General features: G+C 41.9%; 2 protein-coding genes across 2 annotated transcripts; one reads left to right on the top strand and one right to left on the bottom strand.

Annotated features, from left to right (window-relative positions):
- Positions 1-5,672: 5,672 nt before the first annotated feature.
- On the top strand, positions 5,673-16,684 carry LOC139915929 (uncharacterized). The gene is made up of 7 exons (XM_071904723.2): positions 5,673-5,891; positions 6,679-6,819; positions 9,855-10,010; positions 11,348-11,520; positions 13,828-13,947; positions 14,346-14,480; positions 16,454-16,684. Exons 1-7 carry the CDS (start codon positions 5,687-5,689, stop codon positions 16,682-16,684), a joined length of 1,161 nt encoding a protein of 386 aa, XP_071760824.2. The 5' UTR covers positions 5,673-5,686.
- Positions 16,685-23,834: 7,150 nt separating this feature from the next.
- On the bottom strand, positions 23,835-71,197 carry LOC139924225 (chloride channel protein 1-like). The gene is made up of 25 exons (XM_078290192.1): positions 71,179-71,197; positions 70,142-70,314; positions 58,816-59,143; positions 58,048-58,179; positions 57,670-57,798; positions 56,804-56,937; positions 56,094-56,171; positions 55,832-55,910; positions 54,957-55,082; positions 54,221-54,305; positions 53,395-53,496; positions 52,857-52,941; positions 49,547-49,702; positions 43,695-43,764; positions 42,465-42,575; positions 40,199-40,412; positions 39,551-39,684; positions 39,285-39,376; positions 37,372-37,464; positions 36,129-36,216; positions 32,646-32,728; positions 30,686-30,730; positions 29,104-29,208; positions 26,188-26,274; positions 23,835-24,353 (listed from the first exon to the last, which is right to left on the bottom strand). Exons 1-25 carry the CDS (start codon positions 71,195-71,197, stop codon positions 23,835-23,837), a joined length of 3,267 nt encoding a protein of 1,088 aa, XP_078146318.1.
- Between the last annotated feature and the right edge of the window lie 892 nt (positions 71,198-72,089).

The following is a 72,089-nucleotide window of genomic DNA, read 5'->3' as shown; positions in this document are numbered from 1 at the left end:
ATTACATCAACTCTATAACAGATTCCCTCAGTGTAGCAGAATCCACGTGTTGATGAATCGTTTTAGTAATTTATCAAGTAAAAATACCAAACATTTGCTGGTTACAGCTTTGCAAATGCTTGCTTTTCTCTGTTTCATATCATTCATTCATATCAACACTTTGTTTTTTTTTTGGCTGCTGGTCATCACTTTAGGTTCTCATAACTTGTGATGGGCATTTGTCAGTATTTTTGACATTTTACTAAAATTTGACTGACTAAATGATTAATCAATCAAAAAAAAGAACCAATCGATTAATCGATAATGAAAATAATCATAGTTGCAGACCTACCCTGCAGCAACCCAAAATAAAAATATTGTATATGATTTAATATGTGGCTCTGAAGTCACTAGATGTTGGATCAGGTGCACACACAATATTCTCATATTTACTGACAGATAAAGACGAAAAAGATGAACCACACCGGTCCTGACGGTTGCATGTGCAGCTGATGTGGATTTTTCTACCCAAACAAGTAGCTACAAACCTGGCTCTCTTGTCTTTTGCTTTGGTAGTTTTCCTAAGTTAGAAAAAAAGGTGGATTTTGTTTTTAGGGTGGATTTAACCTCAAACATCATGTATTTCTAAAGCTATATCACACTGAGATTTGAGGCTGTATGCACCAACGATTTGTGATGGGCTTTCTGTTCCCTATTTTTTTTTTTGTCCTTTTCATGCATTTCACATCTGCTTTCCCATGTTTTTCACTCTGAGGGCGGTGGTACACTAGGGCAATGGGGATGGGCAACGTTCCCAGCAACGGGCAACAAACTGAGCCACATCAGGGTCAAAAATGTATTCAAAATGGCTTTGGGGCAGCAGGGAGGCGCAGAGAGCAGGGAGACTGTCCTTCAGCTGAAGGACTCGGGTTCAAGCCCCCTGTCTCCGCAACCATCTGCCCTGCTGAAGTGTCCTTGAGCAAGACGCTGAATCCCTACCAGCTGGAGGCAGGAGTTGCTCTGTCACTGACCCTGACCTCTGACCTCTCTGTGGAAAGGGGGAAAGAGAAAACAGAATTTCCCTTCGGGGTTCAATAAAGAATCGCATCAATGTGTCCCGCTAACAAAATGTTCCAGTATGAATAAATAAATCACTTAGCCACTGTTTCCCAGAGTTGCCCAAAAAGTTCTATCTTCTATCAAAAAGTCTATCACTTCTTCTAAATCCATGATACATACAGTAGGTAATATTCTGAGGGAGTGTACTGTAAATGGGCAATTTTGTCAGCAACTACAGCATAATCAGTAGTATTTTTTGTTCAGTACACTCCACTGTCATTCACGTTGATTTTGTGCCACCTGCTGACTCCTATACTGGCGACAGACTCAATGTTGCCCATCTAAATTGCTCTCGTATCACCACTTTAACATCCATCCTACCGTTCCCTTTGAGCTGCAGTATATCTATGATTTTCTCCTTTTATCAACGATCCCTGTAAGCCATCTCCAGACTGTTCAAATAATCAACTGTCCTTTCTTATTTCCTCTGTTATTGTACAATTCCCTTTCTCTCTGCTTCTCCCTCCCTCACACTTTTCTGTCATTTTCTACCATATTGCTCCCTTCACCTCTTATTTCCCTTCCTTTGTTCCATTCTCTTTCTTGCCTTTATTTTATCTGTTTCTCTTTCATCTCTATCACTGTCATTTCTCCTCCCTCTCTCCTTCCTTCACACATTTTTGTTCTTCTCACTTTCTTTCTCTTATATCATTTTATACACTTTCTCTTCTTCCTCTTCTGTTTTTCTTTCTATTCTCCATTTCTCTTACTCTCTCCACCTTCATCTCCCTCCCTCCCTCCTCAGCTGTCCATGGAGGACACTACTTCCATCCTGCCTCGTCTGAAGAGGAACTCTTCCAACTCGTACGGGATCGGTGCCCTGGCTAAGTCCTCTCTGTCAGGTGTGTCAGGTGTGTGTCTGTGCTGCTAGATGGTAAAACAGCCCCCATGTTGCCTCCACACGCTCCGCAAAGGTCAAGGGTCAAGTTGTCGTTGAGCACAGACAGGGGATAAACTTCCCTTCCCCGCTGTGTAAAAGTTAATTCTTGGTTTCTTTTTTTGTGATGTTCAGATGGTTATTTTGTGCGAGTGGGACAAGAGCCAGCTGAAAGTCCACTGTGCATGTGGTTTGGTTTAATGTTGTCATCCAAAACCCCAAACTCAGCGCAGACAAAATTGGTAAAATTGTCCGTTCACTTTGCAGTCCTACTGCAAAGTGAACGGGAGTCATAGGGTCAATGGCAACATCAGATGATTTGGTAAAAATTATACTTAAATCAACTTTAACTTTTTAAACTAAACAAGAATGACTGTGATTGAAATTTGAAATCTGTTACAATGGCTGCCATTCATTTAGCATTAGAGTTAGCTTAATTTTGGTGATGTTTGTATGGCTACTACAAGAAAACCAAACCATGCATCCCGTTTTGCAGACTGGGCTTTTAGTTTTACCAACGTTTCTCGGAGGCAGAGCTGCTCTGGAGGCAGAAAAAACTACCGAGTTAAACCTCAGTGGGTGGAGACAAAGAACCACAGCATATTTGTCTAAGTAATGTTAGACTGAAGCCCAGTGAAAAAGGCAAATGTTAAGAGAGGAGGAAGCTAATATTATTAAGCCTACCGCTCTGCTACTATCTAAAAACATACAATCTATCCATACTAAGTTATCTAGGTTAGCTAGTTAGCTAGCTGAGCTTCAAGTACAAACTAGCCATACTAGCCTAAAGCTAACTAGGTAAGATAGTTAGCTAGCTGCTGACCTTCCAACATCATGAATGCCAGAGTCATAAATTAATTTAAAAAAAAAAAATAGAAGTCATTGCCATTTACATGGTTTATTTATATTTTGACCAGATTTCATTCTTTGCCATTCAAGTTTGCCAGTTAGCTAACTCTGAAAAACTGTGTTTTTGGCTCCGCCCACTGAGGTTTAATCAATCAGATTATTTCTTCCTCCAGGGAAGCTCTGCCTCTTAGAAATGTTTGTATAACTAAAACTCCAATCTGCTTCCACTTTTACCTGGTTCTTCTAATCGCAGGCCAAAGAATCATCTGACACACTTGGGAAAAACAGGAATTATCTTTTCACTTTATAAATTTAACCCCAGCTATACCAACTTCAACGAACAACTTCACCCAGGAGGACGAGGAGGAGGAGCTTGGAACCAACATGGCCGCCCCTGTGGGTGCCCCGCCCCTTCCTGTTTCACTTCCTACTTCCCCTCTCTCCCATTGATATCAACAGCAGACGTCAATGACAACCACATTTCGCTGAGTCATTGATGGAAATCCAATCAGATCTTCTTTGATTTCAAAGAGACTAAAGTAAGTGAGATTACTTACTTTAATTACCTACCAAAGCATCTCCACAGGCGTGTTGGGAAACGTAGTGTATCTGTCATGTGGCGGTGGTGGTGATGGTGGTGTGGTCCTTTATCTGTGAAGCAGTGATTCTCTTGTGCAATGGCTGATGCCTCTTTTGTGCTACTGTATCTTGTGTTTCGTGCTTCAAATTGCAGTGCTTTGTGCTTTGCAGTGCTTCAGTGCAGTGCCTCAACGTGTACAGCAGTGTTTTTCTATTGTGTCTGGTGCACTAAATCTGTTGGTATCATTTAATATTGTTTTTATAGTGTTATTTTTTGAGCCTGTTGGTCTTTTGAATAGCCAAGACCCCAACACCCTCCCTCATCCCTCATCCCCATCCTTTCCATTCCCAATTAGACTCTGCAGGGAGTGTTTGATTTTCAAATGAGATTGGCCTGTATTGTCCAAGGGGAAAAACTGTTTCTATTTATAACTCAGCCTGCAACTTGCCTCCTGCAACGGGGGAGCAATTTCCGAAGCTCTGTCTCTGTTTATTCATGCCTGTTTGATTTTAATTTAATTTTTTATCGATCAGTCTCTCTGCAAGCGTTTGACTCAGTGAATATGTCCCTTGTTTGAATCCTGTATTTGCATCTTAATTGGGCGGAGATTTGCCAGTGGACCTTTTTCAACATTCTGTTTACACCCAAAGATTATTCCCCCCCCTCTCTCTCTGTCTCTCTAACACGTTTTTAATCACGTAAAGTCTAATGAATCTCATTTACTCTGTTCATCAGGAGATGAGTAATGGCTTTAATTATTAATATGGGCTCGTCAGCGTTTTCGCCGTCATCCTCGCATCCTGTCCTGTTCAATTCAACGAGTTCTGACGAGCAGACGGACAGCCCCGTCCAATCAGACGGTTGGCTCCTCCCACCTGACCTCCTGTCCCTGCTCCGACCAATCAAGTCCAATTTCAGAGTTCATTCATTTGAAGGGTTTCGTTCCAAAATGCTAAATATCAATATCATATTCTGTATTTAAAAAAGGCTTTTAGTGGTTAGAGAGACCGGTCCTGTAACTGGAAGGTCACAGGTTTGATTCCCTACAACCATGCGTCCTGAAGTGTGCTTGAGAAAAACACTGAACCTGTTCACTCCTTGTAAATCACTGGATGAGAGCATTAGCTAAATGCAGGAAATGTAACATAACAAGCACAAAAAACACAGATGATTACAATCTCTAAAATGTTAACCTACGTTTTATTCTCCACAAGCCTGCTGCACTGTCGCTCCTCTCCCAAGAAGAACTGTCTGGAAAATCCTGCAGTGCAAATGTGGGATGCATGCAGGGTGGGGATTTATACGATGGCTACCACTGTATACTTCTTGAGCTGTCAATTGCCCCTACAAATTTAACTCGACTATGAATTGACTGAAATCAATTCATAGTCACATTCGAATATTAATGATCAAATTTGCATAATACTGACACACAAAAGCAGGGAGCAATGAACTGACAATGTGTTCTGATCTTTCTGAGGTCGATTCTCAATTTCTTGAAAGATTTGGGTTGGTGTTTTGTTTTAAATTTGCAAAAGAGAAGATAAATCACTGGGTGAGTCTGGACTTTTACTGAGGGGAATCTAAATATCTTCAAAACATTGCTTTTTAAATCAGGAGTTGTAGCAATCTCCTCATCAGGCTGAGTATTTTCTGCCATGATGCCGGGAGCTAGCATGTGTGTGCTAACAACAAGCTAGCAGGCTAGTAGAGGAGTAGGGTGTGAGAGTCTATGGAGCCGAGGCATGAGGAGTTAGGGGCGTTCAGTTAAATCAGCTGTAAAACAACAACAAAACAAAACAACAAAAATTGCTGTTTTTGACGTATTCGACAGGCAGATTGGGACTCAAATTCATTTTGATTTTCTGACATTCAACTGAAATTTGCATATTCAAATTAATTCAGACAGCCTTCGTATACACTACTAATGGAAGTTAGGTGCAGGGTTGTGGAACAATGACTATTTTCTCATTAAACTCATACCCACTCACAACATAACTGTATCTGAATGCATCTATACCAGTACATTTATTACTCCATTGACTGTATCTGTCATAATTTCACGTATTAAACATTTCTCTGTAACATTGCACACAATATGACATTTTCTCACTTTCTCAAATCGTTCCACTTCTTTCCTGAGCCTCATGTGGAGGTGTGGTCAACTACATAAACCGAATGTAGTTTTGACACCATTTGTGTGTGTGTGTGTGTGTGTCTGGTGTGTGTGTGTGTGCCCCTGGTCCTCCCCTACCGTGCCCGTTGTAGGTGTGTCTCGCTCCATGAAGGACAAGGTGACCAAGCCCACTGCCATGGCCCAGGGCCGGGTCGCCCACATGATCGAGTGGCAGAGCTGGGGCAAACCATCCGCGGGGCCGGAGGGGGGGGCGGGCCGTACCAACCTGCAGAGGGAGAAGGAGAGGAGGCTGGAGAACGATGCGTACAGCGACCTCAGCGACGGCGAGAAGGAGGCTCGCTTCGCTGCAGGTGAGGGTTTACCTGGGTACAGTATACCACAACCATCAGGAAACGCCCCGTCGGGTGTCATCAGGGTTCTTACACAGTTTCACAGCCTGGAAAACACCCAATTCTTTTTCCATACATTTCTAGACTATCCAGACCTGTGTAGGAACCTATATTATCGACTTTATACAACGAGTACTATACGTGTGTACTGTCTGAAGAAGTGTAAATACATAAGATTAAAAAACAGGAGAGGCTGGCTGTTTTATGGGAATTATCAGCATGGTTTGAAAGCGCCTCTAACATGTCAGATTGCTTGGCTGAAACTAACTCCAAAATAAATAAAGTTAAACTAGTCAATAGTGATAAAAGATTCAATTGAATTACATTGTGTTACTGGATAGGTTATTGTGTAATTACATCATTATTAGGTAATTATACAACAGTTAGTTCCAGTCGAGTAATTTTATTGGACAGGAGGCATTCCATGAGTGCCGATATACAGTATAACAGCACTGGAACGTTTTACTGTATGTATCACGCCACTTTACAGGTGTTCTAATAGAAACAGTTTATAGTGGAATCGTGAGGGAACTGTTTTTGTTGGTGGAGACAAAAAAAAGACAAAAACCATACTCTGTTGTCTCAAATTACCATTACTTGATAAATAGCTTTGTTTATAGAACTGTTGTATAAAAGCAAATCACACTCGAGATCAATATGTTGGTTCAATATGTTCAATAGTTAATACTACTACTACTACTTTTACATCTCCAACTACTACAGCTGCTGCTCTCCCTCCTCTCCTCAGGCATCATGCAGCAGTTTGCGATCTCGGAGGCGACTCTGTTCGGCTGGAACTCGATGGACGGGGAGAGTATGGGAGCCGGCTCCAACCAGGGCAGCGTAGCCCACCTCAGTGAGGTCAACCAGGAGAGCATCACCAGCAGAGGTATGGACTACAAACATGGCTGCCACATGGCTACCATATGAGACTGCTATACACATGGTTTGTTTGTCTGACAGCAGGATACTGTAAAGTTATGAATGGATATCCATGTCATTTGGTGGACAGATTGGCCTTGGGCCAAGGAATAACTGATTTTGGTAGTGACCCAGATCTGGGATGGTCCACCGATGATTTTTTAGCCATAACTTTGGCAGAGGTTTGCGTTCTCTGAGTTTTCTGAGAGTCTGCAGGTTTTCATTTGAACCACACACTACACCAACTGATTTCACTGATTAGCACACCTTCAACCAGAGAGGAAGAACTAATCGGTGAAATTACCTGCTATGTGATTGATTGGAAAGAAAACCTGCGGACTCTTGAGCCTTGATGACATAGTTGAGAGCCATTGCATTTAGCTGTCCACAGTATCTATTTAGCGTTAGAAACCGAAGTTAGATGTTAGATGCTATACCTATACATTACATTTTTTTAATTACTAACAGGGCAACCGCCTGAACCACAAACACAGCTACAACATAACTCTAGTCACTGTATGCTCACTATGAGACTAGAAAATTATCTTCCTGACTTTAGTAGGAAAATGGAAACACTTCCCCCGCTGCAACACATACTGAATGTTTTTGGACCACACTGTAAACTGTTATGTTTACCAGTTAGCATAAATCCACAGTTTTGGAAAATTAGACTAATCCTTTGGGAGATGAAAAACAGCCACGTCACGTTTTCTGCCGACCAACTGTAAAGGACTTTTGGAGGACAGGTACTCAGCTGTTCCACAGCAGAGTTTCATTTCTGCCTTTCACTGCTGCTGGCTGCTTACTCATGAGAACTTCCAAATGATAAATCCAGATGACAGCCTGTCATTTTTGAAATAACACAATAACGTTTTGATTGGGTTTCATAAGACCTAGGGTTGAGTAATTTACCCAAAACCTAGAGGACCTAAAGGCACACAAACTTTCTATTCAAATGAGGAAATGAAACACACCAAAACTGGTGTTAATAGAATTTCACCTCACACTTTCCTAGTTTCCTCTGGGGAAACTAGCTTGGATGCTATTTTGGTCCTCCATGATTTTCAAAATTACACTGATCGGCCTAACGCTATAATGTTTGTTTAATATCTCTGACACCACTGATCAGATTTTCACGAACAATGAATGGCTCCTCCTCTTCCCCTTTTACTGCCACATGAAATCAAGAAACATTAGGGAACATATTTTTTTACGTATTGCCCCACTACAACTCTGCAGCATTCGTGGGGGACAACATGTTTACTGTTTACTTGTCTGGTTTGAGCCTCAGGTGGCAACATGCCTGTTTAGTTTAGTTGCATATACAACGATAAAACAGAGAGAAGGGAGAGAAAATAGCAATTTATGCAGATTAGTTAAAGAAACTCCATTTTACCTCATGAGAACAGTCAGATAACCTTATAAAGTAAAACAAATAACCGTCACGAAAGCTAACAATATAGCCGTTACTTTTCCTGTCACTGGCGGCTCAGACAAGAGACGACAGCGAAAAGCTGACTGTGGGGTGCTTCCACATGTACACAGTGTCACACTGTAGACCGCCTGTTTCTTTTTTAGCTCTCGCTGGTGTTTAGCAAAGCAGAGCGCTGTCCAAACCCCGAGGGACCCTGTAGGTTAACACAAGGACTTAGCCTGCTCTCATTAACAACACCATATGGGCTCTGCTCTCCGCTTTATCTAGCATGCAACACTCACACGCACGCATGTATAGATACACACACACGCAAACACAAGCACAAACACACACACGAAGCACACACAAAGCGAGCACCAATTAAAAAGCTACTTATTATCACCATTAGGACTAAAGGGAGGTTTCTCCTCCCCGGTCTCCTTGACTGTTCAATCCCCAGGTCGCCTCTATGTGTTCGCTGTGTAATGACAATCCCGCTGCAGAGAGGCTCATCACACTTGCATTAAAGTTATTACAGTTTGTTGCTTTTGGATGAAGTCGGGTTTATATAGCTTTGCAATAGATTTGTAATTGTGCTGTGATTGACTGAATCAACATTTTGGGGTATGATGTTGGATTAATGTCTCGTTTTCTAAGATACACTGAGGCATTTTACATTTTTTCATAGTGTTGAAGTTTTTGTCTCAAAGTTTCCTGTCTGCCTACAACACACGCTTCATGTCAGCTGTACTGCAGTATAATGGAGCGTTCCCACGGACCTTGAAAACCCTTGAAAGTTTGTGGATTTGAGAAAAATAAAACAAGGCCTTAAACGCTTTTGAAAATGAATGGCTGGCCTTGAAAGTACCTGATTTTTTATTAAGATATAGCACTCAAATTCATCAGTATGCCTCAGCCCGCTCCGTCCTAGCAACACTTTTCTCACTTTTTTTAGTAGTATAAGTATAAAGTGCTTCACAAGTTAAAAGAAAACTAAAATAAATAAATAAATGCATTTTAAAAATTACATATGAACAATGAATATATATGTGAAGTCAGTCAATCGAGAGGACAAAAAGTGCTGCAAAGGAAGCTAACAAACAAATAGCATAAAACAAGTGAGTTTTTAATTTGAGGAAAACCCTGTGATGGAGCTGTTGATACAGCAGCAATTTTGAAATGAAGGATTTAATTTCTTGACTTGACAACATGAGTAAAACTAAGGCCTCTATGATGTCTAGTTTTGACCAGTCATGTCTTACCTCAAAACATGAAAATTTGAATTTCACCAAACAAGACCTTGCTGAATTTATTTCTTGTTGTTTTTTCTTGCAGTCTTATCCCCCGTGTCCATCAGGCACGTCTTTGTTTTTAGCTAGCGGTGTTGAACAGATGCTTGTGGGAAGTTCTTGTCGTGGTTCCTGCTGTTCCTGTGAGTCTTCTAATGCAGCTTTGCTTTTCCTCCCGTCACTCTTCCTTTTCATCCCACTCTCTGCTTCCCTGCACTTTCCCATCTCTCTGTTCCTTGTGTTTCCTCCATTCCTTCAACCCTCCACCTTCTCCTCTCTCTCATCCCTCCACCCGTACAGACCAGGTGCTCCACCACTCCTCTGCAGATGTCTGGCCTCATACCTACGTCTCCCAGGGCCTGTACTGCCTGTCCTCCTCCGACGCCTGGGACCCAATCACCAGCCAGCCCTCGGGCGTGGCCTCGCCGGCCGCCGGCTCCTACATCATGGCCACCGGTGAGGCTTCATTCTACTCTCAACTTACACTGTAAAACATCTTACAGACTTTGGACTTGTGGCAAGAATTTGCGTCATTATTTTGACACGGTTAAAATAATGGTGCAGATGATGTAACGCTTTAAATTAATTACATGATGGTGTTTGTTAAAGTTGCTCTAGGCAAGATTTTTATGTAAAAATCCAGCCTAATCAGAAAGTGGGGCTGCAACAGAAAAGAGTGTCTCATCTCCCCTAATTGAGATGCCATAGATTCACCCTGTTAGATGAGATTCACCCAAATTAAATTCTGGTGTCAGGTATGGACACAGGAGGTTAAGATAATAATAATTCAAACAGTAACCTCTTGCTACTCTGGGCCGCCAACAAGCGAAGTTGCCTCGTATTGCTTTAAAGGATAATAAGTAACTGAAGTTCTTTGTTGACAAAATGATAACAGACTGGATCCTCTATCATCAAGTTTAATTTTTAGATAAAGTTATTATTTTCAACTCACGTTTAATGATTTAAGCCAGTTTCACTAAAGCTTTGTGCAGGGAGGAGCGCACGCTGTATCACCAAACTGACCACATTAGAGTGCCATGCTATTCACTAACTGTGCTCAGTGAGTGGAAAGCTTCCTAAAAAGCAAAACCTTTATGCATCTGTCATGGTTATGTAAATTATATTATTTTCCTCATTTTGCCCACATATTTATTTGAAGGCGAGGCCATGCAAATTGAGATTGCGCCCAATTCAAGAACACGTTACAACACCAACTCCCCCAAATCTAAGTTAAGTTGCTTTGAAAGGAGGAGTAAAGCAATGTGTTTGGCCATTCAGAATGGCTTCTATCATTACTACAACTGATCTTGTGTTTTACATACACAGGCCAGACATGACCATCAAGCAGACCAGGGTGGCCCGGCACTGTACTTCCTGGAGCAGATCAGAGAATTGTCCAATTACAAAGGGCGCTTTAGGGCACAGAGGTGCCAGCATTGATGGATTAGTCATAAAGCTGAAGCATGCAGTTTGCACTTGCAGTTGGTGATGAAGGGGCTATTTGCTTGTGCAGTGCTCTTTTCAAGGGCTTGTTTGTGCCACAAGTTTATTTGCATAGTGAATAAGACGAAAACTCTTAGCTCAACCTACTGAGGCACTAAAAGGTGCAGATTGCCATCACAACACAGTCTTAGTGAATCTGGAATAATAACCTAATAACCTAATAATCTCCATTTTTACAGTTTACTACTTCAAACAAGTGAGCAGGTAGGGCTTCGTAGTCTCTCTAACCTCTGGGACGTCCTGTTGTCTCTACTCTACTCTGACACTCTACTGGTTTATTGCTGTGCCAGGTGGCAGCAGTGGAGCGGGGGGTACGCCTGGTGAGGGGTACGAGGGGACGGTAGGAAGTTACCTCCAGCAGCACCAGGCTCAGCTCGCCCTGCAGCAGCAGAACCAATTCCAACAGCTCCAACAGCTGCAGCACTACCAGCAGCAACAGCTACTGCAGTACCAACAACAACAGGTCAGTACTACTAATACTGTAGTGTACTGTATATACACAAAGTATTTGACAGCTACTGCAGTACCAACAACAGGTCAGTACTACTAAGACTGTAGTGTACTGTATATACACAAAGTATTTGACAGCTACTGCAGTACCAACAACAACAGGGCAGTACTACTAATACTGCAATGTACTGTATATACATAAAGTATTTGACTGCAACTGCAGTACCAACAACAACAGGTCAGTACTACTAATACTGTAGTGTACTGTATATACACAAAGTATTTGACAGCTACTGCAGTACCAGCAACAACAGGTCAGTACTACTAATACTGTGCTTCATCTATGGCTCTAGCACTACCAACAGCAACAGCTGAGTAGCGGTACTACAGTAGTACTGTACAGTATACAGACCAGACCAGCAGCAACAACTACCCCAGTAGTAAGAAGTCAGTAGTACTACTACTGTATGTTATTTTATACAGTATGGTTTTATGAGACGTTCAGATTACGGGCTACAAAATTTACAAAACAGTCTGGTGTACCAAGCTGCATTGTCGCCAACGGAGACATATTTTATTTGGCAAATAATCATTCTTGTTAATTGAAATAATTCATCAAGTAAATAAAGTAGGTATACCTACGCTACCTTCCCTCTACTCTGATTGGTTCGCGCTTCACTGCATCATCAGAACGTGGAAAAAAGTTGAAGCAGCTGAACTTCAGTTTGTAGCTGCGCTCGCCCGACTCGCTGCTACATTTTACACACTGCTGTTTGTAGCATTGTGTTGCCAGCTTCCATTGAAAATGAATGACTTCCTGTTGCTTTGTAGCCTGTAATCTTAATGTACCATTAGCTACTACAGTGCCAACAACAGGTACTAGTACTACATAGTACTACTTCTGTACTGTATCTATATATTGGGGTACTAATGGCTTCAGCACTACTTTGAACTGCCTCTATTGTTGGCATCATCAGTAACACACTGTATAGTATATACTGTATATAGTACAGCCACTACAGTGCCAATAACAACAGGTGGCTGCACTGTATGTATAGAGTATGTTATTAATAATACACAATAACAACAGAACCAGTTGAAACAGCCCACGGCTACCAAGAAGAACAAGTCAGTACTGATGCTGTACTATCTATGTGGTACGTCTATTAGCAACAGACGAGACCATAAAATTAAAGCGGTTATAAGCACTACTTTCTGGCATATCATGATCCGTAGAGTGCAATCCATTTGGCATGTGGTTTCCACTTCCCAGACGTGGGATTCACTTTATAGAAACGGGCTGGTGGGAAGTGAAGAGCTTCACAGATTCACACACTGGCAAAGCTCAGTGTTTTGCTTTGAAATACATGAGGAGGAATGAGCAGGCTGCGTGGCTTTGGCTGGTGTTAATCAGCTGCTGCCAATCAGCTGCTGGGCCACCGGGAATGTCTCTGCAAATCAAGTGAGTCATGATGAATTGTGAAACTCATAGAATTTTTTTGGGTTCGTTGGCTGCTCTTGCTTTGGTACATCACAGAACTCATTAAATACCTCGGGGTTATGAAATAATAAGACGAAAAGGTCAGGGAGTGTATGTTAGGAGAGGTGTACCGATCTGAGACCACAACTGAAATTAGCTTTTTGGCTTTACTGTGTGTGATATATGGTCTCACATTGAGGTAGAATATTGAACATACTGCAATGCATTTTTCTGAGTGAATTTAAAGGGGGATTAAGCAAAATCTAAGACCTCTATTGGCGATCAGTAGGAATTGATAACATTGGCAGAAGTTTCCGCCTCCTATGCAAATCTCTGGTACAGCCCCCCACCCCCACCCCAATGTTCGCCTGAGCTATGGTGGCCTGTAATTGACACAATAAAGTCACATTTTTTCACAAGTAAGCTAGTTAATTAGAGCAGAGATCCAACAGAAACATCTAGTGAAGAGCTAACATATCTCCATGCAAAATACTGAAATAATAAAACTGCCTTGTCATTTGTTTGGCATGAGAACGAGGCTTTTTAGTCTTCATAGCTGAAATGTCTTGTGATGCCAGTTGCACGTTTGTAGCACCGTTCTCCATCGTTAAGCAGTTGAGACTGCAAGCAGCGGATTGACAGAGTCTTGAAACTTCACTACGGCCCGGAAAGTGAGTTTTGAAAGCCAGAAGCCTCAGCACCTGGTCAAGTATTCCTTGAGTCATTTGTATTGATCAACAACCCTATCAATCCCCTGTAGATATATTATGGTCATTTTGCCCCTTTAAAATTCTAATTAATTCTCTTTTCTCCTCTTCTTTCCTCTCTCGGTGCCTACAGTCTATGGAACACAGGCTACATAGTGCCTCCCATTCCCTCCAAGCCACTCCCAACAGCACCATCCACAGCCTTGGCCCTCCCACCCACCCCCGCCTGGCTGACCTGTGGGGAGCAGCGCAGGTCGAGGCCCACCAGGTACAGACTTACTGTCTTACTTACCTTCCTTCCTTCCTATCTTTCCTCTGTTGTCCTATAGAGGCGAGCCTTGCTGGGGTTGGGAGAAAACAGCTGCTGTTTCCCTTCATTTCTTGCCTTCCTTTCTTTCCTTCTTTCTTGCGCTCTCCTGCAGTAAATACACTCTAAGTCAATAACCTGTTGAGTCCTCTTCCAGTTTAAATCAATGAAAAAGAAAATGTACTTTAATAAGTCAATAACCTGTTGTGTCCTCTTCCAGTTTAAATCAATGAAAAAGAAAATCTACTTTAATAAGTCAATAACCTGTTGATTCCTCTTCCAGTTTAAAGCAATGAAAAAAAAAAAAGACAAGCAGTTAAATCAATACATGTACCTGGTTGCAGGTGGAGATTGTGGGGCAGCTGAGTGGAGCGATGGCTGAAATGGTCGGGGGAGTGGTGGAGACAGTCGGGGAGGAGCCAGAGCCGGAGTCTGAAGGCATCTCCGAGCAGCAGGAGGAGGAAGAGGAGATGACGAAGGTGAGCTACCTCAGCAGACTGGGAGTTTTATTTTATAGATGGTTATGCAGGACACTTTGCTCTAATTTTACTGATGATTCACTGAACACCAAGTCTTCCTTCATCTGGAGCGGCCCAAACTGCCCTGGTTTTGGTTTCTGTAGTATTCATAGTGTCATAGCTCACATATCAACAAGGGCAGTTTAAAATTAAGGTTAGATATGATTATATGAAATGACAAAGTTAGATTATATAACAAAAGATAACATGTAAATCTCTGGATAAATAGATGTAAGGAGGGATATAACATCTTAAGTGATTGAGTTACAGAGCAAATCTCAAATAGGACAAATCTGGATAATAATATAATGTAATGCAATCTTTGGATAAAGGTGAGATTATTATCAGTTACAGTTATTATTATTACAGTTATCAGGATTACATAAAGTCTTTCATTTCAAAATGATATATTCACCAATTGGCACTAAAATTTTGGATAGCACAAAGTTAAAAGAAATTATGGTACTTTAGTAAACTAATGTCCTTGGTTGACAAGATTTACCAAGTAGATCCTCTATATTTTAGATATATAATGGTAAAATTAAGGAAACTATTTAAAAAAAATATGGATATACAGTATACCATTTTGGAAATAAACTCACAGCTACTGTTGCATCTTGTTCATGTGTAACATGGTGTAACTTCACCTAAGATGCACTGAAGATATGATCGTCCAAACCGCCTCTGGACTCGGTCAGAGACACAGCTGGCCAAATTAAAAATAAACTGTAAATGCAGTGCGTCTCCAATCCACATAGCAACTACGGAAATGGAAATAAACTTTCAGGCGTGAATCCAACCAGGAAGTGCATGCAAATCAAACAGGTGGCAGGCAGCTTGGACAGACGGACATAAATATTATGAGAGAAGCTGACGTGCACAGAAATTACAATTAGCATTTTGCAAAGGACAGTGAAATCCAATTTCAATGTTCAAGTCAGGTGTAAATGTAATCCAGCTGGATATGACACACATTAATGCCAAGTAGTAAGGGGAAGATGAGAAGATCTTGCGGTCAGGGTTTGTACCTTCTTCTGTCCATATTCAGTTATATTGTGGATATGAGGGAGAGGGGGACTCTTCATCAACAGTAGAGGCTTTGCAGTTGCATCACAAATCTCCCAGCAGCCACATCTGGCACCATCATCATGGAGGTCCGTTTGAGAATTGGTTGTACAAAAAAAATGACATATACATATACTATAATATGTAACAACCAGGCAGGAGAAAGAGATACAAGAAAAGATTGCTGTGGTGTGGCTGTAGGTCAATTCAATAATGTTATGTTAAAGTGAATAGTATGATAAGGCAGATTTGTTTCTAAATTCAGGTTACTGTGACACAGACTGTCTTGTCTTTAGCCTTATAGCCCCTCTGGTCTGAGACTCTAGTCCAAAACACTACAAGTTGTAGCTTTCTCAGTTAACCTGAATGCACAGTTGGTTTTGGCACTGTTAGCTAGCTAACTAGCCAGCAGATTTAGCAAAGCAACCAATGCTAATGTGAACATGCAACTACTAGCCACTGCTAACACTAGCTTCTATGTTAGCTAGTGCATTAATCAGATGTGTTTACAACAAGCCAGTGATAGTTAGCTGGTTAGCTAACAAGCTGACATTATCTAAACAAAATCTATCGGATGTACCAGTTATGAAATGATTAGTTCAGTCAAAAACAACACAGAAATTAACAATGTATATACAGTTCTGTTGATGTGGCAGTTAGCTGTTCAAAGCCACTATTGCCCAAGAACTGTGGACCTCCAATATGGCTGCTAGAGTAAGTCCTCTATCAATAGTCTTGGCTTGGTTTTCTTTTGGGCAACTAGTGTCCAGAACTTTTTCATGTCTGGTAAACCCCCCTGAATTTCCCCAAGGGGATTAATAAAGTGCTATCTTATCTTATCTTAAACGCATCATTTCCTGTTTTGACAGGTAGAGGAAGTAACGTTAACCTTGGAGCCGGAGCCATGCTCTTTGACCCCGTCCCCCCTGAGGGAGGAGGCCCACCCGACCGGAGGCTTGAGCCGGGGAGCGCCAGCACAGACCGCCGAATTAGTTTGCGAGAGGATACCGTTCGACGTCACGCCCTGCGTCGTCCAATCTCTGGAGGAGAAGGACGAGGAGGCGGAGGAGGGCTCCATTGTTGTTGTGGCAACCAACTGAGGGTCGCTGATTGCGCGCAGGGTCAGAGAGAGACTGACAACAAGGAAGTAAATACTCCAATAATCAATCAATCAATCTATTCTATCCCATCCCCTCCCCCTTCCCAACTATTTACCCACTTTGAGACGGAGGAAATGCGTGAAGACATTTTCAGAAGGAAATGTGGGATGTAATGTACACAGACCGAATATCAACATAACTGTCCCCAAGAGACTGAGGGAATTGTGGAATATTATATATGTGACAATGGACAAATCAAATCCCAGGACAGTATGAGAGACTTTACTTCAGTGACTGCTGAAACTAGCTGTGTGAGGATGTTTTACGATGGACAACCAAATGGTTTGGACCAATCGGAACCGGGACTGAGAGATGAAACAGTGGATGGACAGATGTGAAACTGGAGATAGGACAAGGAGCAGAAAGACAAAGAGGTTCTCATCGAAAAATTCAGTGCAATACAAAGAACATGGAGACAACAACCACAGCTGGGTCAAACGGTATTTGCAAATAATTCAGAGTGTTTGGTTTAAGCTGCTTTGAGCACCAGAAGTCAGCGGTTTGTCACGTCAGACAAGACATTGTAGGGCCAGAAAGTTTAGACAGTCACAGAGAACTGTTTGATATTCAAATTAGTGTACTTTTCTGTGATTGACAACTTACCTGACCCTAGTGGAGATGCCCCGATGTGGTAAACCCCACCCATCTGGCACTCCAAGCAAGTTAAAACAAACGCTGAGAAGTATTTGCACATACTCTTTCCCCTTGGTCTGGACACAACCAAAAGAAAGTGCATGCTTTTTAACAGTGACCTAGCCCTAACAGTATAACACAGTATACAAAGTAATAATATATCAAATTGCTTTTTTTAATAAAACAGAAAATTCCAATAAACTAATATGTATTTGTATGAATGTAAGAATGTATGTATGTGTGTATGTATAGTATGTATGTATGTTTGTTTGCTTGTATGAATGTAGCTTTGTGTGTAAAATATATATATTCTGGGAAACAGATTCTTCTTGGCGCTGTTCTGTTCCTTGTCTTGCAGAAACGGGAGCATATGCGTGCACACACACACACACACACACACACATAATAATACTCGCGCACATTCACAAACAAAGAAATCAGAGTCAGACTCGAGTCACAATTTGAATTGCTTGAGACTTGACTTGATGCATGAAGAGAAGACTTGAAACTTGACTTGGGTTCTGGCGACTTGGGACTTGACTTTGACTTGTACTTTGATGACTTGAAAAGGACGACTGAAGTTTTTATCCTATTAAAACCATATCGCATTGAAAAGTCCTAGATATTTAGTTTTCTTTAAGATATTAAATTGATACTGGACTCTTGATTTGTTCTGACTTGACTTGCTGTTCTATATTTAGACTTAAGACTTGACATTAATGACTTGGACTTGACTTGGGACTTGTCTTGGTATTCTACATTTAGACTTGAGACTTGACTTAAGACTTGTGCCTCAAGACCTGAGACTGACCTGGTCACACCTCTGCTCATTCATTATAGGCAACTTTTCGCCTTGAGGCAGCCGAGAGTATTGTTAGTCCCGCCCTCCTCTCCCTCTGTTGGTCAAGTTCCTGCCTCAACACCTGTCACTCATCTGGATGATGTCATCTAGCCTGAGGCAGCGTAAAGTCTCCACAGGCGTTGAGGAAGCAGACGGCGAACGCAGTCAACAAAAAGCAACGCTGATGTTCACTGTGTTTTTGGACGGGTCTTGTCTTCCATACGTTTAGTTTTTCCAATAGTTTCGTTTTTCTTCCTGTTTTCCTCCATCGTTGTTTTTGCTGTGACATCCTGCTCTGTAGCCGCTAGTCTCTCCTTGATAGCCACAACCTTGAAAGCTCACCGCTGGCCCCGCTCACATGACAGACCCACAGTTAAAGGTTTACGCCCCAAACGGCAAACGGGTAGACTCAGGCATGAACTCACAGGGTCACAGAGGGACACAGACTGATGTGTAGAATATATCATATTATATATGTATTTTAATGTTAATGTTAATGTTCTTTTAAAGGTTGTGTCTGTGTCTGTTACAACTGTGTGTGTGTGTGTGTGTGTGTGTTTAGAGCTTAGAGAAAATCTGATATAAAACCAGAGGGTACTGATTAGTGTATGTTACAAGCTAGTGTGTGTGTGTGTGTGTGTGTATCCACAGAGCCTGTAGATACACAAAACACCAAAGCAGAAGGCAGCATCGCGCATTAGTATCAGTTATAACTTTTAACGCTGCCTCTTCCAAAGGCCTGCAGCAGAGTGAAGTAAAGTAAAGCAGAGTGCCGTGCAGCACTACAGCCGCTGGGAAGGACGATTCGCTCTCACACTCCGGTGATCAAGACCCACGCTGCCCCTGATTGCGGCGATAATCATCTGTCCTTTGTTCGTCCTCTGGTGGAGAGAGACGTTGCTTGGAAACCACATCCTGTAAATCGTACGGACGTAAACGTCCACAGATGCGAGACGAGCTCCGGTCCCATCTAAACATAAAGAGTTTGATTCATCCACCGTTTGAATAAAGTGACACCTACCTGTTTGAAATGATGGACATTGCAAAATTGAAGCTAATGCCTTTTGAGTGGAAATGGAACGCTTAACATGGCGTCTCTGTCAGATTCAGAGAATTGCGATGTCAGTCACTCTGTATAATCACACTGATGTTCCATCATCTTCACGACTTTTGTGGAGTTCACACAAAAAAATAAAATGATTGACAAAAAGATTTTTGTTCTAAAATGAGAAATCCATCATTTGGAAAAAATTACGTGCTCACTCAGTTTAAGTCACTCTGGATAAGAGCGCCAACTAAATGACTAAAATGTACAGTAATGCAACAGAAGAGATTCATTCAAAACTGAGATACCTACTATTTACAAAAAGTGACACCTACTCTTATGAACTGATTGATAACACAAGATTAAAACAAATTAAAGTGAGGGACCACAGATGAATAGGAAAAAAACAATTCTTTTACCCTCTCAAAATAAAATTTTATAAGTTGAATGTACAAATACACTTTTTCTATTATGACTTTTATTTTGTTATTAACATTCAAAATAGCAAATATTTCATAAAAAGGGAATGGATTTTCATAGGCAGAAAAGTCAAAGTGCATTTTCTTGTTTCATTTTGTTGACTAGCTAAATATTTGGTAATTTACAGAGGAATTTGTGAAAAATGTTTTGATGTGTGATGTGTACTTACAAAATAGTAAATATATGGCAAAAAGCCTCTGTAAATTACCAGCTGTTTTTGCAGCATGTCAAATGTGGTGGCCATATCTACAAGTTAAGTTGAAAAAGTGTTTTGCATACAGGGAATATATTATTTTACGAAGATTTAAAGTTATCTTTTATTTATTTTCAGCTAATTTTGTGCTTGATGTACTTGACACAGCTATAACAACATTTAAATTAACTATTTATTGTGGTTTTCAAGTATTGTTTTGCATATTTTAGGAAACTTCAGCAGTTATAGAATCAAAATATTATAACATCTCGAAATTGACTAATCCAGCCAAAATTTCCATTTCACCTGTTGTGCCTCGCCCTAAGAATTGTTTTAAAGGATATTAAGTAACTTATGTCCAATACTGACAGACTGAGAAAGAATTAAGACAACCTTCAGTAATTTTGTTGAATCTTAAATGCAAAACTGATACCAACTTATCTTTGCCCTACCTGACTGAACTCAGCTCTCTGTCCAGGAGGCTGAGTAAAGGAGAAACTGGACTTTGGCAGCTGATGATTTCTCTCTGTCTGCAGCTAAATGTGCTGCTGCTCTCCTCACCAGATCTCTGACCTGGATAAATAAATATGAATATTAAAAGAAATGATGAAGGGCAAAGAATTAAAGCAGATCGCTTTATCAAACTTTATTTGGCTACATCATTCACAGTTTTATAAATTCTGAGAAAATATTTGACTCTACCAAAAAGATGAATAAATAAATAAATACATAAACCGAAACCGGAGACAGACAAAAGAGACGAGTTAGACCTGTACAGACCCGTCTCTCTTAAACAACAGACACACACACAGAAGACTTTAATTCACACTGACATCAAAAAAAAACCTTTTAAACATCTGCAGGTTTAAAGACTTTTAAGGCGGCACCTGAGAAACTGCTTTCAGGAGATAATAAAGAGATAAGAAGAGATTAAGAGGAGAGGGAGTGATGAAAATGAGGAGGAGGAGAGAGGTTCAACAACTCAATCACTTAACAAGTCACTCAACGACTCTTCAGATGAAATAGCTCCATCTTCTTTCCTCTCTGTACAGTACCATGGGCGTTAATTGGATATGACAAGATGAGGCACTTGCCCTTCCTTATCTAAGTTAGTCCGGATTTCAAAAATATATTAGGAAGCTGATAGTTTGGTGACCGACGTCCAATCATTTTTCACATCGACCTAATAATATCTTGTCTTGTCATCAATTGCTGCTCTACTTTGTCCCCCAAAATCTAGTCGGCTTATATCAGAGGGTTTTGTAAGTTTTAAAGTGATGTTGAACTTTGGTAGGCCACAGATTCTGCCAATAGAAAACAAGTCTTTCACTTTTTTTTTGCTTATTAACAATTATTGGTAAACGTATTATTTTCTTCATTCCATCGGCAAAAGTTTCCTCCGACTGAATTTCAGTGTTTCACTTGTTCAAACTGAACAGTTTAATAAATATAAAGAAAGAGATTCACTTAAAAACAATTCAGCAGCATGACTAGTTTTTTTTATACTGTATATAATCAGAATCTGCTTTGTCGGCATTCCTTTATGTGCTAGAAGTGATTTTCAGACTGTTCCTCCATACAATGGCAGTGAATGGAGAGAAAAAAAAACACAATTCTCCAGTCTCCTCTACCAGAGCAACAGATCACAGAATCACTGATTTTGGGGTTTTATCATGGAGGAAGAGACACAACCCAAGACACTACCAGAGCTACACAGACCAAATGATATCAGATGCAGGGACTTTGCCATTTCTTAGGGTTTAATGAACTGATGGCTTCAACATTAAGGCGCAACCATAATAAAATTGACGTAGTTCATTCCAAAACACTGTATATCCATGCAGTTTGAGAGTGTGTCCTTGCTTTATACTTCAACAAACCATTAGTCTGCTTCCAAAATAAGTGCTGATTTGAGTCAAGGATGAAGGAATACTTGAAAACGGAAGCTAAGGCACTCGTGTGCAAAAGTTAAAAAAGCCTTTATTTTTCTACGCCTACCCTTCATGTTTCAATAACTAGAAGAAAAATATGTTTATCACTTTGTAAGTGCTGGGTAAGGAGAGAGTCTGACCTGATCTGTGTGGGTGCTTTCCTCTTTCTTCATAAAAAAATAAATGCTTTTTTAACTTCTACACACAAAAGAAGCCTTAGTTTAGTTTTTTCAACTATACGAAAGTTTATAACGATTCCATCTTCAAACTGTTGGTAGGTAAAGTGGCTTAAAACTGTTTTCCCCCCAACATTTTAATTTAATTTCAGCCATCATTTTTTCAATTTCAACCGTTTTTGTCTCTGTTTTTGGTGGATGATGATGATTGATATCACAGTTTGGAATGAAAATCTTCACTTGTTCATCCATTTGCATTTGTCTGTGCAACATTATCTTAATCAAAATAGCAAATTGCTTAAACTAGGAGCCATCTGTGTGAGGATGAGTTGTTTAGCGTTAGCGTTATTGTTTGGGTGAAGTGGAAAAAGCCTCTCCAGCAGCATGACTGCAGCGCCTTCAGCTGCACCATCTATCAACTTAACCGTGATGAGACGCGCTGCGAGGCTGCAGCCACAAGGTCAGCGCACAATTTGGAGGTCGTTTTGGGGCCTTGGCCAATCTCACACGGCGGACTGAGCGGCTCAATTAGCCCGCTGCTGCCCAGATGGTCCGTCGCCAGTTTAAAAAAATCAATAGCTGCTGCTCTCGTCCAGTAATAACATTTTTTTTTTTTTTTTAAAGAAAAGTAAATGGTCATGTCAAAATGGCTTCGATTGCTGCCAATAAGTGTATTGCATTAAGGTGGAAAAGAGCTGTAGCACCTCGCTCCACTGTGAGGCTGAAGGAGCTGTGTGGGGGAAATGTCTTACCTACATAACAGGCAGTAAGACTGACGCTTAATCCTGTTCGATATGTGTTTATTTTTCTATTTTTATACAGCATATCAGGCCCTGTTGTTTTTTTTCTCGTCACTCTCCCAATAAGATTAACTTCCATATTTTCCTGAGAAGCCTGGAGAGGAGAATGTGGCCTGACCTTTTTTTTTTTTTTTTAATATGGACAATTTCCAAGCCAAGATGAGATGAACTTGTACTTTTGATTTTCTTCTTTTTGTTTGTTTGTATATTTATTTTCTTCTCTTTGTGTTGCTTTGTTCCCTTCACATATATATTCTTAACTTGGATGTAAAAAAAGAATATCACAGTTTGATAAGAAAGTGAAGACAGTGAGTGAGAGGGTCTTTTACGTTTATCGTGGCTACGGCAAGAGCTGCTAACCCTAAAAGAATTTCATCAGTCTGGTTTCAGTGGAGAGTTTTAGTGTCCCATGATGCTCTAAATTCTGTTTCAGAGGCTTTTCCACCCTGATAAAGAAAATTCTGGGGGGAAACACTGACTACGTATCTTTTTGGCATGAAAATGGTCAAATTTAAAGATAATGAACATTGGCAATATTGGTTGAACCCGAATAGAGACAGTCTGTGTGTGTGAGAGAGAGAGACAGAGAGGAAGAGAAGGAGGGAGAGAGTGAGGCAGGGCAAGTGTCGAAAAACAAATACATACAGAGCTTATGAAAGAAAAATGGATAAATAGGGATGGGCAGACTGAAGCAATTGGTGCGTTTTAATCCACTACTATGTGAGAGTCTGTCACATGACAAGACAGGACCAGTGAGGGAGGGGCGAACCGTGTTCAATGAAAAGACATGAGCCAATTGGTTAGCCTAGCTTCAAAACAAACGCACCACTTGCTTCGAAATCTTTGCTCTAACTACGTGACGAGGGCTGGGAGAGGAAAGGGGTAACAGAGCGACAAATTAAGAACAGAAAGAGAAACTAAAATATCACTCACACCATTAAAAAACAAATGTTTCCTTTATAAAAAAACATAAACGTCACTCCTATCTAATCTAAACCATAGGCTCATCGTCACTCTCTTCAGGGAGTCCCTGTATGGGCCTCAGGGAGGAGAGAAGGATGGAGGGAGGAGAAGGAAGAGGAGGAGGAGGAGTGGAAGAAGAAGGGACAGGGGGAGGAGAAGAGGAGGGAGGGAGCATGAGGCTGCTGTTATAGCTGCTACTCCTACTGGCTGAGGTGCTGCCGCTTCTACTGCGGCTGCCGCTGTTCTCCTCCACCTCCCTCGTCACGCCCTCGATCCACACCTCCGTCTCGTTTTCGTGGTGATGATGATGATGATGCTGGTGGTGGTGGGAGAGAGGGGGGGAGGAGGGAGGCTGGGGGAGCGCCGGAGCCGAGAGAGGGGAGGCGGAGACAGGGGAGGAAGGTGCGGTGGAGGCGGAGGGAGGCGGCGGCGGCTGCGGAGGCTGCGGCTTGGAGGCCGAGTTGTGGCTGCTGATGTCGCGGAAGCTGGCCAAGGGGGGGCGGAGCCGCACACCAGAGCGGGTGGAGCCCTCGATGGCCTTCTGGAGCTGGAGGAGGAAGAAGAGGAAGAGGAGGAGGAGGAAGAAGAGATGCAAGGGAGAAGGAAGAGGGAGGGAAACAGTAAGGATGGAGGAGGGAAGGGAGGGGAAGGGAGAGACAGATGGAAATGGAGATAGAGGGGAGAGAAGAGGATAAGGAGTGTAGGAGAGAAGGCAAAGAAAAAGATGAAGATGTAGAAGGAAAGGGATGAAGAGAGTGGGAGGATGAGAAGGAAAGAGGGTAAGAAAGGGGATGGGGAGGAACAGAGGTGAAGAGGGAAAGGAGTGTAGGAGACGAAGATGTAGAAGGAAAGGGATGGAGAGAAGGAGGAGGAGATGGTAGGAAAGGGGAGAGGGAGAAACAGGAGGAAGAGGATAAGTAGTGCAGGAGAGAAAGGAAAGAAAAAGGAGATGAAGAGGGAGAAGGGAAGAGATGAAGAGAGGAAGGAGGAGAAAGTAGTGAGGAAGGGACATGAGGGAGAAGGAAAGGAACAAAAAGTGGATAGGAGGAAGGAGGAGAAAGTAGAGAATGAGAGAAGAGGGTAAGAAAGGGAAGATAAAGGGAGAAACAGAGGGAATGGAAGAGGATAAGGAGAATAGGAGAGAAGAGAAAGAAATGGGAGAGGAAAGGGGAGAAAGAGAGGGAAGAGGAGGGAGGGAGGAGAGGGTAGAGAGGGAGAGAAGAGGGTAAGAAAGGTGAGATAGAGGGAGAAACAGAGGGGAAGAGGGTAAGGAGCATAGGAGAGAAGGGAAAGAAAAAGGAGATGAAGAAGGAGAGGGATGAAAAGTGGTTAGGAGGAAGGAGGAGAAAGTGGAGAAGGAGAGAAGAGGGTAAGAAAGGGGAGATAGAGGGAGAAAAATGGGGAAGAGGGTAAGGAGTGTAGGAGAAAAGGGAAAGAAAAAGGAGATGAAGTAGAAGGGAAGGGATAAAGAGAAAGGGAAGAGCAGAAGGGAGGAACAGAGGGAAGGGAAGAGGATAAGGAGTGCAGGAGAGAAGGGAAAGAAAAAGGAGATGAAGAAGAATGAAAAGTGGTTAGGAGAAAGGTAAAGAATGTGGAGAAGGAGAGAATAGGGTAAGAAACGGGAGACAGAGGGAGAAATGGGGAAAAGGGTGAGGAGTGCAAGAGAAAAGGGAAAGAAAAGGGAGATGAAGAAGTAGAAGGAACGGAATGAAGAGGGAGGGAGGAGGAGAAGGCAGCGAGGGAGAGAGGAGGGTAAGAAAGGAGAGATGAAGGGAAGGGGTAAGGAGTGTAGGAGAGAAGGGAAAAAAGGGAGATGAAGAACGAGAGAAGAGGGAAAGAAAGTGGAGAAATGGACATTGACGAGGGAGAGGAGGGAGCATGGAGAGAGGAAGAAGGGGATGAGAAAAAAGGTAAGGAGTAGGATGGAGAGAGAGAAGGAAAGGATAGAGAGAAAATAAAGGTAAGGAAGAGAGGGGAAGGGGGAGAGACGGAGACAATGACGGAGAAATGACTCAACGAATGAAGTAAATCACAGAGCCTGAAACACAGAGAGGATATTGATTATGATAACAAAATACTCATACATAATTCAAAAAGCTTTATGAGACTCCCAAGTAAATTAACAAAAACCAATTGGATTTTTCTTTTTTTGCCGCTGAAGTCAGACAAGACGACGGAAGACTTCTAAAAAGTTGAACGGGAGTGTATTAAAAAAAAAAAGCAGGCGGCTTCTGCAGACTTAGATCAATGGGAATTTAATTTAATTTATTGCTAAGCTTTCTGGTCCAGGTGACTTTGATCAAAGTGAGTTTCAGATCGTAGAATAAAAAATAAAACACACACGCACACACACACACAGACAGGGAAATGAACTCTCTTACCTCTTTCAACGCCACCACCCCCACCAGTTTGCCGATGCTGGTGACATAAGCATGACTTAGCCCCAGTAATGAGAATAACGTGTGGGTCTGCGGAGACAAAATCAAAAGGTCACACGTCAAATTACCACCAACTTCCACCTCTCACACCGGGACGGGCTTTCTACATCTGTCTGCCCATTCAGACGATTTACAGGCTTTTTGCGCTTCTCTGCTCGGCTCCGTCTAGACGCAATGTCACGGAGACGGGGAGATGAAAGCAAATTGGCACCGGGCGGCTCCAGTTGAACCAGAGGAAGAGAAGCCATTGAGTCCGTTTCCATGGCACAAAATATTCCGCACACTGGTTCATATTGTGGTTAAGGTCATACTTAGGATAAGCTCTTTATGCATCATCGTACCCTGATCGCAAAGGCCTCTGTCTCCATGAATAAGCAGAATAATCTGAATATTAGCATGAGAAAGACCAACAGTAAACGGGACAAGGTGTTTATATGCCTCTGTATCCTGGATAATATCTGCATATCTAGGCTATCATTTTCAAAAAATTGATTATTATAAACGGATTATGGAGAATGGAATATATTCATCAAGAGAAAACTCAATAATACAATAACATTGGAATGATAATGTGCATGTAAAACCACTCAGCAATAGGAGTGCTACATTAATAAGATTTTGTTAAAATTCGGTCAGCTCACATTTAGCTCACATTTAGCCATGTTTGGAGCATCTTATTTGAACTCTGTGAGACTAACAAGAGAACTGCGGTGCGGTTCGTTAGGAGTGAGAACATAATCCAACCAACTACAGCAAACGACCCCAAAACGCAAGGGATTATGGGTATGAGGAGACGGATGTTGACATCTGATAGCCAGCAGTTCCTCCTGCTTGGAAAGCCTAGGAGAACAAAACAAAGTCTGGGAGGATGCTCATATTCAGCTGTTTCTTCATGTGTTCTTAACTGGTATGAACACCACAGAAGAAGAGACAGACAAGTCCATCATGCTGAGATAAAGTTATAGCAACTGGAGTCAGATTTGTTTTGAATCTCTAAAAACGTGTGAGTCATGTGACTTTTGTTTACAAGCCCTTGTTCACCTGGTTCGAACCAAAAACAAAAATGTGACAAAGTAAACTTTACCACTATGGTTCGGACCAAAGAACAAACTGTAGCTGTGATCGCACCTTTAGAATATCAGTTGAAAGTCCTGTGTCAGAACCTCAATCTAGAAAACTTGGCAAGGATGTCAACATTTCATCAAAGTTGCACTTAATTAGTTGCAGAGCAGCAGTGGAGCCTGGAGGTTAAGAGAAGCTTGTGACTGGAAGGTGACATGAATGAGTAACACTCTCCCCTCCATCAACAACTAATAAATAAATATAATAACTAAATAAACTTGACTTGACTTAACTACTATCAAGAAAGACTGTGGCTGTACTGAGCAGCTCCCAGGAACTGAATGAAGGTGAAGCAGAAAAAGAGCATGCCTCTTCTGTTGACTTCCCCGGGATCAATAAAGGGTTTAAAAAAAAAATGGAAGGTTGCCAGTTTGAATCCTCACACTAGCTGGTAATATCTGGACGGAGGAAATAAATTAGTAACGCTTTCCCATTTCTCAACAAGTGCTGGATGTGTGAGGTTGTATCTGACCATCCCTCCCCCTCCCCTGTAAATAAGAGTCTGTTCCCAGTCAAAAATGAAATGATGTTGTGTCTATCTCCATTTAGGGGCAGGAGGACACAGTGTGAATATTTTCAAGTCTCCAGTCAGTGTTTTTCATGTGCCATTACCCCCCGTCAAGGTTATCCACATACAAGGCTGAATCAAACGTTACAGAAGTAAACAACTTAATGAGCTGAGTGTTGGCGCTCTGGGTGATGAGCTCCATTTATATGCTGCTCCTCACCTTTCTGCTTGTACAACAGCACTTCTAAAAATACAGCCGTTCTTGCCCACCATGAATTCACAGTATGCAGTGAAGTCAATCGCAGGGTTTCCATCCAAGTCTTTTTATGCGGATTATGATGTGCTGAATTAGAAAAGCTGGATGATAATTGGAAATTTCAACAGTTTCACAAAAACGTTTGTATGTTCGCTTGAGATAAACGTTTTTTGTTGATGAAGAAACTATGCGATAAATAGCGATGGAAACACTTTGGCAGATGGTTAAAAAGTAACCATATATAACTGGCCACCACAAAATATACCAGAAATATCATATGTGCTGTTGCTTCCATGTATAAGTCTTCATAGTGGTTCTGTGGCCATTTCTTTGTTTTCATCTTCAGACAGCATGACATATAAGCAACATTAGCAACACCAAAGAAGAATAATAACTTGCCCAATACTAATCAAATCTAGAAATACTCTTTCCACTTTTATAATGCATGTGTTTTCTAATGTAGCTCCATTCTAGGTGAAGGAAACCAATTTATTTGCTTCAATCCAGCTGATGGACACGCACCTTAATCACATTTAATTTTTTGCGACATTTCAAAACTACGATTAAAATTCCCATGACAGTTGTGGATGGAAACAAAGCTGTAGTCTAGTTCTGTTTTTTGGTTCCTGCAGCCATCACCTCCTTACTGTTGTATGCTTTGGTACTACAATACCCACAATGCAACACTGATCACTGATGGTTTGCACCTGAGTGTATGTGCTTCCTTAAATCCACTTGTTGTGTGAGCCCTGATGAAGGCATGTAACCTGAAACGTGTTGGTGGTAAGAGCCAATACAATAAAGCCTTTTTAATATTTTTCACTGCAAAAAGTGTGCCTTGGTTTTATTTTTTGAGAATTTTTTAAAATTGTTTTTGCATGTTCCAGCACTAGAGGCCATGATGTATCTTTTCTCAGTGTCCTCTCTAACACCTTAAAGTCCATGCTGACCTTATCTGTCTCTCTCCACCAACCTTGTGTAACGACGTCCTCTCCACCAGCTGGAAGGGGGAGGGGTCTATTCGGATCTGATCGATGTCCATTGGCTTGACCGTCTCTGCCTCTTCCCACGCTTTAATCTGCGGCAGCAAATAGGAGGCAAGGTCAGGGAGCCGGGGAGACGCTGCCATTAGTTCAGAGTCACGACGGGAAAAATCTCCTCCTTGAATCCAAGACTACAGAGTAAAAGGACGCTGAGCCTGGAGGGGGAAAAGCTCAGGATTTGTTTAGTGTGTGTGTGTGTGTGTGTGTGTGTGTGTGGGGGCAACTACATCAAGCGTATGATTAAAAACAACTTCATTATTAACCTTTGGGAATAAATCAGCAAAAAGTGATATGACAAGGCTGCGTTTGGGTGAAAGAAAAGGTGTGTGTGTGTGTCAGAGAGAGTGGGAGGGGGTAGTCTGTCTGAAGAGAGTTTTGTAGCTGCAAAAAACCTTGAAACCCTCTGGATGCGTCCTTAAGTGTCACCGGTCTGCCCTCTGAGATTTAGGACGTCTGACACCTTTTACCCTCCCTATGGATTTTACCTACAAGCCCCAGTCTGCCGTGACAGGGGCAGGAGAGCTGGAGAATTTACAGGCCGGTGTTATAGGGTAATTTGGGAAAGTGCCAGTAAGTGAAGAGGGAGAGTCTAAAAAGAAAGGCAAAATGGGACTGGAGGGCATGAAACCGTTTGGGTGCTCTGAAAGGATGTGTCATTTAAAACTCCGGCTGCGTTCACACTGCGGCTCAAAGTGTCCCAATTCAGATCCCCTGCCCCCTCCACATGTGACTCAGATCTGATGTTTTCTAATCAATTCTGACCTGAACCACATGGTACAGAATCGTTTCCTGAGGCGTGCGACCGACATGCGACTTGTATTTGAACGCTTTGAATGGAAAGAAAGCAACATACAGGGTTCCCACACCTTTTCACTGATGAAATTCCAAAACTTTTCCATGACTTCTCCATGACCCCTTTTCAAATTTCCATGACCACATTTTTATGAGACTGAATTACAGTAACTGTCAACTACACTAACTTTTAGCATTAGTTTATTATATTTTTTTTATCTATATTTTTATATCTTTAACTCTTGTCAACAAAAAACAGTCAGCAACCCACAATATTTTCCTCCAACATTCAGTAGTGATTGATTCAGGGAAAATCCCCCCCCCCCCCCCCCCCCCCCCCACACACACACACACACACACACACACACACACACACACACACACACACACACAGACAACGGCTAACAAGGAGGAAATCTCAGCTGAATAATGGAGTGGGAACCAAATGGACATTCAGTCTGAATATCAGGCTAATGTTGTGCCAGTATGTGTTGCAATTAACAGACACTGAAAAGTAACACAAATGTGTGTCATCCCAAACAAGTCACATGGATGTGTTGAAAACTGAAAATGACACAGACTTTCAAGTCCTGTCACTCTTTTGGACAATATCTAATGTGTGTGTATGCATGCAAAAATTCAGCATCCTATACTGTAAAACCATGCAGATCCATCATCCCTCCCTCCCTCCCTCCATTCATCCCTCCATCAGTACCGTACCTCCTCTGGTGTCATTGTGTCTGACAGAGGGGGATGCGAAGGCTCCTGCAGACAAAAAGGAAGAGACAGACGAGAGATGAGACATGTTTGTGAATGATTTCATGAGAACACCCTCAGTCACTTCTACCCTCTGAAATGGGAGAGAAGATGTCACCTCTAAATCTAGAATGCCTCTTATGAATCTTACATGAGAAGAGGCAAGGGAAAGTAACTCTCAGAAAACCCAATCCATTTCATATTGTCTGCATAAAACTGATATCAGCCCATTGGAGTACTCCAACTCAGTTATGTAATCTGATTACTCAACAGTTACTTTTCGATTACCGTGCCTCTAAAATCTGTACAAGAAGTTGAATAGATAAAGTATTCCAATTTACAGACTGTGATTTAAATATTATCACTACTTACAACAATGATTATCCATTATTTTAAATAATTTTAAAGCTCTAAAATGCTGTGTGTTTATATTCTGACAATCAAAATACTTATTTTACCCTTAGGAAATACAATATTTAAACACTTATTTATTCCAAAAGTATTTGGATCACTGTCTCTTTCGCAGTAACTGTGATGGATTACAGTTACGAGTTTTTCAAACTCATATTTGTAATCTCATTCTTATAATGCGTTACTCCCCCACCACACACAGCAGCTTTCTGAGTTGAATGGGTGCAACAGGGTGAAATGTCGGACAACAGTGGCTGTAACTTCTATTACGAAACTGAATTTATTAGCAATATTTTCTTCATTCCTTTCCTCACTGTCTAGACAGGTTGTCTGCATCTGTCCTTGGAACCGTAATAACAGCTTCACCTTGCTCCCAGAGTGCAACAGTCGTGAGTTTTCTACGTCCAGCCGCAGCAGCAAACTAACTTTTTCATTCACCAGACACAGCAGCTGCCAGATGAAGAGATATTTTTATATGCCTCTTGTTTTTTTTATCTCACCTGCACAAATCAGCAATTGCATCTCTGCATTCTGTGTAGTTCTTATCACTTTGTTTATGTGTTTTATCACTGTGCAACTAAATACACTAAACTTATCCAATAATTCACAAGGCACTGAAACTATTGCACCAGCCAAGAAGATATTCTAAAGATTGATGTTTGGTTACCTGCCATCAGTGGCGGGCAGAGCAGACAAATGTAAGAACCAAAGCCAAAATTCACCAGACTTTGGCTTGGTGGTTTGTGGCAATTTCCCACCCAGTGTCCATTTCAAATCCAAGGCTGTAGAATTTAGGCTCGCTGCCGAAACAACAATCCCCACGCGGGAATAGGATGGAGTCCAAAACTGAATAGAGAATCAGACCGGTAATACACGAGCCTCGGCAGCGGGCAGGAACAGAAATCAAATTCTAATCTTGCAAGCTTACAAGCATATGCTTATTTCCAGTGTGGTTTTCATACCGCTCGTATAAACAGATAACATGAATAGCCTTCCCTACGTGCCAGGCTCACCGCCAGGCCGAGTAACGACTCTACCTCCAGTATCTGGCTCCCCAATTTCCATATGAGAGAGTGCCGAGAGAAAGACACTCGACTTCGGGGAGTTTCTCTGAGGACGACGCGGCAGTTGTGTATTCATGTGCCTCTGTCAATCAGATGAATGCATATCTGCCTGAATAGAAAGCAGACGGCATAATGAAAAATTCATCCCGCGCAAAATAATGGATAAATATTTATATCCCATGCTTGCCAATGTGAGGATATGGTTTTGGGACGGCTTCGCCAAACGATGGGGGCTATTTACATTTCTATGGTTCATTACACCGGGGAAATTTGCTTGGCTACTGAGCGCGCTCCTGGCGTCACTGGATGGTTAGGTGAGACTGGAGAGAGGGCACAGGGATTAAAATACACAGACATGGAGAAATACGCAAAGATGTAAGCAAGGACGGCAACATATGTGCGTGTACACATATATGCACAGACATGTAGACTGACGCACACACACACACCTGTGATTGCCCCTCTGCCTGGCTGTCCTTAGAAGTGAAGAGACTCCTGAGTGTTTTCCTCACGGACTGTAGAGGACCCTTGTCTGAGAGAGAGAGAGAGAGAGAGAGAGAGAGGCAGTGGGTGAAGGACAATAAATTATACAAATGCAGCTTTTGAAAGACTTAAGTTTTTTTCTCGAAAGTCTCTAACTGCAAATGGAGGTTTTCAGACTGCGACAACCTAAACTGACCTCATGCTGTTGTTGCCTGGATACCTTTTCATTGGGAAACAGTTTGGTATTGTATGTGATAGGCTACTGAGGAGTTTACAGAGCCACAATAGATACACACAGGCCATCTGGAGCTTGCAGGGTACAGCTAACACGCCGCAGTCTGTCTTTATGCCTGTTGGGGCTGCAAAGGTATTTATTCTTAGTATATTAGAGTCTGTTGGGAGCAGAGAGACGGCCAAACATGTTAAAGTAGACATGGTTAACAGTACGGACGGGACGATCTGCTTATCTCACGATATGATTCGATGTGTGATATGTGGTTCACGATACGATAAAACCACGATACGATGTAATAAATAAAAGTTCAATGACAACAAAGTCTGACAAATCAGACAGTCAAATCTTTCTAGTAAAGAAACTAGCTTGCTAGAATGTAAACAACAATTGTGCAAAAAAAGTGCAAATAATATATTAATTTGGATGGAGAGCTTGTGAAACTGTGATGGTCAAAAGTCTAATTTTTGATTACTACAGCAGAATAACATGGAGCTAATTCATTCATTCACCATTCATTTTTATGCCCCATGATACGTACTGTCATATTTTTGTATTGCGGTATATTGAATTTCGATGAATCGTCCAATCCCTAGTTAATAGTGTGAAAGGCTGACAAAAATACAAAATAGATGGTTCGCTAAATAACAGGCTAAAAATACATGGTTTGGATTTGCTGGGTACAGCTAACTTGGTTCAAAGTTAAAAAAAAAAGCCATATTCCCATAGCTCCAAAGCAGAATTCTTTACTGCCTTACAACATAGAAAACGTTTCAACACTGTCTTCATCAGAGTATCAAGCGAGGTGTCCCTGTCGACTCCTTTAAACACAAGACAGGCACCAATAATCACTAGAACAGGTGTTAGTACTCATATGGTCTAATTAGTAGAGAGTACTAGATATAGAAATAGAGCACAAAGAGATACCATCCGCTTCAGAGATACATCCACGCTTTCTGCTGTTAGCACTACAAAGTGCATTCATTCTTAGCATTTTAGAGTGTGTTGAGACTAGAGACAGCCAAACAGGTTATAGTCAACATGGCTTCCACTGTGACAGGCTGACAAAAATACAAAATAGATGGTTCAGGCTAAAAATATGTGACTCTAAGTGGGGGAATGAATGTGTACCGCACTGGCATGTTTATTTTTTATGTTTTTAGCTTACCCTCCTGTCTCTGTGTATCGATGCTGTGCTTTCGCTGCTGTTGTGCTATAGACCAGTGACTCACAACCTTTTTCATATATATATCATATTTCATATCAAGGACCCCTAATTTAGTCCACATTAGAGCCACGGACCCCCATTTGATGAGATTTTGTCTCTCGGACCCAAATCTGAGAATATTTTTATTGTCAGATATGATTTTGTCCAGAATCTCATGACTGTCTGTATTGTAGGCAGAGAGATAACAGAGAAACTATGATCAAAATAATCATTCTTCTACATTCTCTAATTCTCTACCTTCTTGTAAATTAAATATTGGTGAAGTTTAACAATTCATCAATTTACTGGGGACCCCCTGGAACCCCCATGAAGGACCCCTGGTGGTCCTCGGATCCCACGTTGAGAACCACTGCTATAGAGTGCGTCACATCATATCCGTCCTCAACGTTACATCCATTCTTAAGTTTTGACCTGTCATACTCAGCCTCAAAGACTTTCTAAGCGCCAACCTCCGGGAACTATTGTACCAAAATACATGCGAGAAGCTGGTTAGCTGCGGCGTATAGACCATCTGGGCCGTGACTCAAAGCTTAGTCAGAACAGTTGACATATTTTTCTGAGGGGGGGGGGGGGACACAGGAATATTGATTCCTGCAGACATGTTTGTGCTTACCAGGGAGACGCAGTAATAGGATTTTTTCTTCGCTCTGACATCCCCGTAAGGCCCTCGCTCCCCGGCCTCGCCTTCATGTCACGCAACTCCACAAGTGTAATGGAGTTAAATCAGACAGACTGAGGTCAAACAGTGGAGCTGAATTCGCTTTTGAAGCTTTTGTCTAGCTTGCTTAGGTATGAGTCACTGTAAAACCAAACAAATCCACGTCTTTATCCATCCATCTATAGATTATCATCCACCCATCTGCCCACACATCTATCCATATGTTCATCCACCCAATCTATCTGTTTATTCTTCCATCCACCTGCCTGTGTATCCATTAGGCTTGGGTCAGACAGTTTATCTGGTTCATTAGCCTACTTTGAGTAAGAATTAAATAATCAAAAGAAAGCAATTGAAAGTGAAACTGGTATACCTTTCTATGAATGATAGCTTTCTTTCTTTCTTATCTAATTGGTCCTGATGTGGCAAAGCCAACTCATCTGGTGCTTCAAGCAGCTTAAAACAAATCCTGCCAATTATTTGACCAGGGTCCGTTTAAATTATAGCATTTACTTTTGATTAGGAATTCAAGGGAGGTTTAATCAGATCCTGTGTATCGGTAAAAAGAAAATACCACCAAAGCACAGAACTCAAAGGAATAGAAAAGGCAGACGTTCAGGTTATCACAAGTTCAGCTCGAATTCAACTCCAAGGGAAAACGTTTTAACTCAGCCAGAGTATAATAATAATTGATGACATGCTTCAGTATCACCGAAGTATAGCAGAAAAACTTCAACTGCTCTTGAATTATGGAATAACTTTAAAATTTCCAGGAGCCTGGAGAGAGTTCAGCTATGGAGAGCGGGGAGGGTTTTGAGATTTTGACTTAAGACAATTCCTAAGATCAAATATTGGCCATATAGATCTGCAGGTAAAGTGGGTTTTTGCTACATCATACCTAAACCTGCCACAAGAAACACCATAAAAACCAGTTTAATTGACCAGTCCAGTATTTATATGTTACGACCTGTACCACAGTCGATATTTATATTTTCCAAGGGATTCTGATGAAACATGTAGGAAGAGTTTTGATATTTGAAGAAAAGTGAAACCTACAATCTTACCAAATGACTGAAACTGAATTGAAATAATGCATGGTACCTTCTAAAAAATAATAGGTAACTTAAGTCCTGCGTTGACAAAATGATCACACTTTGACAGACTGGACCCTCTATATTTAAGAGATATTGAATGATTAACTTCATCTTATGATCCCCCACCCCAGAATGGAGATATGTGTGTGTTTGTGAAAGTACTCTTCATATTATACAACGTAACCTAATAACATCCCCAGTGAGTGAGGTGAGGAGTCTGCAGTCCTCCTAGCTCACCAGGAACAGTAGCGGTGTGGTTCGCGGACGGCTCCTGTGGTTTAGCAGAAGGCAGCGGGCCGTTCCTCTCCTCCTGCACCGGGACGCCCTGCAGAAGACAAACAAAAAAGTCTTACTCCAACATGAGAAACCCACTGTCTGAAAGTGACAGCTACTTTTATAAAATGACTGACAGCAGAAAGCTAAAACAAAAGACTTTCCTGAGTGAGATGACACCCGTTCTCCCATACTGACTGCTGGCATTAAGTTAAGTTAAACACATTATGGGTTAGTATTCAAGTTAGGCGTCATTTTGCTTATAAAATCACATTTGCTCATAAAAAAGTTCATTTTTTGAGGAGTGATTTGTTTTGATGAATTTCAGGTAGCAATATTTTTCCAAAATGGATATACAGCGTGGAATTAAATCCTTCAAATGATGGTACTTTTAGAAAAGAGAAGGTGACTTAAAGCTGCAACACACAACTTATTTATTTTTTTTTACCTTGAAATAACAATAAATAAGAGGGATATATTATACATGTTCATCCTGTGTCTGTCTGCCTGTGGCCTTTGAATGATGTTGGGGATATTTTAGGACGTAAACCATTTCCTGTGGGTGTGGCCAGTGCTGAGCTGGTTGTGGCTATCAAGGTGAGGCTAGCAGCCACAGAGCAGAAAGTCACAGCAACAACAACAGTGGAGGAAAGCAGGAAGAGCGAAGCTAAACGCACGGCAGACACGACCCGTTCATACAACCCGTCTGCTTCCTCAGCGCCTGGGGAGGCTTTACAGATGCAGGTTACCTAGATGACAGCTCATCAAGATGACTGACAGGTGTTGGGGTGGGAACTTGACCAACTATGGGGGAGGAGGGCGGGGCTAACAAAACACTCCCTGCTTCAAGGAGGAAAGCTGCATATTGTAGCTTTAAGTCTTTAGTTGACAATATGATAATATGAGATATGTTTTGCAGACACTGAATGTTGAACTTCAGCTTTTTTCCCCCAAAATGGATATATTGTGTTTTGGAATGAAATCCTTCAAGTACAATTCAACAAGACAATCCTGTCTTATTGGAAAGCAGAGTGAAGGATGACACTGAAGGCAGGAGACAGGCAGAAGGCAGAGACAGATGGGATGACATGCGATAAGGGTTGTTAATCAGACTCGGACCGTATTATCCGCTGAGGCCACTCCAAAGGAAAAAACAACTTTGATATTTGGTGGTTTGAATATAAATGTGACACATTCAGAGACACACCTTCTCTCCCTCCTCCTCTTCCTCCTCATCGACGAAGGCGAAGGACTCCCAGCTGTGTTTGGCACACTGGTTCTGCTCCTGTAGGCTCTGGCCCTGCACCCACATCCAGAGAAATACCAATGCCAAGTGTGATATCTAAAATTTCATACTGCTATGATACCTACGATAGCATGGAAAACAAGAGAAACCATCACAGTGTCACAGAACGACAACTGTAACAAGAGGTGTCACCACGCTCAACTGGGACAGCTTTCTGGAGAATTTAGCAGCGGAGTTTTGATGTCTTTTTTGGCTTTGTAAGTGAAATAGTTCCACATTTTGCTCCTGGCACCAGTTTTGTCAGCCAGTTCAGATGGATTGGGATCCAGTTCAAGACATAATGGCCGGTCTGACGCTGCTGAATTTTTTGAGCTGTCTGATTCCGACTGCAGCTCTGTCTAGTCCATTCCTCATTTTTCTTCTTTTTAAGTCGCAATGAAATGAAAAATTACTTTTACACCTTGTTTTTTTTCTTGTGTTGTTATATCAAAAGCCCATCACTTTTACTTCCTGGAAAACGGCATCTCATTACAGTAATAGCGACCTCATGCTGCACCAGGAGACGTCAATAAAAACTCAAAACCCATAAAACCATCACAGATTTTTGAACAATCCCGCCCCTCCCATCAAATAAAACTGCCTTTCTCTCCCTAACTGATCTCCCATTGGTTTACACTTTTGAATGATCCCTCCCTGTGTTGTGTCCCAACATGTCTCAATTATGTTTCAACAGGAAATACATCCAACTAAGGAAGCAAGATGATCTCAAAATGCCGTTTCATTGGGACTTTAACTATTCCGATCTGCATGTTTACGCCCTCTGGTGGTGGACTGAATTTCAGCGTGCAGAACACATTTGGTGAAAATATTGACTATTTACCAAATTCCATATTGACTTCAGAAAACATTTATTAAATGTTTAAACATTCATCATTCTTAAACAGCATGGTCAAAACATCAATACTGATCAATACTTATAAAGTTTGATGACTCATTATATCCTGAGGAAAGCCAACATTTATTTAGGAAAATTATTATTTCATTTCTGATGGATTTTTCTAAAAGTCCCTGTGGCTTGCATTTTTTTTTTTTTCTCTCTTGCATCAGAGTCTGTCTCTCCAGGGAAACAGGTGATATAAATGAAGGGAAAAACAGCTGCAGCTAAAAACAAGAGGCACTTGAGCTGCCTAATGTCCCGCCATAATCACCATGATAAATTAAACATGATCAGTTATACTAAGGAGGTCTTTAATTAAGCTAACATTAATTAGAAAATAATTCTATGTCAACATACTTGTCTTCATGTAACAGATGGGCAGGACTAATAGGAAATCTGTATCTTAAAGCGTTAAGAACTTAGAATAGTTTCAAGAAAATTTGTTTTTCCTCATTAATATGCATATTTATGCAGCGATGTGCTCCAAAATCTAATCAGATCATCGACCCTATACGGGGAACCTGTGGTGTAACTATGAAGTTTCTGTCATGTGTTGTTCTTGAGTTATTGTATTAGAAATCAATTCAGTTCATCTTTAAGTAAATCTGGCAGAAAATTCAAGCAGATAAAACTTTTTTGACTGTGTGGCCCTTCCTCTTCTGCTCCTGAATATTCATTTTAAGTCCAAGGAGAGCCCAAGCAGTCGAAACATTTATTTATTTTTAAGCCAAATTATATCTGTGTGGGCAAATAGTGAGAAGGAGCATCTCGTATCAAAACGGTCATAGGTTTGATCCCCGGAACAGCCAATGTGTATCAGCAGCCTGTCGCTCTGGATGAGAGTTAAGTACCTAAGTCAGCTAAACGCCTAAGATGTAAATTAAGATAAATTAAACTCAGGAGTAGCTTTCTAAAAAGTGTCCCTGAGTGTCCTCACCTGCATCAGGATCCGCCTCTCTGGTGATAGCCACCAATCACAGAGAGCCAGCAGCTCCACCCTGTCGATGCTGCCCAATAGGATCATAGAATCTGGAACCAGGAGGGAAAATCACTTGGACCATCGCACACAGTTTGAGGCTTATTTTCATACTCTTTCATACCAACTGAATGTCACCTGAAGTTGGGGAAATCTGGATTCTAGACTGGACTATTATAAACTTATTATTATAGACTATTATAAATAAGTAAGTGTAAGTCTTTTACCTTTTGAGTCGACCAGTGGGATTGTGTTGAGGGAGGTGGAGTCCAGCAGGTGTTTGACTTCTCTGTAGGTGGAGTGAGAGGAGATAAACTTCACCTTCCTCACCATGATGTCCTCCACAAAGATGCTGTACTGGCTGTGGGAAGGACACACACACACACACACACACACAGAGGGCTGAAACCACTTTCAAACACAACTGTATGTTTACCAGATTCACTAAGAATGTGTCGAGATAGCAATTTTTTAGGAGTTGCTTGAGTTAAGAGAACAGAGTTTTCATCTTAATCACCAAGAAGTTTATGCAAATCAAGTTGTGAAACAAACACACCCTCGAAAAGAGCACTGCACAAGCAAATAGCTTCCTTCATCATCAACTGCGAGTGGAAATTGCGTTCTTCAGCTTTCAAGACCCAGACTGGCACCTTTGCGCCCTGAAGCCCCTTTATAATTGGAGTGTTATCTGATCTGATCTCAGACTTTAGGATGGAAAACCCACTGACTTGCTTCTTTATGTCACCTTTCAAAGGATTTTATATGCATTACAATAATTTGGGGGTATTTCCCAAAATTTCCGCTCTGTTCGCCAGCTCCAGAGAGGAGGAAGGAGTTGTTATTCCACCCGATGGAAACATCAGATCAGCACGAACCTGATGTGTCGGAAGCCGAGCTCCGGCAGGTAGGGCAGCTTCTTGACCTGGATGATGGAGTCGTAGAGGGAGGGTTGCAGGCCCTGGGCCACCATGTTGGCCAGGATCACCGCCACCATCATGGGCAGGATGTGGGAGATCTGGCCCGTCAGCTCGAAGCAGATCACCGCTGTGGAAACCGTGTGGGTCACCGCCCCGGTCAGCGCTGCCGCTCCTGTCAGAGACACGGGATGAGATGGAGAGGGAAGGAGGAGAGGGTGGAGGGGGAGGAGGAGAGGATAGAGAAGGAAGGGTGGAAGATGGGGGAACAGAGAGGAGGGAGGGATGGAGAGAGGAACAAGAGTGATGGGGAGGAAAGGAAGAAGGGGAGAAGGAAGGAAAGAGTTGGGAGGAGGATTGGGGAAGGGGAGGTGATTGAGAGAGGGAGGAAGGAGGGAGGGAGAAAAAGAAGTATGAGATAGGGAGAAAGGGAGTTGGGAGGTGAGATGGAGGGAGAGGAGGACAGGAGGGGAGAGGAAGGAGAGGAAAAAGGAGACATGGGGAAAAGGAAAGATCAGGAGATTGGGGAATGGTGGGCAGGAGGACAGGAACAGGGTGAAATAGGAGGAGGATAGGGGTAAGAAGAAGAGGAGGAGGAGGAAGAAGAAGAGGATGGACAAGGGAAGAAGGAGTAAAGAGGGGGAGGTGAAAAGGCAGGAAGAGGGTGTCTCAGATGAAGACGAAACAGGAGATTTGCGAAAGGGTTTTGAAGCGAAACTAGACTGATAAGGAGGCATGTAAAGCAGGAAAGAAAACAAAGGTCAAAGGCAAAATATGCGGGAGAGAGACGATGAAAAGAGAGATAGAGAGATGGGGAGATGGCGTATCGGCCTCCGCAGGTCTGAATGATTGATGGACAGAGCCAACAGAGAGAAAGATGAAAGGATGAATGAAAGGAAGGGCAGATGAGGGAGGAAGCGAAGGAAGGGAAGGAAGAAAGGAGGGATGGAGGGGGTGAGTGGGAGAGAGGAGGGATGGGCTTTGTAGGGCAACATGAGGGGATTGAAGGAAGGCCACGTTTCTGGGTCAACGACCGAGGAGAGGACAGCGGGGGGAACGCATGATGACATTTCACTGTCACAGCAAAGCGACCACATGCTTTGATGGACAGGAGGAGGAGGAGGAGGAGGAGGATGACGAAGAGGGGGAGGGAGATGAGGAAGATCGGGAGGTAGGGAGGACAACTTGACAACCGGTGACAAGTCGAGGGCAGGAGAGGCTGACAGGAAAGGAGGAGGAGATGAGGAGGAGAGGTGAGAGAGGAAAGAAGATGAGAGAAGTGACGAGAAAGAAGGAAGAGGACGACTTGACCACTGGTGACGACTTGAGGGAGCAGGAGGTTGACAGTTGAGGAGGAGCAAGAGGAGGACAGGGAGGAAGAGGAGGGAGATGAGGAAGAAGAGGTAGACAATTTGAGGTCGGAGGAGGGAGAAAGAAACAGAAAGGAGGAGAAGGAGAAGCAGGAGCATCAACGGTAAGAGAAAAGATGATAAGAGGAGGAAGAGGAGTAGGAGGAAGGGCAGAATGCCAGCAGGAGGAAGAAGAGGAAAAGGGGGAGGAAGATGTGGAGATCAATAGATGGGGTATCTGCAGGTTTCAGAAAGTCAAATTCAAGACTTTTTAAGACCTTTTTGATGGTACCTGGAACTGGATTTAAGACCAATTTAACCAAAATAAAGAAACAAAAATCAAAAGCTGGCTATTTCTGATTGAACAAAGCTAATGAAAGTTGTGAAACTATAAATGAGAATTAGAAGAAGGACACTAGGAAATTAAATAGTTAGGGACATGACGTCCAATGTGTTTGTCATATTTTATTCACCCTGTCCCGTATCAATCTAAGAGTGGACATGCATGTGGGCCAAACCTACTGTGATGTACAGTAATGTAATACAACATAAGAAAATAAAACCAAACTTTCCAACTCTGCCTCGACTAAATATCACAATGTAAAAAATCTGCCAATACCACAAATTTTATAGTTGCATTAAAATGAAATGTAATTAAAAATAAACTTGCATAACACGGTGAAAAAATACCTCTAATTACTGCATTTAAGACATTTCAATGCTTTTTAAGGCCTTAAATTTAGATAATTTAAGACTTTTTCTGCCTTTTTGAGAACCCATGGATACCCTGATAGAACAATGTTACACAGAAGGAGGTGGAGGAGCAGGAAGAGGAGGAAGAGGAGGAGGAAGAAGAGCAGGAGGAAAGGGAGACTAACCAATGACTGCGTACCCTCCAGGGATGATGCGGTACAGGATGCCGTCGAACACGATCCCATGAGGAAACAGGGTGGCCATGATCTCCCCCACCAGCCTGCCGAACGCAGCGCCTGCATGAGGAGAAGACAAAAGTTCCATTCCAAATTGATATAATAAAAACAAATTACCTTAAAGGTGCTACATGTAGCATTTTAACATCAATAAATCATTACTGCATTAATTTTGAGACACTAGTTTAATTACAGTAAAAAAGAAGAGACCATCAGCGGTCAGCCTGTCAGCCTCTATCAGCCTCTACTCTCATCCTCCATAGTTTCTCCACCTGGTGGATCTGGAGGGAAATCTGCTGGATCGCTTTACGGCACAAAACAGGAAGAGGTTCTGTTCTTCCAGAGCAAACGGAGCTAAAGCTGAAAGAGTTTCTGGCAGCAGATGGTGGAAGGAGGGAAAGGAAGATGGAGAAATCACTTCCGACATGTTGATCCAATATTTGAAAAATAATGGTAATTATGTAATTGGTTCAACAGCACAAAGTATTCAGAAAGTGAATAAAAATCTGGTGCAAAAGATCGCATCATTACAAAACCACAGGAAAAAAACAAAAACAAAATCACAATATGACCCAACATATTCTTTGAAGTTGTTTACTGTTGGTGATGATGAATACTTTAAAAACAAGCGTTGGTAAAGGTCATGCTCCAAAGCACATCCCACAACAAAAACAAGAGATGAATTGGAATTTACATGAAATAAACACCAATTCTTAAAATGTTGATTCTGTATAATAATAAATTGATATGCAATATGAATGTTAATGAAATAAGAAACTGAACCTTAAAAATATAAAGTCCAGCTTGTGAGACTGTGGGAAAATCTACACTGAAGAGTAGCCAGCGCAATTAATCATGCATAATCCTTTGATTTCAGTTTCCACAATAGCTAATCAAAGAATATTGGTATTTCTGCATTACTGAAACATTTTGGTAACATTTAAAACACCTGGTATGTTTGAAAATAGTCAAAATATTGATAATAAGATGCAAAAAATACAGTAAAATTATTTTGTCCTCCAAATAATCAAGATAAATAATTGTGAATAATAACCATGATCACTTTATCTATAGCAAAGTAGTCAAGGTTATCATTTTAGCCACATTCATGCAGCCCTAACTGTTTACCATTCATGCATATGAAAAAGATTATGTTGCCAGGGAAGTGTTTGTGCTCACCCAGTATGAAGACGGGCATGAAGGCCCCAGAGGGAATGGGCATGGTGGTGGCCACTGCAGACATCCAGAACTGCAGAAGAGATGTGAAACAGCATTTAGACCAGGTGACACTAAAACTCTGCATGGAAACCAACAAAAAATCGAATAATCTTAAGTGGGCTGGTAGCTTGACGGCAGCGTGGCCCTCTGCCTTAACAAAGGTGGGGGAAACACTGATGGTCACCATCAAAAAGTAACTCAGCAAGCGGCAGCAATCACATAGGACGCTTATTTTAATGACTTTTTTCTATTATTTTAAATGGTTAGGTCGCAGCAGGCATGAGTCTCGTCCAAACTATGTGCGTCATGTTTTGGACACGGCACATTTTGGGGCACAGCGCTGGGCTCCAAGTTGAACATGTCTCAACTTCAGCCACAGCATGCATTATGTCAATGTCACCATCCTAAGATTCACAAGCTGAAGAACTGGTCAAACTGCTCCGCTGTCAGGTCAAAATAGAGAAACAGCTCTATCTAGGCGGAGCTCTAGACTCCAGGCTCCTCAACCTCTTCTTCAAGAGCAAGCAATAATTTTCTCTTGTCCGTTTTTATTTTCAACGTTATTCCGTTTGTTGCTACAGGTTACCTACCTAATGCTAATTAGATAGCTTGCAAGTTGTCGTGTTGCATAGCAACCAGATTGATGTGAAGTCCTGATGTCCTTTGAGCTCCCACTCTCTGTTACCAGCGACGCTCCCAGCTGCGCTTTGCGTTTGAGCAACAGAAACAAATCTCCTATCTGATCACGACCTAATGGGTTACAGAAGTGAGTGGGCTTGTCAGTGGTTTGAATCTGGAAAATCGGGGGGTAGGGGGTGATTGGGTAACTTTCTCCTCTCTGTCAAAAAAATCCCACCTAGGTGCCTTTGAGCAAGGCAGCTAATCTAGCTGTACCAAGCTGTACCAAGCTGTAGAAATAGTCTGATTGTGCTGGGCAGCGCAGGTGAGTGTGTCACTGCATGAATGTGAAGCAGGGTGTTGGTGAAAAACACCATACGTGCTCAGCATTTACTTGGGTAAATGAAAGCTAAAAAAAACCCTCTTCAAATGTCTCTTAGGAGAGTGTTTGTCACCAAACAATTTGTGTATCAATGCAAATCTAACTTCAAAATAGCATACGTAATAATATGCTTTGTTCTTGGCTGCAGAGAGCTCATCAGTGATAATGACTACCTTTACAATAGCTCTGTATATTTGGTGTGTGTGTGTGAGTGTGTGTGTGTGTGTGTGTGTGTGTGTGTGTGTTTCACCAGCATCCCCGCATAGGCGCCACATGCTGGGGTTTCTCATTTTGATTTGAAGGGATTCGTGAGGAACACTAGATTACCATTTTAAAACAGAGCAGATTACCATTCTACACATCATTTGTCATCATCATTTGAGCAACTAATTACTATAGTACCAGATGAAGACTCATTAGCATGTCTCTCACAGGGTGGCTGCTATCCTGGTGACAGAGAGGACTGCATTCACCGTGCCCTCTCTCTTTAATCCTGAAAGTCGCACACCAGCATGCAGAAACACACACACAACACACAAACACACACAGTGGCAATCAACACAAACACACACACACTCTCTTTCCCCACTCTGACAAATCCTGAGACAGATGGGAATAGAAATATTGAGACACAGAGAGTTAGTTTGAGGGAGAATATCTTCATCTGAGAGAAAATAACACAGAGACGGAGTGAAATAGAGAGAGAAGAGTCAAAGAGAAAGAGAGTGTGTGTTTCTATGTGTTGAGAGAGACAGACGTAGGCAGAGACAGACAGAACAACACTCATACAGTAGGGATGAAGTATATGTGTGTATGTATCAGTCTGGACTGATGCTCATATTCAGCTATTTCTTCATGTGTTCTTAACTGGTATGAACACCAGAGAAGAAGAGACAGACAAGTCCATCATGCTGAGATAAAGTTACAGGGACTGGAGTCAGATTTGTTTTGACTCTCTAACCTGCAGGATGACAGGTGACCAAAACTCTGTCCAATAAACAAGCTACTTGTGAGTCATGTGACTTTTGTTTACAAGCCCTGGTTCACTTGTAATTGGGCAGTGTGACTCTAAACTGACCAAATACAAAAGTTGTACAAAGTAAGCTTTTCCACTATAGTTCACACCAAAGAAAATGAACTGTAGGTGAGATCACACCCTGAGGAAAGTAATGTCTTTGCCCAGCGCTAATCAATTCTTGAAAAAAGCCATTCCATTTTTCTTGTAGATGTGGCTTTTTGAAGTCTATTTGTTCGCTTCAACCCAGCTGAACACCCAGCTGGAAATGAACCTAACTTGCACTTTATTTTTTTGCCACATTTCAAAAGTTTGGGTAAAATTTGCTTGACAGCTTTTTTTTACCTAGTTTGCTTTGCTACAGAGACACAGAACGTCTGATTATGTGTATGAGAGAGAGAGCGAGAGAGAGCGAGAGAGAGAGAGAGAGAGAGAAACAGTCAGAGAGGCAGATGCACAGTGTGTGTTTGAGTGTGTATATGAGAGAGAGAGAAAGCCTGACAGCAGCAGAAAGAGACAGAGAAGCAGAGAAAGAGAATCAGTGGCAGACACAGTGAGTGTGTGTGTGTGTGTGTGTGTGTGTGTGTGTGTGTGTGTGTGTGTGTGTGTGTGTGTGTGTGTGTGTTGTGAGAGGAGTTTTTGCCAGGCAGCTCCTCTGTGAGTTTTGGTTAAATTAAGTTTTCACCACAGGGAGTCTCTCACAGCGAAGAGTCAACCGCTCTGTTCTCTGTGAGAAACACTGTGACTCAACCTGCAATGTGTGACAGGGGAGTGACAGCCTTTTTAATTTCATCTTCTATATTTTCTTTTAAAGATTATTTCTATGGTGTTTCTGCTTTACTTGACATTAGACAGTGGAGAGAGAGGCAAATGAGAAAGTCAACAAGCTGTCAATGGAAGGGAAGAAAATCTTGAAATTTAAGACTAGCGTTTTGAAATAAATCCATAACAGCAGTCAATTGATAGCGGCTTAGCCTTTCTGGTGTTAAGTCACCAGTTTGAATCCCCATACTGACTGGGATAAACAATGCAAGGGAACATTTGGAGCACTTTCCCCTCCTTCCCTCCACTTAACCCCCAACTGCTAAAGTGGTTGCACTGGGCAGAAACACCATGCTGAGGGCCATTTTACCACACCTGACTTCATCTTGGTGAGTATTTTACTATGGCTGCACCCTGACAAAATTACAGTAACCGTGTTTGTCTGGTACAACAACATCTCCAGGGGCTCCGTTTTGTGAATCAATGGCACACGATGCAAAGCGAAGGCACATGGCGCGGGTGCACAGGGCGTGGCGACTGATTTCTGGTCATTTCGTGGCCAGCAGCTCGCAGCACACCTGCGTCGGAAACGGGGGCGGGATTAGGAGGAATATATTATCAGTAGGTGTGGTAGGGGCCTCCGTCAGTCATGACCAATCAAATCACCTGTTTTCCTTCTCTTTAAATTCAGTACGCTCTGACAATTTGGTGATGGAGAGAACAGTCTGGAGCGGATCCGCCACAAAAGTTTCTCCCAAGAGGAAACCGATGTCCTTGTGTGGGAGGAGCAGAATCACCATGAGCGAATTTACAGCAGCTTAAATAAGCCGCCGAGTACAACAAAAACTTAGACTGAATGTTCTCTCACGTATTTACAAGTAATCCACTTTCCCAATGCCAACTTCTACACTGTTCCCTGCTTGAGTCCTGGAGAAACGGCAGACATTCAGCAGACAGGAGGCACCGACAGCTCGGCATTGTTTTTCCACAGAGTGAAGCAGCCGGCAGACTGTGGGCGGGGAGGCAGCCAGCACTCTGAGTGTTTAGAGACGAGACTTTGTCTGTCTGCGCTTTCCAGACATGCAACACTTGGCATTACACACTTGAACTCAGAAGCTGTGGTCGCAACATTTCTATATGAAGAAATATACAGGCGGTGGAAAAAGTAACAGAAACACCTAACAATATATGAATATTAAGTAGCTAATAAGGAGGAGAACAGCTTTAGTCCTCCACGGAGACAGACTTGTTTGTATTAAAGCTGTTACTGCATCCACCTCTTCAAGTCCACCCTTGCTATAGTGGTTATACATACTTTTCTCAATGGGTCAACACTGTAAAAAAAGGATGAATGAGGTTGCTCAACAGCCCTTGAGCTACAAAAAATACTCGTCTCCAAAGAGAGTGTTTGAGTTGCTGTGTTGACCATCTCTCGCTAAATCACTATTTAATTTTGAGAGGTGATAAGAATGTCAAGTACCCAAATATGAATATCAAGCACCCAATAAGGAGCAGGACCATGCTTTGCCTGCACAGCAGCTTCAGTCATCCAAATCCTGAACTGTGTTTGGTGGGATACTGGACCTTTCTTCAAGAAGGAAAGCCTCTGAATTTTTGAGGGATGAAAAAGTTCAATGATGTGTAGATCTGCTGATAGTGGAGGCCATGGATGGAGTTTGACTTGATCCTGCTGTTCATGAAACCACTATTGAGTTTGATTAGCAGTGTGTATGGTGGAATTATTATCTTGGAATGTGGGAACATCGTGAAGGAGCAGAGTTTTCCTAGGGTGCACCTGGTCCTGTAAAATGGCCTCATAGTTCTCATATTGCCCGTACCAGTACAGCTCCATCACCAAGTTTATTAGTTCGCAACAGACATTGAGGGCAGAAGTCATCCTTTGGCTTTCTCCAAATATAAACCTGTCTGGAAGGATGAAAAAGTGTGAAAGAGACTCATCAGACCATTTAACTTTTTTCCATTGCTCAGGGCTTCAGGTTTTGTGCTCCTTACACCAGGTAATGCATCTTTATGTCGGTTATGTATCTATCCCTGTCGGTGAGCCTCGACTTGGAACCACTGGTAGTCTTTGTAGATGCAGTTTTTCAGTGTTTGGAATCTGTTGTCATGATTTCCAAAACTGTTTTCCTTGCTACATAATAATAATTCTGCATTTTGTGTGACCGATGCTCCGGTAATTTGGGCACCGACTATTACTACCCTTTATGTAACCCCGTTATTTGCCTCATGCTGCTTTAAAAACTCACATATAACAGTTAAAGTCCTTTTTCACGTGGTGTTTCTGTTATTTTGTCCATCTCTGTACATACAGAGTTTTTTCTTATGACTTGACAGTTTCATCAACTTTCTGCTGATTCACACTCAACCTACGGGATTTGCGTGCCTATCTCTGCTCTTAAAAAATTCATGTAAACGAGAGAGAAGAAAACAAGTATGGTAATTGTCTGGAGGGTGTGTGTGTGTGCGTGTGTGTGTGTGTGTGTGTGTATGTGTGCGACTGCGTTAAAGAAAACATAAGAACTCTAGAGCCACTGGCAGCCTGCCAGTGCTGTTGACCTTGGACAGGAAGAAGAGGAGGACAACAAAGATACACACACACACACACACACGGACAGATGTACACACCCACACACACAGATGCCCCTGTCACTGACACACACACTGGTGACCTGCCACAAATGTTCGTAATGAAGAAGAGGAGGGTGATGACGAAGGTGCTGACGTCAGGTGGAGCCAGGCAAACACACTCACACACACACACAAAACACACCCACACAAACACACACTCTCCAGCCACACAAGCATACACAGTCACACACACACTTGCACACAAACATGAATGCGGAACACACTCTCTCTCTGTCTCTCTCTCTGTCTCACACACACACACACACACACACACAGATTCACACATATAGACACACACACCTGACTCACACATAAACACTTATCCAATCCAAACACACACACACACACACACACACACATACACACACACTGAGAGCAGCCACGGACCTTCATGAAGAAGAAGAGCAGCAGGATGATGAAGACGCTGACGTCGGGGTGCAGCCAGGCGGCGGAGCGGCCCAGACCGACCGGAGGAGGGGAACCCTGGATCTTAGTCCAGGTGAAGTTATCAAACAGAGAGTTGATGCACTCTCTGGGCATCAGCTGGAGGGGGGGGGGAGAGTGAGAGGGATGAAGGAGAGAGAGAGGAAGAGAGAGAAGAGGGAAGGAGGGTGAGGGAGGAAGGGAGGAGAAAGATAGGGATGGTGAGAGGAAGCGTGGAGGGAGGGAGGAATGTGGCGAGTAAGGGAGCAAGGGAGCGGGAGAGAGTTAGAGGAAAGGTGGAGAGGTAAGGACAGTGAGTGGAGGAGGGAGAGAGAGAAGAGGGAGAGGGAAGAAGTGGGAGGAAGAGAAGAGGAGAGAGAGGGATGGTGAGAGGAGGTGTGGAGGGACAAAGAGGGAGTGTAAAAGTGGGAGGGAGAGGGAGCGGGAGGGAGCAAGGGAGGAAAAGAGAGACGGGGAGAAGGAGGAGGAGGGGTGGTAGAAGGAGATTTTGACATAGGGAAGAAGGAGGAGACAGAGGAAGGAAGGGAAGGTGAGGAGGGAGCAAGGGAGAGAGAGAGAGGGAGTAAGGGGGAGAAAAGAGAGAGAGAGAGGAAAGAAAGAGAGACAGTGAGACAGACAGACAGGAATGGAAAAGAGAGAGAAAGAAAGACAAGAAGGTGTAAACAGACAGGAAATCATTCAGAAAGCTGACGGCAGACTGACACGGCGGCCATGTTTAATGACTCATTCCCTTTACATGAGTCATGAATGACTAATTCATTTCAACTCATTCTGCTCCACATTTACATAGACGCCTCCGAATCCCTGTCTCTTCATCTGCATACCGCCGCTGCCGGGGAAAAATCAACACCGATGTCGTTTTGATTTTCTGTTTCTTTTTCCCTACTTGAGCTGATAGAGAAGAAGAGAAGACACTGAAATCCATCGGTTCAGTATCAGCGCCATGGGGAGGATCCGGCGTGTGAAAGGAGGCTGCGGGCCTCGGCCGAGTCAGATGTATAACACGCTTTTCCCGTGGCTTTTTTGAAGTCGTGGGTTCACGTCTGGTTCACAACCCATGTAGCGTTTAATCTGCTCTCGCTGTGCTGCTTCTCCTGTCATTCTTCGCTGTGCTGTCAAGTTGGATTTGAAGGGTTTCATTTCCAAAAACGCTACACATCCTTTTTTTGGGGAAAAATGACAAAAAATCATTACCTGACGCTCATCATTCAGTATCTCTAAAATACAGAGGATCCGGTCTGTTTTTATTTAGTCAATCAAGGATTTAAGTGACCTACTATCTTTTAAAAAGTGCCATAATTAGTTTTAATTTTGTTCTATCAATAATTTTTGTAAGAAGAGTATGTATCATGATTTTCAAGTAGTGAGTATCTTATTTTGGAATGAAACTGGAGTTTTATGTGTCGAGTGAGTTTCATGACCCTTGGGCCTTTGAAACCAGTTCAAAAACCAATTACAGAATTTTATATTTAATACTTTGCAGTCAATGAGAAAGAAAGCATTCAGTTTTTCTTTCCTGGAAAGTGTACTTTTTGCAGATATGTGGGGTTTTTTTTTACCCGACGACGGCGATAAATGACTCTCAGCTTCACACACAAAGGCTTCTTTAGCAATTAAACAAATTTAGAAAATGCTGTTCTGCCGTGTTAAAATGAAGCTTGTGAGTTTGTTAAGAGAGGTGCTAGACGTTTTACATTAAGGGCAAGAAGGGGATTTCACACGTATTCAGGTGCTGCTGGATAACACACACACACACACACACACAAGCGTGCACTTACACTGAGGGTGAAAAAAAAAACAAATTCAGGTGTTGCTGGCTGACATACGCACACACACATGCACACAGACACACACATATGTACATATATATAGCATACGCACACACCTGGTTCACACTGGTCTATTTTGAGCGTCTGTGAAACACATGATTAACTCTTGGCTCTGGGTGGCTGAGCTGAAAGCATTGTTGATATATGGCTGTCTGAGCATCGGCCTTGAAGCTTTCACCTCTATTCTCCCCTTCTGCAGCGGGCTCTATCACACATTTATTTCCATTTATGGAGAAATATGGGCGTACTGACTGCACATTAAGAGTACTGCACATTAACATGCAGGTAGCGTTCGTAATATTCAAGTGTGCGGTTTAAGAGTGAGTTCATGTAAATGCTGGATCCCATTTACAAAAGCTCATAAACCCCAATTATTAGAAACATTACGGTGTCCCACTTCATCTAACCTGCTGTCCCACTTTGCCAAACGATGAGTGAAATTTGGCTTCGGGCAAACTGCACACAAATGGATGTGTCGTGTCTCCTGTCAGTATAACAGCATGGATTCTTCCTGTACTTCTTACACACTTGTGACACTGATGTTCCTCAAAAGTATACTTAGTTTATGGCTATAATTTATGTAGATATGAAATATATACCCTAATCACAACCTTTGGCCTATAAAACTGCACTAGACAACTTTGCACGCTGTCAGCTCCAAATGTCAGTGAGGAAATTTTAACTTTCATACCCAAAAATTGTCATGTGATGTCAGTAAACATCCCACAGCTCGCTCATGTTTACCAACCCAGCCGGTGTGTGATGCTTCATACCAAAGGAAACCAAAGAGACGAGAGAGGAAAAGATCTAATGTTGGTTAGGAGCGCTCACTTGCTGCTGTTTAGGAGGCACTGTATTTGTCACTTGGAATACAGAGAATCTACAGGGCCTCAATTAGTTTGGATGGGACGCTCTTCTCTGTTGCAGCCCCACTTTGATTTAGGCTGATTAAACGGGTGTATTTTTCCATAAAAATCTTGCCTAGTGTATCTTTAAATCACAAAAAGTTGTTACTACTGTTTGCCTTTCTATTTGCTGTTAGCTTTTGCTCATAAGCTCAGTTTTACCCTTGATCGTAGTAAAGAAAGCCTTGTTGAGTATTATGGCTATAGCATATCTGTTTATACGAGAGACAGCAGAGAGGCCTAGTGGTTAGATAGACCGTTCTGAAACCCCAAAGTTCACAGGTTCAATCCCCGCAAACAGCCAGTGTGTTTCCATCAGAAGCCATCTGTGTTGAGGAGGCGTCCTTGAGCAAGACACCGAACCCCAACCTGCTCCGTCATTCTGTCAAGCCGCTCTGGATAAGAGCGACAGCTAAATGCCACAAGACTCTTAGAAAGGTTAAACGTATGCAACTATTCAGGATACTGGCTCAGATCTCGGTATAATGAAGAAAACAATGACAAGATTTGAACTCTGACCTCTCCTGCCATGAACTGTCCGAACCCGGGTGGGAAGGTCAAGGTGGCGATAACCAGTGTTACCACAGCAGGGAAGATCAGCCGGCTGGGGAGGGAAAACAGTCATCAGGAAATAACACAAACATACCTTAATTACAAGGACAGGAACAAAAAGAGTAGGTAAGAAATGATGTAAAAACTCCTACTAAACTCTCATCAACCACACTTAGAGGACTGAGACTCGCATTTTCAGGTGTCTTGGTGTGTTTATTTGGTGCCACCTAAGTTTGAATGGCTTTGTTCTCACCTGCCTAAATGAAACAAACTAAAGGAGGAAATGAACCGCTCTGAACATGCTTGTTGTGAACGCACCCTAAGTTATCCCAGTGCCTGGAACATAACTTCTCATTGTGGGTCCTACTTAGGACTAATGAGAAAAGAATTGTCCCATAATTGATCATTCTGTAGGGACAGCTGTTTAGAGTTTCCAGACACACGCACACACACACACACACACACACACACACACACACATATATACACACAGACACACACTCACTGCTTGGTAAGGAAGCGGGTCATGGCGTTGGGTCGTCTCATGAACAGCACCACCTGCCTGTTGAGGTAGACGAAGAAAGCCCCCAGGAACCCGCAGGAGATCCTGCACAGTAAAACAAACGCCACATTAGTCAAGTTAAGTCATTTATATATTTATAAGACCTTTTTTACCAGCACAGGTTTATCACAATGTGCTTTAAAAAGTGATAAAGGACATACTGTACATTCTGATAAAAAAACAAACATTCAAGGTGCGTCACTCTCGTTTTGGGACAAAAATGTTACTTGATATTTATTGCTAAATATTTTAAAAATCTAGATCATTATATCTTCTGAACCATTACTAATTTGTAAGTAAATGTCTTACAATAGCTAATTACTTCATTAATATATAATTGGTAACACTGTCATGCAAGGAATCAATATAAGCATGGATGTTCTATTTTTCACATGAATATCTGTTTTTGGAATGAAACTCTTAATATCATAAATAGTGATAGATATGAATTTTAGGGCTGAGCTTGTGTTACATTTCTGCACTACATTACCACAGATGGCAGCCACCTGTATGTCCTATTCTTTCCTACCCAGAGGTAAATAGTGAAGTAAACTGGATTTTCCATCTCTCAAATGCTACATTTCCATAAAGTTTAATTGATTAACCTCCAAAGACTCTCTGTTCATAGTGAAATGCTTGGACACACACACTACGAAACTGCGTACACGTACACACAAATTCATACACAGACAGACATGACAGATATGTACACACTAACACATAAAACACCGGCAGGTTATGTCCGTATCTCAGTTTCCCTGATCCTCACCCTATGATGGCGAACGCCGGCAGCTCCTGCAGGTCGAAGGGGAAATCCATGCGAAACTTCGTCCTGAACAGAGCAGTGATGGTTACTGGAAGATGAAGAAAAGACTGTTTTTAGACTAAGTACTACGCAGTATTGTAGTGTCCTGCAGTATTTTGCAACTTCCTTGTGTTGCAAGAACATGGGAAGGCTTTGCTGAAATGAAATGGATTGTGTGGTTTTGTTTTAATCTTCTTACAACACGCAATAGTGACCTGAGTCAGGTTTTAAAACATCCCGGTGTTGCAGCAGGACACCATCTAGTGGAACATGTACTGCAGGCCTACTTTCATTCAGTCAGTGTCACTAAACATACAGCAGTGTGTTGAGTGGTGGTTTTCTAGAGGAAGAGCGCCCTCTAGCTCATATTTGATGCAGAGAAACTGACATAATATTGTACAGTATGTTACTAATTTACACAGTAATTGTAATGTCAGTGTCTGTTGTAGTGTCAATTTACAGTAATAATAGTACTTTCACTAATACTAAAACTATTTATAATACTAACACTACTACTACACTTAATACTACTACTACCACTAATAATAATAATAAGTGGAAGATGAGGAAGAGGTAGTTTGTTTCTGTGTTGTGAAACAGCATTTCTAAATGCTATTTGTTTATATGCAATGCCATGACAGTCATCTTTGGGAATAATATTAAATGAAATCATGATCATCACTTCTCCTCCCATCCATACCTGCGTCTTTGTTGAAGACAGACAGCACTCTGAATATGAAGGCGCTGAATGTAGCAGCAAAGTAGCCTCTCCAGTAGTTTCTCACAGCAAAGTATGTAGACGTCACCTCTATGCTGAAGAGCACACCTGGTAGAGAACGACAGAGAAGAAAAAGGCAGAAGAAGAACTGAACTAATAAAACAGGAAGGGATTAAAAAAGGCAATCACACAATAACAACCAATATACAAACTCATCAATATACCAAATAAAGGTCAAACAGCAATTGGAAATAATTCTTTGTTTTTATCTCAGACGTACATGTAAGTCCCATTATACAAGTATGGACCAATGAGCAGTTTGGTATTTCAAGGTTAATTTAGGATACTTTTCAAACTATGTGACACTGCCTGACTTATCCTGATGTATTTAGACCCCACCCATCTGCTACACTAAACAAGGCAAAACAAACAACCTGAGACTCTGATAGAATTTCTGCCCTATAAAGGCAAATCGCAGTAACTATTTCTTTGAGTTATACAGGTCATAACTGTGGTTTAAATTTCAACAACAAAAAATATTCCCCTAAGTGCTACCAAACAATATACTATACTGTAGTTTGTAGCAGTACTACTAGTGCTATCACTCGCTGCTGTTTAGGAGAAAGTTTTGTATTTTGCTTTTAAATTTTGATTCTTCGCTTCCTGTGGGCACAGAAGATTTCCTGCCAGTGACCATACCCAACACCAGAATTCAACAAATCTACACTTTGTGATTTAGGCTGATAAGACAGGTGGAGTTTGACATAAAAATCTTGCAGTTTTGTAGTGAGATGGCTATTTGACGTTCATTACAGTGAGAAAAGTGAAGAATGTAGAGAGCAGAAAAGGTTGTTTACCTCCGAGAGGAGTCCCGAAGCAGCAGCCCACCCCTACAGCACAGCCCACTGTCAGGATGTCTGTATAACAGTATGGATTCTACTGACCCAGACAGAGATGGAGAGAGAGAACAACAACAACAACAGCATAAGCATAAGCATAAACTGTGTTGGTATTGGGCAGGAGAGAGATAGACAGGGTGGAGGAGAAGGAGAAAAGAACAGAACAAAATGCTATTTTAGTAATGAATGTACATCAGTCGTTTTCCTGGCATCTGCTCACCTGATAAACTCCTGAGAAGAAGGACATGAACCTGCTGAGAACAGCAGCACAGATACTGGCAATGTGCACAAACGGGCCCTGAGTGCACACACAGAAGAGCACAATGGGAAAATGTAATTACATTTTGTTGCTTTTTGTGATGAGCATGACAATTAATCATAATTCACTGGCAATCGTATTATTAATAATTTATGAATCAAATGCTGATATTCTGCCAATAATAAGTGAGTATATTCTCCACCTGAAATAACACCAGAGATGCTATAAACATGGCGAGGAAGGGCTGAGTGGGAAAAAAAACACACGAAAACACAAACTACGTGTTTTCAGATTGTTGGTGAACTTATTTTAGCTGTGTTGACAGACTGTAAAACTTTAAGAATTAGTAACTTTGCAATGCTAACAGGCATTAGGAGACTGGTAGCATCATTAATGGTAAACTATATATTTACCTCCGCCAAGGAGGTTATGTTTTCGGTGCCGTTTGTTTGTTTGTTTGTCTGTTTGTTTGTCTGTTAGCAGGATTACGGAAAAACTACTGGCCCGATTTTCATGAAACTTCGTGGAAGGGTGTAGCATGGGCCAAGGAAGAACCCATTAAATTTTGGAGCGGATCCGGATCCGACTCACGCACAAGCAATAATAGCACGAACCTTGGCGGAGGTCTGCGCTCTCTGAGTGCCCTTCTAGTTCTATCCTGCATCACCCACCTCCTTCCCTACTGGCATGCCGCTGCCCAGGCCAGCAGTCAGGCCGATCACTTTAGCAATAAATGCCTTGAGAGTCAAATATTCCTTCAACACCACGCCTCTCAGGATGGTCTTCAACTCTGGGATACCAGAACCTGAGACAGAGGGGGAGAGAGGTGGTTGAGAAGGGTGTGTGTGTGTGTGTGTGAGAAAGCAACAGAAAAACAAATGGCAAGATAAAATGTGCGCTATGTGATAGCCATTGTGTTAGTCCCTCCACTCTGCATGCATCCTACATTAGTACTGAAGTATTTTAAAGGTAATCTGTAATGGAGTATGCTTTGAAAGTAAGCACTGGCACCAGAGGCTAAGGCAGCAGCCACACTGATCTATCAGAAAACAGACTTACTGACGGATAGATTTCTGTCCGTTGGGCGAGGCAGAAGAACAGTAAGGAGAAAACATACCAATAAGGCTTTGCTCATAATGGAGTTACTTCATAGAGAAAAGAAGAGTCTATACAGTATAAATTAAATAAGAAACTGACCTGGAAAACCTAAAATCATCCCAATTTTCTACTCGGCTTTCTCCGTTTATCATTGTTTTGGTCGTACAATTCTCTCTGTGTCGTCGCTATTTTTTTCCAAAACAAATGTAGGAATGCCTCTACTTAGCTAAACAGATGGTGATGAATCCATGCATCCAGAAATCTGTCTGTCAAAACAGATGGAAATCTGACAGACAATGGACAGCTCTCATTGAAAATAAATTTAAATGAATGTAGACGGACAGACACAACGGATCAGTGTGGCCGCCGCCTGAGGGCCGATGAGCACAGAGCAGCGGTGGACGGAGACAGTGGGCGTGAGGAGGAAGGGGGTACAGACCGATGGCTTGTGGGGCGACCAAGTGACAGAAGAGGGAGGAGAACAAGATGAGCATCAGGGGATAGGAGACCCAGGCCAGGAACTGCAGAGGGATGTTCCCCCTCAACTCCCCATAGATCCACTTATAGGCTGGGGGGAGGGAGGGAGGGAGAGAGAGAGAGAGAGAGAGAGAGAGAGAGAGAGAGAGAGAGAGAGAGAGAGAGAGATGAAAGAGGGGAGGGGAGAGAGGAGGAAGAGGGGTGGAAGAAACAGGAGAGGGAAAGAGCAACAGAAGGATGAATTGGAAAGAGAGGAGATGGATGAAAAGATGAATGGATAGAGGAAAGATATGATATATTCTCTGGCCTGTGCATTGCATTGTGGGTTCTGTAGTCCTACCTTGCAGGCTCATGGCACTGGCGTAGTCCATCGTCCAGCTGACCAGCGCCATGGTGATGCCCAGCAGAACCAGGAAGATCCAGTCCTCTCCCAGCTTGGTCACCAGGAACCGCTGCACCCGGGCTATACAGTCTGACAAAACAAACGCACCTCAACTCACATTATATAGATGATACAGTATCTATCTATCTACTTACTTACCTACCTACCTACCTGATGGTAAATCATTTGCACCGTGCTCCATGCTAACACTTTAGCATACATTATGTTGAGTGATGGTAGGCGACTAGCATTATCTCAAAGGTGGCAAAATGAGAACTTGTAGTAAATCTAAATCTAAATGGTAAGTAATCTTTAACGATATGCGGCCAAGTATCTCAGTTTTGTGTAGATTGGTAAAATTTACACAATATAATACAAAAAATACTGTTTTGAACAACCAAGCTATATCAGCTTTATTAATCAGCTATATTGAGTTGATATTTAATTTTTAAAATGTATAAATCTACAGGCCATGTAATAAAAACAACTAATAACATTCTATTACTAAAAGGTTAGTCTTCTTACGATGGATAATACTAGTGGCCTAGTATCACTCAAAGACAACAATCAATTTAGCTTGAATTTCTTTTCAATTATTTGTTTCTGTTCTAAACTCCACAGGCTTCTATGAATCCAATTCAATTCAACTCACTTCTTCAATTCAGTTCTTTCCTTTTAAACTCATCTACGAATGTTTTTCCATCCTCCCTCCTCCTGGTCGCTCACCTCTGCACTTGGTGTAGGAGCGTTTTTTCTTTATAGAAGACGTGTGGCTGGCTTCAGCCGCCTCCTCCTCAGCGGCCTCCGCCTCCTCGTCGGACTGACGCCTGCTCCTCCGCCTGCTGTGGTGATCTCCGTGGTGATCTCTGTGGTGATCTGCGTGGTGATCTCCGTGGTGTCCATGGTGATCGTGCCCGTGGTGGCTGTGTCCCTGGCGGTCCCTCCCGTGGCCGTGGTGATGGCTGCCATGTTTCTTGATCTGTCTCTCCGTCAGCAGGCGGGTGGCCTCCCGTCTGACGGAGCCTCCCTGGTTCTCTTGGTACTCCCCATAGAGCTGTCAATCAATCAGTCAGTCAGTCAATCAATCAGTCAGTTAATCAGTGAGTCAGTCAATCAATCTGTCAGTCAATCAGTGAGTCAGTCGATCAATGTCAGTCAATCAAGAGGCCACGGTGCAGAGAATATATACATATCATATACTCTATCACGCACTATTCATTCATGAAACACAAACATACAGTATATTGTTAGTTCCTGAGCGAGGCAGAGTTGGAGTGTGGTAGTACTCTTCTGCTGGCAGCCTGGCAGAGACGGGTCCGTTTTAAAAATAGACGGGACCACGTGCCGACCCAAACAGCTCTAATGGAAGCGGAAACATGGGCTCTGCGTCTAGATTTATCACCTCTGGACAGACTCCATGACAATTGCCAGGGACATCAGGGGAAGAGATTAATTCTCATATCTCTGTCTGCTCCTCTATTCGATTTCAAAGCCCTCTCAGTAGAATATGCTCTCTGCCTTTCTTTCATTTTCTCTTTTTCCCCTAACTCAAACATCTGAGACATCATGTGACATATGCTCTATTTCTCTCTTTCTCTTAGCACAAATTTCCTGAATTGCTGAACAAAATGTTTAATTCAAGTGTTGAAAATTATTTTATTCATGGCAAGCAACTGAGTCGATACTTGTTTGACTTCTACCGTACTGCCTGGTGTACAGGTGCACACTGGATATCCCATATTCAGTTAATTCATAAACTGCGGCCCTAAACTACCTAAACTGCATACCATAATTCTCCTAAGCACTGCACATTGCAAAAAGCGTTACACACCAACGAATGAACAAACAAATGCACGAATACTGACAACACCCCTCTTTGAGGTTTGAGGTAAATGTCAGTCCTGCTACTCTACTGTCAACTGATATAACACAATAGTAATTCAACCTATACTCAGTTCATAAAGGCTTTTACATTTGATGAGTTTTACATTTCCAGTAGCAGCAACAGGAATAAGTCTATTTGTAATCAACAGAAGAAGAAGAACTGGGTAGTTAGCATGAGCAGCGATAGCCACCATGGCTGAACAGACAAACAAAAAAGAAACTCAAACTGCAACAACAGAAAATCCAAGCTCCGCCCACACTGTTTGATTGACAGGTGATCTCTGGGAAGTGCAGTGCAGAAACATAATACCAAGTCTCACATGACGCCCAATGATACACACACGTGCACACAAGCCGGTAATGTCCAAGTTTAGCCGTAAAGCGCGGGGAAGCCCACCCAACATCAGTGCAAGTGGTTTCACGCTGGGAGATGACAGACCACAGGTGCAGTGATTTGTGGGTAAATATTCCCACTCTGCTGACGATAAATCACGATTGACAAATATGTCAATGGGAGAAGTGCATTATGTGCCAACTCTAAAAGGAGGATGAAATATTTCTGATTCCCACTTGGAACTTGCTGATCCCAAGTAGACTGTCCCCTCTTCACATACAATGCCCTTATATTCCTCTCTTTTTGTTTTTTTCATCTAGGGAAGAGTTTTGCAGAGCATGCTCTTTTCGGGGAACACCCTGCATCATATTCATTCATACAGTTACACATTCACACCCAGTACAACCACAGTCTTCTGCTGTTGGCCACTGAACAGCCTTTACTGGTGCAGTTGGGAATAATGCCCAGCAAAATATTTTATGAAAGTGTCATGTTAAACTCTGGGGTGTCGTTTTATTCCTCAAAAGTTGCTACAGTGAAAAAATAGCTACAGAAAGAGAAACAAATGTAACAATTAACAACAAGTTCTTGGACATAATTCTCTGCAAAATCCATGACTGACTCAAAGGTCATGACTAGCTTAGATTAACACATTTTATACCCATAAATGATATTAAATAACACATAGGCCAGTTCTGTGCCAACAATACATTTGTCATTGTAGGAGACGTAATTTATCTCACTTTCACTGCTCAGTATTGCAATTATTTTGAAAATAATATCTTTATAGATATTATTTTATATTATATATATATATATATGTTACTATTTTATTGATATTTTACAATATTGGCATCCTGACCCCATTTTCCATTTTTTTATTTTCTGAGGAAAGAAAGTGATTGTATAACAATATAACAGAGTGTGTAACAACAATCAGAAAATTAGAAAAACAATCTAAAATCCCAATTTTCTATTCATCTGAGAGCCAAAAAGTTTATATTTAGTATATTGTAACCAATTTTCTGATTTTCCAAATGAGAATTATAGTGTTTATAATGTGAATATTGAACTGATAAGCATGACACAGATTTTTATAGAAGATCCCACACTTGGTTCTCTTTAGATATTGATGTAGGCCTATTAACACGTGATATGTTAACACTAACTATTGTCTACTATCCCAGCACTGTACCACAAATATCTGTGCAGGGCTGATATATATTCTTGGTACATCAACAACAGACAATAGCACTCCAGGAATACAAGCGACAAGGTGGTAAGTTGTGTCTGGTGCTGATGCTCTGGACCTCTGTGCCGTAACCTTTCAACAGCTCCTGATTTAGCAGGTTCACGGACGGACAGATTGATGGATGGATGGATTTAGACACACACACACACACACACACACACACACACACACACACACACACACCACATATACATACAGTTCTGAGGATGCTGGGTGAGCAGGGATACCAGTCAATACACAGTGAAATGTGAGGAGCATAATACACAATGTGCTGTAATTGAATGCCAGGGGGGAAACTGCCACACACACACACACACACACACACACACACACACACACACACACACACACACACACACACACACAACCACAGACTCAAACAATAACTAACAATGAAAGCCACAGATGAGGCAGGTGGTACTGATGTTGTTGTTTCTGTAAAAAATGTTGCACTAAAGTGGTTGTTTACCTGCTCTCAATCCAATCCAATCCATCATGGTCACATGACCACTGTCTCAGGACACTCAAACACTTTACAACAGTATGACGTGTTATGTCAGATTAAGTCACTTTGCATTACGTCATTTTGAACTACAGTATTACATTCTTCTGCTTTTTTATTTCTTTCCTACTAACTTGTGTTTTTCTATTTGAACTGATTCTTATTTTATTTTAATTCTTTATCTTTGTGAATATACTGTATGTTATTGTTCTTTTTATACTGAGAGGACCCAGCATACAAGCATTTCATTGCACTGTTTACCCTGTGTATGCTGTGTACATGACAAAGAAAGAGACTTGAACTCTACAACAGCATACTGAAGTAAAATATGAAATCCCAAAGCACACCTCAGTGTTTTATCTTACTGTGCAAGGGAGACTTGGGGCCATTTTGTAAAGCGCTTTTCTAAAACAAAGCTTACAAAGTATTTCATGATAACAGCAAACAAAAGACAGAAACAGGGTTACAGAAGAAAAGGACAGCAGCAAAAACAAAGACATAGTGGGATGGGATACGAACCCTGGTTATGGTAAGGGATGGAGAAAAAGGTTATACCATCAAAAACAATGTTGGAACAGTGGTGGAAAGAGAAAGTGCCTGTCTGACGCCAAGTTCCTGAGAATACTGTGGAGACCTATGTTGAATCTTCCCACGACCCAGGATGCTGAAAAACACAGGTGTGAAAAATGGGACTGGTCCGACACTGGAAACTACTGGTCTCAGGAGAACCGGAGGAACCGAGTTCTAGTTTCAGAGGAGGTCAGGAGGGCTGTCACCATGCACTCTAAGAGGGAAGGATTTTCTCATCGTAAATCACTCCTGACCCATCATGAAAGCTCACGTCTGCAAGGGCATCACACACACAACCGTCCACACAAAGGCGCAGGAAAGGGGAGACTCATCTTACCATAAGGTAATGCCAGATAGACACGGGATACACTGTCAACAACACAGCCTGAGGAACCGCAGAGTCCCACTTCTTCAGACTCAAGTAACTGATGTCTCAAAAATGATCTTCATTCACAATCTCAACAGCCCCTTTACATTTCGCCTACAGACTAAGAAAGGTTAAAGGCCTACTATAGTGGAGGATTTTAGAGCAGCTCCCCCTCCTGGTATTTTTCATATGATGCAACTGGCTCAGAGTTCAGTATATTACACAGAATATCCCCTACTGTCTTTCTTTCCCTCCTTCTCCCCCCTTCCTCTACCTTTCTCTGCTTACTCTTCGCTCTTGCTTTCAACAGAGGCTTTGCAGCTGTGTCACAAATAACAACCATCACTAACAACCATCGCTGGCTCCATCATGGAGGTTTATTGGAGAACCGGCTGCGCACAAATAGGCCTAATGGCTAAATATAATAACCTGGCAAGAAAAAGAGAGATACCTGAAAAAGCTTGTTGTGGTGTGGCTGTAGGTCCATTCAGTAACGTTATAAGTAAAAGTGAATGGTTTGATAAGGTAGATTTGTTTCCAAATTTAGATAACTGTGGCAGAGGAAACTGTTTTTAGCCGTGTCTCTTCTCTAAAAGACACATTAATATTCCCAATATGAGCCTTATCCCAGCTAAGGTCTCAGTCGGGATACGGCCTTACTATGGAACAACCAGTAACCAGTTTTACATAGGGATAGTCTAACGTTCTAGTTTTCCCACTGTGGTTTTGATACTCATGACTCATGACATGGAAATGCATGTGACTCCATGGAAACCAAACCAAAACCAAACCCAACACTAATGTGATCTGGTGTTTACATGCCAGAATATACTGGTTAATATCGGCAAATCCCAGCTAGCATATTTGGGTTCTTCATATTCGAGGTAGGGGCTTACTGTATCCTGGTTATTGTAAACGGGATATGTCTTTTACTTGTACCAACTAATAAATAGAATATCTGAATATCCTAAATATAAACTAATTATTAATATGCATGTAAGCACACTCACTGAGTTGTAGCTTGAGAAGAGTCAGCTCAATTAACCTGAACAAACAGCTAGTTTTTGGCTATGTTAGCTAGCTAACTAGCCAGCAGGCTAAATTAGCAAAGCAACCAATGTTAATGGTAACATTTGACTAAAAGCCACTTCTAACACAAACACTAGCTTCTACTAGGTATGTTAGCTAGTGTGTAATTCAGATTTGGATACAGCAACCAATGTCACACAAACACAAAATTGATCAGATTTAGTCAGTTATGAAATGATAAGTTCCCAGTTAAAAACAGCACAGAAATTAACCATGTTTATTGAATTCTATTGAGATGGCCAAGTTGTAGTTTTACAAACTCAATCATCTGTTCACAGCTATTGTCACCCAAGAGCTGAGGACCTCCAATATGGCCGCCAGAAGGTGTGTCACATCACCTGAAAGTCCTCTACTACTCTCCTTTACTCCCACCTCCTCCCTCGCCACCCTTCCTCCCTCCTCTGCCCCCTTCCATCCTCACGCCCTGCTCTCCTTCCTTCCTCACCCCCTCTCTCTCTCCCTCTCTCTCTGCTGGTGAAACTCTACTCTAAGTTAAATTTAGAACCAGTGTGATCCAATGTTCCCCGTTACACACCTCTCTCCCTCTCTCTTACCCATCGGATGTATCTCTCAATCTCTCACCATGTTCCTCCTCCTCTCCTATGTCTCAGCTGTCTTCTTGTCTCTCAAGGACTTGAGGACAGGAAGACTGAACTGACAAAACTAGTCAAAACACCTGAGAGAGACCCAATATTATAGCTGAGTTTATGTGCTGATACAATATAGTTTAATTAAAATTTAGCTAATATACAGTGTAGATATACACTATACAAAGTGCGGGGTCAGGCACAGAGTTGCAGTAGTAGTAGTAATAGTAATAGCAGTGGTAGTAGTAGTAGTAGTAGAAGTCGTAGCAGTGACAGCAGAAGTGTCATAAATAATATTATATTTCCTGTATAATATTATGAAGTTTGTTCAACAAACTCTTACCCACTCTAACCCTAACCAAATACAACCAGATATACCTTTTACATTATAGGCATTTAGCTGACACTCAACAGTAAAATAAGCTAATAGTATAGAATACAGCTGATAATATAGCTAGTCATGCATAATAATAATAATAATAATGATATATAGGAGCACTCAAAAAGAAGGTAGCATATCGTACAAATAAAGCAATGATGACTAGGGATGCACCGATATCAGCAGACTATTGGTATCAGCTGATATCAGCTTTAAAATCAATATCAGTATCGGTCTGATATTATTTTTACTGCCGTTATTTTGGCTGATTATGGAATTGGCAATTTGTCCTTTTTTTTTGGTCACTTAATACAACTGCCAAATTAGCAACAGAATAAAACCATGTACACTGCAAGTTTGGGAAGGTTATTAAATTGGAAGGATTGTAACACAAAAGCAGATTGACGGGCTGCTCTGCTACAGAATAACCTAATCCTGTTTTGCCGTAACTTTTAGTCTCACAAGATACTTCACCTGTTGAATAAAAAAGAGCAGGGGCAGAGACAAACAGCAAATAATACTGTCACTGTCATGTGAAAACCTTGTAACTCCAGTTTTGATGACCTAAACTGAAGGATCACATGCTCCTCTATGAGTTGAGAAACTTCGATGTCCCCTGGGAAACGTTTATCAAACCCAATTAGCCTAGATAAACTCAGGAATGCATGGTGGTCAAGTGGAAAAACAAGACTGTTTTTCTTAGTTCCTGAAAAGTTGACATTTTGAGGTTTTTGCCTGACAAAAGTGAAATGTCAGCAGTATACCTTCTGTTGTAGTCCCACATTTTACTGCATGCTTGCTGCACTACTGCAGGCACTGTTGCTCCGCCTCTCAGAGGAATTGTTCAGAAAAAAAATATTTGTGTTCCCTTCACAGCCGCAGGAAGGTGCAAACAATGGCCTGGAAAGTAATGCAATATTCTTATTTAGCTCTATCTACATTTGACAGGATCAGCGATTGCAATACTAGTGGACAAAAGATGCAGGACAGATGCATAGGGAACCTTTATGTATATTTATATGTTTACAGTGCAAAAATAAAATGTATATGCATGCATGGAATCACAAATGGATGGGTTATAATTAGAATGTACAATAATAAACACTCTTTGTGACAAACATAAATAACCCAAAACACATACCCAGTGTGTGAAATAAACACCAGACGCATTATTTTACATTTTAGCCATTTTAGCCGACGCTCTTATAGAGAGCGACTTACAGTGAGTGAGCAGGTAGGTTTAGTGTCTTGCTCATGGACACTTCGGCAGAACACATGGATGTTATGGGGACTGGACCTGTGACATTTCAATTACAGTGAGTCCCCCTGACCACTATAACACCCTGCCCATTCAGTGTTTTTATTCTATGTCAATGATTATCAACTAGCACCTGCAAATAAAGAATTCCAAAACACTATATATCCATTGGGAAAAAAATCATTGCAAGTTCATAATTCCATATCTCTACACTATTATCCTTTAGAAAACTATACCATAATTTGATTTAATTTTAAACTATCAACCATTTAAGAGTAGGTGCTGTGAGTCACACCACATCCTACCAGGCTTTTCTTGTGTGACACATACTGACTGGCATACATTCAGTACCAAGTTAGAATGGATCGTCCAAGCTGGAATCCAACTCTCTTAAATTCATTCATGATTGACTCATTGATCACATGCTCTGCCTAGCAGGCTAGGGAGAAGCACTGGAGTCACTGCAATCAATTACAAACACACACACACACACACACACACACACACACACACTCTCACACACACACACACACACACACACACACACACACACACAGACTCAGAGATACACATATGCTGGGTGGAATGAAATGTTAGACCCATGACAGCAGTGTTAGTTAGGGCATATAGTTTAAGGCTGTTAGGATCATGATAGCTAAGAATTGATAACAGACATAATTAATATACTGTAAATACAACAATCACCTTTAAAGCGGAGTGTTTCTGACCACCAAGAGCATTTTCAATAACTGGACATATTACTCAGCGTTCATTCCGAAGCAATACCATAATTCGTTTTGTTTTTTCAATTAAAACATAATTAGGCTATTTGTTATAATTAGTTATTATGAAGTTAATATTTCTGGCTGGCTTTGCAGCTGGCCTGTCTTACCAGCTGCACTTACTTTTTATGTGATTCTGATTATATTTCTGCTTATGCTTATGCATGTTGTTTGTCTGCAACCTTTATGTTTACTTTCTTGGCCAGGTTATGTATGTAAAATAAACAAAAGAATCAGATGGTGGCCTTGTTGCTACAGCAGCTTTTCTGATAATCTGAGCCAATATTTTATCACCGTATCAAGATCGCAGATAACATAATGTACACAATGTACACAATGTATGTATGTAGTGAAGTGATTTTTCATGCGCTGACAAGAAAAAAACTATAGATATGAAACAGAAATTTTTTCTTGTCTTAGAATAAAATATTACATTTTGAATTTCCTGGATTTCCTTATAAAAATAATTGATACTGTATCATAAAATGTATATTCTTTAAAGGATCACCGGTAACTTTTACCAACACATTTACCAACAAATTGAACAGATATTTAATGACGACCATGTGATATTGATTTTTTCCCCAAATGGGATATATATGATATGATATTTTGGGGATGAGCTCTTGATTTGTGGGGCCTGTGATGTCCACATGCCTCCACACAGAGCCGTCATGAGCCGTCATTTGAAGTCAAACCTAATGCATATGAAGGTCTTCTAAAATAGAGGAGGGTTTAACTACATACATTCCCTACATGACTGTCAACTCCCAGGCCACGTGTCCCGGGCTTTGTACTAGAGGGTAGAGAGAGTGTGTGTGTATATGTGTGTGTGGGGTGGGGGTGGGGGTTATTGCGGTTTTGATGTGTTTTTATTGTGTTTTCATTGTATTTTTTACTGTGTGTTTGTAGTGTAAACCCTGTCTGCAAGTCAAGTTTCCTTAATGGGACAATAAAGTTTGAGTAGATTAAACTATTACACACACACACACACACACACACACACACACACAGACGTGCCCATATGTGAACACATGCACAAACACAGGGAGGGAAAATGCACACACACACACACACACACACACACACACACACACACACACACAGACAGACATACACGCAGTGCACACAAAAGGAGAATGGAAACAAGCTCCCATTCAAAAAAAGTGACAGTCCTGTTTATAGCGCTGCTCCCCAGGGTGACAGTGTAAACATAGGGGTTACCACAGCCCGCATGGCCTTCAGACACACACACACACACACACACACACACACACAGAGAGAGACTAGACCGGCAACTTTGCACTGGCAGAGCGTATGGCTGAACTACACATGTGTAGGGTTTCAACTGTTAAACTCTATAGGTCACAGTGATCGACAGCCCTCACATACCAGCCAATCAACACCGTGGACGTTCAGGAGCTGGTCGGATTAGTCTTCTAGGATTCCGGAGCGGGACACTCCAGGATTCTAGAATGTTTCTCGGCTGTTTCCAAGGTTCCGAGATGGAACTTTGAAGTATACAAGAATGGAACAGTAAGTATTTAGAGCTTCATGAACACAACTGGGGCACCAATGCACAAAAACACTCAAAATGCAACATTCATGATTGCAATTTCAAAATCGCAAATTGGTCCCAAATCTTTTGTCACAGGAAAGTGTTTCAGAATCTGTACAGAATCCCTGGCCAACAAATCAAGTCGCATGGTAAAGAAAACCTAAACTGAGCAAATTCTAAGCATTGGTATAGTAACCACACCCAGCCCCCACCCACAAACACACAATTCTTTAACTGTTTTTGGCACTGAAAAATAAATGACGTTGAAAAATGTGCCTCCACATGTTACTTTTGCATTTACATTTACATTGTTCTAGGCACTTAGCTGATGCTCTTATCTGACACGCAGAAGGTTAACTTCCTGGATTGCAGCAATTTCAAGAAATCATCACAACATTCAGCAAAAAACCTGCACTGTGTCTTTTTAAATAATATTAATACTGTCCATCCCTAAAGTAAATCTTTATGGGGTTCTCTGAACATGCAGTGATCTTTAGTGGAACATCCCATAGGGTTCCTCCTCCAGATGTTCCCTTCACACCGCCTTGTCTCCTACATACATGGAACCACATGACGGGCAGAGATTAACACCGCTGCAGATACACGATCGGGTTTCCCCTCTTTGGCACACACATGCACGAATGCTGCCACCCCCCCCCCCCCCCCACACACACACACACACACACACACACAGGCGTGCACACACAAACACACATGCACAAACAAAAACACACTCATGTAAATGTGTTTTGGCAGGGACACACACGCATACATGTAAACACACACAGGCAAAAACACACAAGCAGACACACATGAACACACACAGAATTTCATGCGCGTAAACATGGAGACACATGAACAATCGTATACACACACACACGAAAACACACATGCAAACACGCACCACATATCCCACAAGTCACTCCTCCATGCGTGAAGACCAACCAGGGGTTAAGAAACGAGGCGTAGAAAGGTTAGCAAACAGGTGGCCAGCACAGAGTGGACAGCAAGAAAGTGTGAGAGTGTGTGTGTGTGTGTGTGTGTTCATGCTAAGATCGGGGGTGAAGGAGGTGCGCGGTCCCTTGGCACCTGTTGCGTGACCCTGTTGTCACACATCAGCTAATTGGTCTTTCCTATGTCCAGAACACGCACACGCACGCACACACACACACACACACACACACACACACACACACACACACACACACACACACACACGTCAGACAGGCTCCATCCATGCACAGCACAGCATGAAGCTTGCACCGATAACACAGGTGCGTCATGCAAGACCAGATTGTGCAAGACTGATTCAAGGAGACAAACTGAAGACACACAACACAGAGAGAGAAGAAGCTGACCAACAGAAACCAGAGGAGAGAGAGAGAGAGAGAGAGAGAGAGAGAAAGAGAGAGAGACTGATGGAGAGACAGATGGAGAGAGAGAAAGAGAGAGAGAGAGAGAAAGAAGCAGAGAAAGAGAGGGACACTGACCAGGGTTTGCTTGTATCTCAGAGCCTTCCTTTCCGACGCATCTGCGGCCATTGACTCACTGTCACTGACCCAAAAATAAACCCACCCGCTCACTGTCTGTCTCAGCATTACCAGGCCCGCGCTGGACACCGAGCCAGGACACACACACACACACACACACACACACTCACTCACTCACACACTTAAACACATACGGATACACACATGCACGCACACTCACACAAACACATACGCTCAATTTCTCTGTCTCGCGCTCCCTCTCACTCTCTCTCTCTCACACACACACACACACACACACACACATTCTGACATGGTGTAAACCAGCTCCAGCTGGGGTTGCCCACCTCCCCCCACCTCCCCCTCCTCCCTCCCGCACCAGTCCAACTGCCCACCCCTGGTGAAGTTAAGTCAGCAGTGAATGTGAATGAAGAGATGACGGGATTCATTCATTCAACTTACCGATTCATCAAAAAAAAAAAAAATCTAAATCGCAATATGAACTTCTGCAATTTCCAAATGGCAGAGGCTGCAATTAATTGCTTAAGAGAGAGAGAGTTGTGTTTTAGAGCTGAAGGTAATCTTTGGTCCATGAATCAAGTACAATATTGGTGAAAACATTTCAACATACTGAAATTCAGTAAATCCTTTTAACAAAACCACTTTTCTTTAAACAATTTTAAATTTATGGTTTATAGGTTTAAATCGCAATTGCAATATTCTGTCAAATAATCGCAATTAGATTTAAAGAAAAACCATTTAAAGAAAGTCAGATATTTTATGTCTGCAAAAATGTTACTATTTTGCAGTAAAAGTCTTCAAGATAGCGAATAACTTAAAAAATAAAACTCAATAGTTGGTCAGACTTTCTTGCCAGCAATTACTTAGTCAGAGTTTGTGTCACATTTTTCAAAGGGCAGCTACCGTAGCTTCGAAGAAAATGTTTCATTTGTACATTAAATCCCCTTTCCCTCTCTTATGTGTGTGTATCCAAGTGAGGTTCCCTTGTCTCACTCTTTTCCTTTTCAAGTCACGTTTACTTGCGTAGCCTTTAATCATAGTTACAGTCTCTAAGGGCTTCACAAACTTAATGGAAACAACACCCGTCCAACCTTACACCTTCAATGAGAACAAGGACAAACTCACAAAAACCTCGACTGTTCTCTGTTAAGCTTTCTCTGTTTTCTTTTTCTTCTCTCTTGATTTTCCTGTGGAACTTGCTCTCAGTTCCATTTTTTCAATTCAAACAGACTTTATTGGCAGGATAAAAAATATGAGTTGCTGCCAAAGCATGTTGCAAGGAATATGGTAACAACTGCATAAACAATATTGAACACTGCCAACCAGTCAACTTTAAATAAAATGGCAGGATCATTCAACAGCAATTTATGAATCGTATCATATTCATTCTTATAGCTCAGACAATTGTGTTTTTACCTATAGATACATAAAGGCTCTCATTCACTCCTCACTGTCTCTTTTTCCCTCCATCTCTCTCGCTCTCTTTCTGTTTGCCCCTTCCTTTCTACATCTCTCTTTTCCTGGGCAACCACTTCCAATACTTTGATCAGCTGGTAATTCAAACAGGGGCATGGCACAGGAATGGAGTGGAGAAAGAGAGAGAGGGAGATGAAATAATGCATATTGCTACTTGATGGATTTTGATCAATTTCTGTTACTGCCATTCTTTTAGTATTTTCCTTTATATGCTAATAGTTACTTAATACTGTTATTTTTAACGTGGACAACATGTCAAACGCCATGCCAATTAAGCCCATTGAATTGAACTGAATTGAACTGAGAGAGAAAGAGAGATTAGATAAGAGAGAATGTTCTATACCATCGCAGACGGAAACTGAATCAATTCTTATCTCTCCTGACAAACATTTGCATTCTGGTCTTTCAAAGACTGAATGTTCCTCACTCCCCTAACCTCCTGCTCTTCCCACAC

The sequence above is a fragment of the Centroberyx gerrardi genome, chromosome 19 (assembly GCF_048128805.1).
Source record: "Centroberyx gerrardi isolate f3 chromosome 19, fCenGer3.hap1.cur.20231027, whole genome shotgun sequence".
Classification (NCBI taxonomy): Eukaryota; Metazoa; Chordata; class Actinopteri; order Beryciformes; family Berycidae; genus Centroberyx; species Centroberyx gerrardi.
Note: the sequence above shows the minus strand (reverse complement) of the source record. Positions and strands in the feature narration are given on the sequence as shown.

What these genes read in the sequence shown, in the direction of transcription:
- LOC139915929 (XM_071904723.2), top strand. Translation starts at nt 5,687, where the DNA reads ATGAAGGACAAGGTGACCAAGCCCACTGCCATGGCCCAGGGCCGGGTC. An exon ending in TGCAGTACCAACAACAACAG is followed by an intron (nt 11,521 to 13,827) that starts GTCAGTACTACT and finishes CGGTGCCTACAG; the next exon opens with TCTATGGAACACAGGCTACA. An exon ending in AGGAAGAGGAGATGACGAAG is followed by an intron (nt 14,481 to 16,453) that starts GTGAGCTACCTC and finishes CTGTTTTGACAG; the next exon opens with GTAGAGGAAGTAACGTTAAC.
- LOC139924225 (XM_078290192.1), bottom strand. An exon ending in CCCACTGGTCGACTCAAAAG is followed by an intron (nt 39,377 to 39,550) that starts GTAAAAGACTTA and finishes TCCTGGTTCCAG; the next exon opens with ATTCTATGATCCTATTGGGC. An exon ending in AGAGGACGTCGTTACACAAG is followed by an intron (nt 26,275 to 29,103) that starts GTTGGTGGAGAG and finishes TTGTCTCCGCAG; the next exon opens with ACCCACACGTTATTCTCATT.